Here is a 72,089-nt window from a genome sequence, read left to right on the forward strand (position 1 = left end):
TTTAATGCACATTATTTAATGATTTATAACTTTATAAAACATTAATTTTAAACGAAATACAGTACAATACATTTTTAAACGTTATCCATGCTTATCGTTTAAAACCCCGCGCCCTTTTTTCCCAGCGCCCCTTTTTAACGTACGCGCATCTGATGTGAGTTCAGTTCCAGATACCATATAGTGCACATACTGATATCCCCTGAGGGTTCAAGTACATTTAGTTGCTCCAATTGGACCTGATGTACTAGATATGGCTCACAACAGTGTAGAAACAATAATAGGCATAGTTCACAGTTCATAAGCATGTAAGCTGTATATATATATCTTAGATTGAGTAATAAATATTATACTCATCCAGGCAGGTTGTCACAGCTGTATATTGTATACTGTATACAGTTAATTAACTGTAGCTTCCCTATTCTTCCTTATTTTTAGTCTGGGTTCCATATCTGGATGCCTGCTGTGTTCCGGCCAGTCTATTTCCTAGCCTCTTAAAATTAATGTTGATTTTTCTTTCTTGGTAATTTTGATGAGATTTACAACAAACCATCCTTTATACAGGGGCGTCTCTAGCCATTTTGTCACTCCAGGTGAGAAATCCTGTGCCCCCCAGCCCCATACCCCCCCACTCCTGTGGTTAACCCCACTCCCAAAAATCATAATGCAGCAGCGTTTCAACAGAAAATACACTTATTGCGGCATGGGTTCACCAGAAAATAGTTGTAACGCAGCAGAGCGTTTCACCATAAAATATACTTATTGCGGCATGCACTCACACACAACACACACACACACACACACACTATACACACACACGCACACACACATACACTGCACACAACATACACACTATACACAGTACATACACACACACACACACACACACTACACTATACACACACACACACTATACACACACACACTATACACACACACACACACACACAGATCACACTATACACAGCACACAGTAGACATACACTATACTATTATACTAATCCCGGTTTTCACTACCTTATAGTTTGTCTGAGCCCTTATGCAGAGAAATAATGAGGAGAGAAAAGCTGAAAGAGAGGGATGAAGATGTTTGCCTCACCAGGATAGCACTTTTATTTAGCTTTCCTGTATGACAAGAAGACACAGCCAGCCAGCACTAGGGGAAGAGGGAAACAAAGGTGAATGAAGAAGGCTGGTGCACACCAAGAGTGCTTCAGAGCACTTTTCAAATTTACGGCAATTTGAAAAGCGCTGGGCTAATGTTACCCTATGAGGGTGTTCCCACAGCAGTGTTGTGATCGCAAACATGCTGCAGGTAGCATTTATTGGAGCGATTCTTTCAAAAATCGCTTCACAAAATCGCATTTGCGAATTGCTAGCGATTGCGATTTTGTCGTGCACTAGCCCAGAGATAGGAGGAGTGGAGTGAGACTGAGAATAGCCTGAGATGGAGCAGAGAGCTTATCCGTATTGCAGTCCCACATTACACAGAGGCTAGTTGCTGGTAATAGGACTGCTGTCCCTGCCAGTCTCCCACACAAGTCAGAAAGCAGCCCTCCTGGAGTCTAGGGACTGTCAAAACTTTTCAACCTGTTTAACACATTATCTGCACATGCTGTCATTTTAACAATGGGGAGAGACCAGACAGATTTTTTCCCATGGACCCTTCTCTGCATCATGCTGTGTATATTTACCAGCTTGCCTGCCCTCTAATTGCACTTTTATCAGCTAGCCTAGTGTTTTACAATGCCTTACAACAACAAACCTGAATACAGCAGACACAGGACCAACCCTAAATCACTGAATGAAAGGTGGCCTGGGGGCAGTCAATGCCTGGCTGCTACAGTCTCTACTTCCACGCAGTTACCAGTAGCAGAGAGAGGGACTGAATGAATCTCAGGAGCTGATGCTGTACTCGGATCCCTGACTAGGATGAGTGCCTTCTCTCACTGACTTATTCATTACTGTGGTTCTTTAAATCATTGAGCTGAAGGAAATGAATTAATCAGTCAGTAAATCAGTCATGAGTCAGGCGCCTGCTGCTGCTGTGTAACCTGATCCCTGAGTGAGTTGAGAGGCATTTCTCCTCTCACTACTCAGTTCAGCAGCGCCCTTCCCTCCTCCTGTCGCCCTAGGCAAGAATTTATAGCTGCCTAATGACTCAGACGCCTTTGCCTTTATATATGATTTTGGTGGGAGGACTGTGTGCCTCTCTTGTCCTACACTTTTTCAGTTCCCTACCTGGCTGCCCCCTACCCAACAGGAGAGACCATCTAGTCAATATATAATTTATCTGATGAGCTTTGATATTTATTCTGTTAAAAGCTTAATATATACCTTTAAGAGATTTTTTTTTAAAATGTTACTATTTTGATTTAGTAAGTGATTAAATGTAATCTTTATATGTTGCTGCTGTTGTGGGAGTTGGTTGCTATGCCCCCCCCCCCCAGATTAATGGTGCCCAGTGGCCCCGTAATTGTGGCGACTCCGGTTTGAGGTGCTTGCAACCTTTTGGGGGGGCTGACCCTTGGGGCATGGCCCTGACCTTACATTGGGGTCTCCCATTGATTGGGGTCTATGCCCGTGGGGCCGCGTCCCCTTTTTCATTCCTCCCCCTGCTGGGTTGCCTCCGGGGCTGTCTGGGCATTGGACCTCCGGGGGGGGGGGGGGGTGGCACTCGGGCGGCCGGGGGGGGCCTCAGTGGTCACCTATGCGACACCTGTTTGGCCCAGTATCCTCCTATGTCCATCAGCGTGGGAGCGCTGTGCTTTTTTTGCGCTCCAGGCTGGCTCTGCTGTTCTTCCTGTCTGGCCGCATTACCATCAGCAGCCAGGACGGAGCTCCGGGGCAAGCGTACACGTGGAGGATCAGACATGTTGCACCTTCTTGGTGATGTGGGTGACGTGGTGGGCGGGCTGGGCTGAGGGCGGGACGGGTCTTCCGGCCGCTCGGCGCCATTTCTAGGCCGGCTTCCTCCGCACTAACAGCAAACCACTGAGCTTGCCCTGATGATGCTGGTAGTCTTACCAGTGAAACCGGTTGGCCTTACAGCGCTCATCTTCTGACCAGACACACACGTGGGGGGGTAGCACTTTGGACTGCATATGGACAACTTCAATATACAGCTGTGACAACCTGCCTGGATGAGTATAATATTTATTCCTCAATCTAAGATATGTATATACAGCTTACATGCTTATGAACTGTGAACTATGCCTATTATTGTTTCTACACTGTTGTGAGCCATATCTAGTACATCAGGTCCAATTGGAGCAACTAAATGTACTTGAACCCTCAGGGGATATCAGTATGTGCACTATATGGTATCTGGAACTGAACTCACATCAGATGCATGTTTTATGAATTTATGCACCCACTTTATGTGATGCTTTTTGGCTGAACTATCGCTGTATACCACCCGGAGTTGATGCTGCTTAAGGAATGTTCCTGGCGGACTGTATGCTGAGTTATATCAACTTTGAGTACAACGATATGCTCTTTCTGTGCACCTGTATGTCCTCTTAAAGTGCCCACCACATGATTTGTGTTCTTGAAAGGGTTGGTACTTCTTATCAGCCTACAAATATCCAATAACCAAGTAGAACCCACACAAGGACTAAGTGTTGGCAGACCTGCTTTTTTCTAAATTTGTGGTGTCCAATTAGGGATATACTGTATTTGAGACAGCACCTGCATAAAGATTGTATCCTGGCGGACTCCTCCATTTGTTGGGACCGATACAAAGATTGCATCTTGGTGGACTTTTCCATTTGATCTTGCTTATGATCATTAATACATTGCAATGGACCCTGTATAAGGACCGCACTTTAGTGGATCTGCATGTTGGTTTTAGACACATGGACTCACAATTCAGTGGTCAATACTTTCACAATGGCCATTTGTGTTGAATGCTCTTAGAAAGGGTCTCTAACTGTGAACTGTGTACCATCTAAAAACTGAGGTTATAGATTTTTTGAATAGGGGATCCCCATAAACTTTTTTTGAACTAGTTAGTTCTTATACCATAGAATTGTCCATTGTAGCAATTGGGACCACTAATAGTGGCCGCAATTTCTAAGGCAGCTTCACCCCGATGTGTGTTCTGGTCATTTTAATTAATAATTTTGTATTGTGGTGATTAATAAAAAAAATGTGTAATTTATGATAATAACTTTTCTCCTCCCATTTCTTATGTCATAAAAAATGTATAAAGCGCCAACATATTACGCAGCGCTGAACATTAGTTTAGGTTACAGACAATATTTAGGGGTGACAAACAGCAATATGACAATACAGGAATACAAGAAAGGCCAGATCACACAGCACAGTATGAGTACCAGGTAATGCTTAGTTAGTCACTGGATGGGAGCATGGAGATTAGGGAGGTCTAGCTCACTCAGATCCGTACGATGGGTGTACAGTAATGGCGGTGGATGAACAGGTAGGGGACACAAGGAGGAGAACCCTGCCAAAGGCTTATAATCTAGAACTGATAGTGCAGATAAAATATACCAAGTTAAAGTTCAGTGATTATTATTTTTTTTTTCAATTATAGTTACAAGAAAGCAGTTGTGATAAGTCAGTGAATGACTGTTCTCTTAATAACTTAAGGGACTATCTAAACACAACTCAATCTGCAGAAAGTTTTGCCCATTAATTTACTGTTTTTAAACAATAACACACACTGTACCTGTGTTACTATAATGAGTGTGAGGGTGTTTGAAACTGGTAGCAAATGTATGCAAACTAGTTTCAATACATTACATTATTCCAGTGCTAATACTATCTTCTTATACCAAATGGGACATAAAATAAGTGAAAGCCCACTTTCTTGAACTCATACCGAACATTAATTTGAATTGAGGAGTTAACCAAACTCAAGAGCAATTGTACTTTACCCTAAATCTGAACAGCAGCACTAGCCCCAAATTTAATATATATTTACATATACTAAATGAGTGACACTGTAACATGTTACAACTCATTTCCCTAATAATACTCTTCTGGCCATCACACCAGTCTTAGTGTTCAGCTCTGGTCTCATTAGGATGATGTAACATTTGGGGATGAAGATGCAGCCCAGGAGTCCAGCACTGGAGGCCAAGATGGAGAAGACCTCCACAGCCACCATGTATTTCCCTTTGGTGCTGAGGTAGGCCGGGATGAAGGAGATCCAAACACTGCAGAAGACCAGCATGCTAATCGTGATGTGCTTAGCTTCATTGAAGGCATCTGGAAGGTTCCTGGCTAAAAATGCCACAAAAAAGCTTATCATAGCCAGACATCCCATGTAGCCAATCACAATATAGAAAATAGTGGCAGTACCCTCATTACATTGTAATACAATCTTGCCAACCTGCACCTGGGTGTTATATTCTGGAAATGGTGGAGAGAAGGTCAACCAGAAGACACATATCACCGACTGTCCACAAAAGCACATGATTAGAAAAGGAGCAGATAAATATTTTCCTAATAAGTTGTAGAATCTTCTTTTTGGTTTGATGGTGTTAAAGGCCAAGAGAACAGTGATGGTTTTGGCTAAAATGGAAGCGACAGCCAGTGTAAAAATATTTCCAACTGTAACTTGTCGAAGGAGACAGGAAATCCTGGTAGGACGCCCAATGAACAGCAGAGGACACAGAAAGGAGAAGACCAGGGAGAAGAGGAGGATGAAGCTGAGGTTCTGGTTATTGGCTTTTACTATCGCAGTGTCTTTGTATTTGATGAATATCACCAACACCACAACTGTTGAAAAACAAAAGATAATACAAAACACAAGAAAACACACAACCAGTCCATCTCCAAAAGATAAAAATTCAACCGATCTTGGAATGCAAATGGCTCTCTTTTCATCAGACCAGTGATCATCTGGACATTTCATGCAATTTTCCATATCTGTGGGCAAAAAAATCCATTATCATTCAATACATGCTCTGTTAATTTTGAAAGGACAAAGTCAAATTTTAACCTTTCACAATTTAAAACAAAACTCATTTAAGTCTAAGAGAATAATAGTGCAAAAAATAACAGAGGCGCCAAAGTAGGGTAAAATATATTAAAAACCGTCTAAAAGGAAGGAAATGGGTGAATTCACCACCCTCAAGTACATAAATGACCAATCAGTATAAGCCGTTTGTGGCCAGAAAATTTATTTTACAACAATTCTCCAAATTATAATGCTGCAACGCGTTTCACGGGGCAAGCATCCCGCTTCATCAGGCAATTGTACAAGGAGAACACTAAGAAAAAACACAAACATACAAAAGAACACTAGGAGGTGCTAAGAATAGACCAACAACACAGCCAGTTATTTACAAATGAATCACCTTTTGTGCAACAGTAGGTAGTCAAGTATCCATCATGCATTATTAGATAATTGAAGCAGTTGACAACTCCATTATGTATGATACAATCTGTGAAATAACTCCTTTACATAGATGTGACATGTCAGTATCATTAAAAAAAAACCTTAATACCACTTGAATCCAAACTGGTTCTGTAGCATTACCATATAAAAAAACAACCAGAGGCTCTGCTGGAAATAAATAGTAAATATAGAATAGCATAAGGTAAAATATGCACGGCGGCATACGTGAAACCAAACGGGGACTTACCAGATCTAGGTCTGTCACTCTGCTAGAGCGCCTCTGTAAAGCATATGCTGAGCACAAAGAAAGGGAACGGAAAACCAGACTCCCTCCCGTTCACCCAAGACCGTCCCACAATCCAACACCACCACCACCAACACCTCTCCACTGATGAGTTTAAATATTCTACCCCCACCTTGTAATCCACCTTCCCCCCCCCCCCCCATGCCCCCCCCCCCCTGGTTTTATTCCTCTGACAACACTCCAAGGACACACCCCCAATGTAAAATCAGGACCTACAATAACCACACCAAAGTTCAGTTTTGTGCACTCCGACACTTTGACCAAAGCACTCATGGACAAGGACAAAAAGAAAGCATTACACCATGGTTTGAACCCGATTCACCCCAAAAAAATCTGGGATGACAAAGAAACCTCCTCCTTTAAAAACTAAAGTATCCCCAACCATAGGCCATCAGGGCAATATCTCACAATCTACCCCATCCATCATTAAAATAATCAGCCATTTCAAGCTCAGCGAAAAACCGGTGTGCACATTTCACAATGGGTCCCCTCTGGAGACATTGGCCATAATACACAAACATCCCACTGTGCCTGCTGATGTTTCTGGTGAACCTGCACAAACCATCTCAGAGGAAACTCTGGTCGACGAGAATTCACTTTGCCTCTCACAGATTAGTATTCATGACACACCTATTTCCTCACCCACTCTGCCCCCAACGCCCACATCAAGGGCAGATCTACCCAAGAGTACTGGACTTATCACTAATTTCTTTGGTTTAGGTAACATACAAGCAGAGTCCAATACCCTCACATCCTCTTTTTTAGATCTACCCTCATCGATCACACAGAACACGCTAGTTCTACCTATACCCAGTCCGACGGCCTCGAGAGTTATCCTACAACCCAAACACAAATTGAAACGACTTCTTTCAGAATCCGAAAAAGAGGGAAAAGAAAAAAGAAATTGAATACAGTCCACAACCCAATAACAGACCCAAATACGCAAACCCGTTGTATCTTCAATCTATCAGATTACACATTATCCTCCTCAGAAACACAGTTACTTGAGAAGGGCCTGTCGTTTTGCCCCAAGAGCACCTCCCAACTGTCCAAATTATTTGTCGATTTAAATTCATACATCCGAAAATTAACGCTCAAAAGACATTTTGCTATCAAAAAACACCAGGCTAGCTTGGTAGACCCTACTTATAACCTAATGCTTACTAATAACGACCAACTTCTGATTTGTATAACTAATACTAACGAGGTTTCTACTGAGAAATTCATCACCACTCAATTGAGAGGTAGATCTAGGTTTTATCCTACAGCCTCAAAAGGCAATTTTATTGATACCTTTTATACTTTAGTCCTCAATGATCTTCAAAAACTCAATCTAGATTTACAATCATCCACATCCAATCTGACTAGACATGAACAGAGGGCCTTAATTTACTCAGAAACAACCATAACATTTCTATAAAACCTGCTGATAAGGGGGGAGGGATTGTTATTCTTAATAATATGGATAATATCGCGGAATCTCATAGATTGCTTAACAATCCCCTCCATTATGTAAAATTGGCCACAGGTCCCACGGCTTCATTTAACTCTACCCTCAAATCTTTTATTAACCAAGCTTTTTTCAGTGACATTATAACAAAAAATGAACGGAATTTTATCATTAATCATCACCCCAAATTACCGTTTTTTTTATTACCTACCTAAAATTCATAAAAATCTCAAGAAACCACCAGGCAGACTGATTATTTCCGGTATTGATTCCATAACCAGTAATTTATCCAGATTTGTAGATACACATTTACAACTGTTGGTACGATCCTTACTGTCTTACCTCAAATATTCACAACATCTAATTAATCTGCTGCAAACCATACCTTGGAACAATAAATTTATCTGGCTCACATGTGACGTGTCCCCACTTTACACTAATATTCCACATCATTTTGGCCTTAGAGCTTTAGAATATTACCTAGCTACCAACCCCAATATGCCTACGGCACAACAACAATTTATTAAAGACGGTGCACAATTCATACTACAACACAATGTTTTTTCATTTGGAGACCATTTTTACCATCAAGTGTCAGGGACGGCCATCGGAAGCTCTTTCGCGCCGTCTTACGCTAATCTTGCCATAGGCTACCTAGAGCTATTGAAATTTGATTCACAACATCCATTTGTCAATAACATTATTTTTTATAGGAGATATATTGATGACCTCATATTCATTTGGAAAGGTGAACCTACTGATATTCCGCACTTTTTGGAATTTCTCAATAACAATCCGGCTGGCCTAACTTTTACGGCTCAGCAACATTGTAATTCCATAGAATTTTTAGATCTAGTTCTGTATATTAAAGATGGTATTATTAAGTCCAAAACTTATTTTAAAACAGTAGATTCTAACGATTATATCCATTTTAACAGCTTCCATTACCGTCCTCGGACTACCAATACACCCTACTCATAATATCGTAGAATCTTTCGCAACTGCACTGATCTTCCTGTATTCCACACACAATCCAATACTTTAACAAAAAAATTCACAGAACGTGGTTACCCTAAAAAACTAATTAAGGATGCGAAACATAAGGCCATAACCACCCCGGTTGTCACCATTAAAACTGACCCATGAAAGGCTGCCTTGTTTCCCAGATTCATTACTCAAGGAGGTGGGTTGCAAACACTTGCAACCACCATCAGAGCCTGCAGGACATGTATTGTCCTGCTTGGTATCCCAGGACTGCTGCTGCAAGTGCTTGGAGTCGCTCTCCTATTAGAAGACAAATAATCTTCATAAACTATAAACCCCGAAGGGTAAGAACTACTCTAAATACGCTCCCTAGGAATATCACTGTATACATTCTAAATTTAGGTAAGAGATATGGAATACAGTTTTGGGCACCACACTATAGAAAGGACATTGACCTTCTGGAACGGGTACAAAGACAGGCAACTAAATTCATCAGAGGGATGGAAGATCTCACTTAACAAGAAAGGTTGGACAAACTGGGCTTATTTAGCTTGGACAGGCAACTGAGAGGTGACCTGATTAACATGTATAAGTACATCAGAGGGCAATACAAAAGCTTGGCAGCTGAGCTTTTTGTCCCTAGGGTTGTACAACAGACAAGGGGACATGATTTGCATATGGAGTAAATGGGTTTTTGCCATCTGTTTAGAAAAGGGTCCTTCACAGTGAGAGTGTTTAAAATCTGAAACATCTTACCTCAAGAAGTAGTTATGACATTGGCCTCAATCAGTGGCGGCTCCAGGAAATTTTTTCTAGGGGGTGCTATGCAGGTGCTGGACTAATTTCCGGGGGAGCTGACCACCTGCGGCGCACAAAGGGCGTGGTCATGACCGGATGAGAGCGGGGCTAACTGTAATTTAACGTGAACCCAGGGTGAGAGTGATATGGTGGCTGCCATATTTATTTCCTTTTAAACAATTCTAGTTGCCTGGCAGCCCTGCTGATCTATTTGGCTGTAGTAGTGAAATGAATTACACCAGAAACAAGCATGCAGCTAGTCTTGTCAGTTCTGACAATATTGTCAGAAACCCCTGACCTGCTGCATGCTTGTTCAGGGTCTATGGTTGAAAGAATTAGAGGCAGAGGACCAACACGGCAGCCAGGCAGCTGGTATTACTTAAAAGGAGATAAATATGGCAGCCTCAATATTATTCTCACCTCGGGTTCCCTTTAAAAGTGCAACGCAAAGACAGAGGGCCCAAGTTTTGGTGACCCTTTCCCCAGAAAATTCACATAATTGTGCAGGTTTTCTCAAGAAAATACACGTAATGTGAGCAGATTTGAACAAAAAACATGTTCAATAACCCCAATATGCACAATTGGTAGCAGATATGACCCCAATATGCACAATCGGTAGCAGATATGACCCCAATATGCACAATCGGTAGCAGATATGGCCCCAATATGCACAATCGGTAGCAGATATGGCCCCAATATGCACAATCGGTAGCAGATATGGCCCCAATATGCACAATCGGTAGCAGATATGACCCCAATATGCACAATCGGTAGCAGATATGACCCCAATATGCACAATCGTTAGCAGATATGACCCCAATATGCACAATCGGTAGCAGATATGACCCCAATATGCACAATCCGTAGCAGATATGACCCCAATATGCACAATCTGTAGCAGATATGACCCCAATATGCACAATCCGTAGCAGAAATGACCCCAATATGCACAATCCGTAGCAGAAATGACCCCAATATGCACAATCAGCACCACCTGAAAAAGAAAAGAAAAACCCATTTACTCGCCTACAGCCAGAAGACCTTCTTTCCCGACCTCCTGTCCCGACCTCCTTGTGGCGCGCAGCGCCCGCGATCCTCTTCCTTCCTGACGTCACGAGACTTCCTGCCTGCATGCTGAGAGCAGGGCTACGGGAAAATGGCCGCCCGAAGCCATGCACTGCAGACTTTTTGAGTCTGCAGAACAGGGCTTCGGGCGGCCATCTTACCGTAGCCCTGCCTGCTGCTCCGGGCTGCCGCTGTGTGAACTGACTTGGCATCTTTTAGACGCCTGAAGTCAGTTCACTCCAGGGGGTGCTTTGGGGGTGCTTGGACAATTCTAGGGGGTGCTCGAGCACCTGTCCTCTATTCACGGAGCATTATCAAACGTTTATCAAACACTTTATCAAACGTTTGATAATTTACCTCATGGGTAAAATCTCATTTTTAATTCACTAAGGTGTTATATATTTGTTGAACGTTTTATCGGTAAAACATTCGATAAATATATAAGACCTTAGTGAATTTAAAATGAGATTTTACCCATGAGGTAAATTATCAAACGTTTGATAAAGTGTTTGATAAATGTTTTTATAATGCTCCGTGAATTGAGGCCTAACTCTATATCTGCATTTAAAGAGGGCTTGGACGCTTTCCTTGCACTGAAGGACATTCAGAACTATAATTATTAGGTAATTCCCGAAAGAGTTGACCCAGAGATTTATCTGATTGCCATCTGGAGTCGGGAAGGAATTTTTCCCTTTTAAGGCTAATTGGTCCAGGCCTTGTAAGGTTGTTTGCCTTCCCCTGGATCAGCTGGGATATGTGCAGGTTCAGGATGGTGCTTTTTTATTATTTGTTTATTTTTATTTTTTGTTTTCCTGGTTGGACTTGATGGATTTTTTCAACCAAACTATGCAACTATATATTGACCCATATGCAATTGTTTTCTCCTGAAGTCAATAAAAAATGTCTTAGGAGCAATAGGTCAGAAGCGTAAGAGTCTCCACCAGTGTATTTAGATTAATTTTGACAGTACTTTTTCACTTATTTTTTGGTACTATTTGCTGGAATGTTATTTTGAACAGAAGATGATAAAATGACCTCCTGGGAGAAAACTTAGGAGAAAAAGTGATTTAAACCACGCCCATTGTCTTTGAAGGAGACACATTTTTCTTCACGCTCAAGTTTTCTAAGATTTGACACTATGCTAAGGCTGAAATTAGAGTTAAAATATAAAAAGTCAAACTCCTTATAGCAAAATATGATTTTGCACAATTTAACATGGAGTGAAAAAATATATATGAAGGGTGCCTTGGGCAATGATATTCTCCTGGACTTTGTCTTGTCTGCTCACCTAGAGAAAGCCCCATGAGGGCTAGCTCTACCCTGGCAACACAAAAGACCCTTCTACTTATAACAATTTTTATCCTGAAATGTGGATACTTAAAGGATACCCGAAGTGACAAGTGACCTGATGAGATAGACATGGGTATGTACAGTGCAAAGCACACTAATAACTATGCTGTGTTCCTTTTTTTCTTTCTCTGCCTGAAAGAGTTAAATATCAGGTATGTAAGTGACTGACTCAGTCCTGACTCAGACAGGAAGTGACTTCAGTGTACCCCTCACATGTCTCTTCAGGTATCCTTTAACACAGGGGTCCCCAACCTTTTTGAGCCCGGGGCCCACTATACCGACCAAAATTTTCTCCGGGGCCCCCCGGGTCGGGAGGGGGGGGCTATGAGGGGCGTGGCTAGTGGCGGCGGCAGTTAGCTCAGTATAGCAAGTATAGTTACCACAGAGAGAGAGAGAGAGAGAGAGACAGGAGGAAGAGAGAGAGAGAGAGAGAGAGAGAGAGAGAGAGAGAGAGAGAGAGAGAGAGAGAGAGAGAGAGAGAGACAGGAGGAAGAGAGAGAGAGACAGGAGGAAGAGAGAGAGAGAGAGACAGACAGGAGGAAGAGAGAGAGAGAGAGAGAGAGAGACAGACAGGAGGAAGAGAGAGAGAGAGAGCAGAGAGAGACAGACAGGACGAAGAGAGAGAGAGAGAGAGAGAGAGAGAGAGAGAGAGAGAGAGAGAGAGAGAGAGAGAGAGAGAGAGAGAGAGAGAGAGAGACAGGAAGAAGAGAGGGAGAGATAGAGAGCAGAGAGAGACAGACAGGAAGAAGAGAGAGAGAGAGACAGACAGACAGGAAGAATAGAGAGAGAGAGCAGAGAGAGACAGACAGGAAGAAGAAAGAGAGAGAGAGAGAGAGAGAGAGAGAGAGAGAGAGAGAGAGAGAGAGAGAGAGAGAGAGAGAGGGGAAGAAGAGAGAGAGAGAGAGCAGAGAGAGACAGACAGGAAGAAGAGAGAGAGAGAGCAGAGAGACAGACAGGAAGAAGAGAGAGAGAGCAGAGAGACAGACAGGAAGAAGAGAGAGAGAGAGCAGAGAGACAGACAGGAAGAAGAGAGAGAGAGAGAGCAGAGAGACAGACAGAAAGAAGAGAGAGAGAGAGAGAGAGAGAGAGCAGACAGACAGACAGACAGGAAGAAGAGAGAGAGAGAGCAGAGAGAGACAGACAGGAGGGCGAGAGATAGAGCAGAGAGAGACAGACAGGAGGAGGAGAGAGCAGAGAGAGACAGACAGACAGGAGGAAGAGAGAGAGCAGAGAGAGACAGACAGGAGGAAGAGAGAGAGAGAGACAGACAGGAGGAAGAGAGAGAGAGAGAGAGAGAGCAGAGAGAGACAGACAGGAGGAAGAGAGAGCAGAGAGACAGACAGGAGGAAGAGAGAGAGAGAGCAGAGAGACAGACAGGAGGAAGAGAGAGAGGGAGCAGAGAGACAGACAGGAGGAAGAGAGAGAGAGAGAGAGAGAGCAGAGAGACAGACAGGAGGAAGAGAGAGAGAGAGAGCAGAGAGACAGACAAGAGGAAGAGAGAGAGAGAGAGAGCAGAGAGACAGACCGGAGAAAGAGAGAGAGAGAGAGAGCAGAGAGACAGACAGGAGGAAGAGAGAGAGAGAGAGCAGAGAGACAGACAGACAGGAGGAAGAGAGTGAGAGACACTGGCAGCCGTTAGGGATGTCCAGTGACATACTGCCCGCAGTGGAAGGTGTTGTGGCTCAGAGCTGAGGCCAGCCGTGGTGTACCTGGACTGGTGGCCTGGCCCAGCGGTCGGCGATAAATCAGTGGCATCTGGCTCTCATTGCCTCAGCGGTGGTGGAGGAGTTGTGGCGATGAGGCCTCTCTCTTCCCCGGTGTAATGATCCGGATGGTGGAAAGTGCTGTTGGGCCAGCCTCTGGGTTCCCAGGGTGCAGCAGAGAACTGGCATCGCGGCGGTGCAGAGTTCACGTGCTGAGGAGCCGGAAGAGCAGCATGGGTGAGACCCAGACAGCCTCCGGATCCTCCTCATATAGCGGTGGAGCAGCCAGCACATCCATTCTTTAGCAGCAGCATCTGACAGTTCAGTGGGGCCACTGGGGGGTGACAGCAGCGGCGATCCTGCAAGAATACGATCCTCCCTCCCTAGCAGGAAGACTGTGTGCCCCATGTGCTGCCCTGGTTTCCGCAGGAATTGAAATTACGAGCCGGAATGACGGAGGCGAGGCCAACGGGGGTCTGAGCCAGCTGCAGCCAAACAATGAAGAGGAGGTAGGCGGAGCAGGTACTGCTGGCCTGATATCTAACTCTGGCTGGCCTTTTTGACACCCCCTCCCCGCCTGTCACCCGGAGCGCCACTGAACAGGAGCGGCGGCCGCGGCAGCGGGGGGGGGGAGAGGGAGAAAGGCCAGATCCGCCGCGGCCCCCCAGAAATTTGTCCACGGACCACCAGGGGGCCACGGCCCCCAGGTTGGGGACTTCTGCCGTAAGGTATTCGACAGCATCCTTAAATGGGCAGCCGACCAGGGCCGCACTGTGAACAGGAGGGGTGAGCGCAGGAAAGAGGAGCAGCGGGCACAGTGGCAGAGAAGGGGGGCCGAATCCCCCCTCACCTTGGGCCCCCCCTTCCTCACTCCCCCCTTCAGAATTTAGCATTGTGGCTGGCATCAGGTGGGACCCGTCCGCTGCCACAATGCTGAATTCTGGAAGGGGGAGCGCGGAAGGGGGGCTCCAGGTCAGAGGGGGGGTCGGCCCCCCTTCCCCACTTCTGTGTGTGTGCCCGCTGCTCCTTCTTCCAGACTACCTAAACTGGGGATACCAATAGCCTTGCCTACTTATACTGGGGACACCTATAGACCTAGCTACCTATACTTGGACACCTATAGACCTGGCTACCTAAACTGGGGACACCTATAGACCTGGCTACTTATACTAGGGACACCTATAGACCTGGCTACTTATACTAGGGACACCTATAGACCTGGCTACTTATACTGGGGACACCTATAGACCTGGCTACTTATACTGGGGACACCTATAGACCTGGCTACTTATACTGGAGGCAACTATTTTGGGTAACTGCTGCCAGATTATTTGCATTTTGGGGGAATTGCTGCTGCCAGATTAAGTGTATTTGGGAAAAGCTGCCAGAATGTGTGTATATTGGGGGAACCGCAGCTGCCAGATAGAGATGGTGGCAAACAGCTCACTAGTGGACACCTATGGGCAGCCTGGCCGTGTACTTCTACCGGGTTCTAATTTGTCCCACAGTAGTACGCATGCCCGTGTCTGCACTCGTCCATTAGTATGCATGCCCATGCCCAGCAGTGTGCGTCTTTGATTGCGCACCTGTGGTCAGGCATGCTTCATGACGTTACGCACATGCAAAAAGCGCCCCCGGCCACAGGCGCACAATTAAGGACGCGCATTGCTGGTCCTGGGCATGCGTACTAATGGAGGCGTGTGGACACGGGCATGTGTACTACTGCGGGTCATTGCGACCTAGAAGTAGTACACAGCCAGGCTTCCCATAGCTATTCGTGGCGAACCGCTCACCTGTGAGGTAAGCTGTTTGCCAACATCACTACTGCCAGATTACATGTAAATTGGAGAATCGCTGCCAGATTGTGGATGTTGGGGAACTGCTGATTCCAGATTATGTGTATTTTTGGGAACCACTGCTGCCAGATTATGCATATTTTGGGGAACCACTGCCAGATTATGTGTATGTTGGGGGAACCACTACCATAATATCTGTATTTTGGAGTAATCTCTGCCAGATTATGTTCATTTTTGGCCCCACTCATGACCAGTTGACCACGCCCATTTTTTGGCACACCGCGGTATTTGTCATTAAAAAATATCGTTTGTCAGTACATTTTTATATCTTTGTCGTAAAAAATAATGTGAAAGGTTTGCAACACTGACCTGTGCTCAGCCTAATAATGTTCCCAAGTGTAGTAATGATCAGTTAATACTTATGAGTAGAGTTTATTAAATTAGCTTTAAATTAAATGTGAAAATGAAATTAAGAAGTATGGTCGGCACATATATGTCGCAATTAGCCAGCAGTAAAAGGCTAAAGTTGAGGTAAAAAGGAAATACTTACCTAAGAAAGGGAAAGTCTCTGAATCCTGTAGAGACTTCCAATTGCATCCTCCAGTCCACCATTGCTGTTTGTGGGACACCCAAAGACAAGAAAGACTTGTCATAAAATCTGATTGGGCCGTGCTCCTGAAGAGGAGTGTGGCCATACTGAGTCTGTGTGAACACCTGGCTCCATGCTTCTGCACGGGGTGGTCGTTCTCGCTTGGACGCAGCATGGTTGCTCTCATGCTTGAGGAGGAGCATGGCTTAGATCTCCTGGAGGGCCCCAACGAATGGCAGCAGTGGCGAGGAGGACCCAGGAAGTCTGTATAGGATCCAGAGGCTTCCCTATTCTTTAACACGTAATTCCTTTTTGACTCAAGCTTCAGCTTGGGTTCACTTTAAGTCTCCTTTTTAATTTTGTACTGTCCACAGAATGATAACTTTCCCGACATTCATACAAATGTTCCCCACCTGTCTGGTTGGAGATCTCGCCCTCTGCACAGGGCACACAGTAGTAGCAGCACCTCTGTTGTCCTTCCTGAGGGACCTTCCTGTATCCGGGGAGGCAGCTGGGAGAGCACACTGAAGAGGGGATCTGTGAAGAAATAGATATGCATTATTTAAAACATTTGTAAACTAATGGAGATGACAGGTAATCACTTAGAGCTGCCTGTCTATGTATTTTTATCTATTCCTTGAACTCCGGTCTTTAGAGAAAAAGGCAGAAACAAGGGTGGCTACATCTAGGAAGGCCATAATTTCCATCATATTCATGGGTCGCTAGTGAGGTTCATGAGATGGAAGGTTGATGCCAAGTTCCATAAATTCAGCATCAGCATGATATAGTTTCCTGGCTACGGAAATCCGCTGACACTCAAAATATTGGGATGTCTGAACCACAAAAATTTGCAAACCAAAATCTCACAGCGAGCCATCTTGACTTTAACAGCAGGCCAAACCATCAGGGCATCTCTGCAGCCACAACTTATTTTAAAAGATGCGCAAAGTGTGCCAAAACCTGGACAGTGGCATTTTTGTTCCACAAAAAAAAATACATATTTTACGCAGAGGCATTTTTTCATGAGTAAATCACAAAAAATTCAGATACGGATTCTTCAAACAGAGGTCTTTAGAGTGGCTGCTGTGGTTACTTGCCTAAAAAATGTTATGTGCAGCCACTTTCTGAGATGACTAAAATGTTTGTATTTCTCTTCCTAAACATTTTAAATCACAGTCGTTACGTGAGGCCTGAAAAATTGGGCAATTACCTGCTGAATAAATATTTGAATTTCAGCCTTTGTCTGGGACAGAGGCCATACAAATTAAACAAGTACCAGTTGAATAAATACTGTATATACTCGCATATAAGCCTGATTTTTCAGCACAAAAAATGTGCTGAAAAGTTACCCCCTCGGCCTATATGCGAGTCAATGGAGCAGAACGGATGGAGGAGCAGGTTTGTTTTTGGCAGAGGAGCTTAATGATTGTGCACTAGTGATCCTGCTCTTGCCAGCTGGCTCTCTGCTGAGTCCATGCCCTCCATCCCCTGCAATATGGTGTGCAGAGTGCGCTGTTCAAGACTACCTGTGTCCCCTGGCTTGTGAATTGGAGTGTGCAAGCACAAGGCACATCTGGCTATGGGGAGGGGGGGCTGACTTACACTGGGGGCACATTTGGTTACTGTGGGGAGGGGGGGCTATACTGGGTAGGAGGCTTATATGCGAGTCAATCACTTTTCCTGGTTTCTGAGGGGAAAGTGGGTACCTCAGCTTATACGCGTATCGGCTTATATGCGAGTATATACGGTATGTTAATTTCAGCCTCTGTATAGGACAGACACAATAAAAATTGGAAAAATACATGTGGAAGAAATATTTGAATTTTAGTCTCTGTATGAAACAGAGGCCTGTAGTAAGTGGCATACGCCAGGGTATTATTATTATTATTATTATTTATTGTATTTATAAAGCGCCAACATATTACGCAGCGCTGAACATTAATTTAGGTTACAGACAATATTTAGGGGTGACATACAGCAATATGACAATACAGGAATACAAGAAAACCAGATCACACACCATAGTATGAGTACAAGGTAATGCTTAGTCAGTCACTGGATGGAGCATGGAGATTAGGCAGGTTAGGTTCACTCAGATGCATAGCATGGGTGCACAGTAATGGAGGTGCAAGATCAGGTAGGACACAAAAGGAGGAGGACCCTGCCCAAAGGCTTACAATCTAGAGGGAGAGGTAAGGACACGAATGGTAGGGGACCAGAGTTCAGCTGTAGGTTTAGAGCACTTGTGAGGGGTGGGGTAGGGTAGTAAAAATATATATTTTCTTGGAGTAAAGCTTATCGAAGTAGGACCTAACGACATACTGGGTGGTGGAGGACGGTGCAGGATAGCTGTGCCTGTGGCCAAGGACTTGAGGCCTGGAGTAAGTGGCATGTGATAGGGTAATAATGCTTAAAAATCCAATCAAAGTAGGACTTTTCTTACATGTCCATGTTGTAACTCTGTTTTTTTTCTGGTCACTCTGAAATCATCCATTTTTATAATTCTTATGTAATCTACACTTGTGTGTTAGGTGACTTTGCTTGTCTGCAATGATCACTCCAGCTGCACTGAATGTCCTTTCTGACAGGACAATTGAGGCCAGGCAAGCCAATAGCTCCATGGCAAATTGGGCAAGCTCTGGCCACAAGTCAAGCTAGCACACCCAGAAGTCCAGAGCTTCCTCACTCCTCAGAGTATCCACGTTAACCCAAGGTAGTCGGATTCCTGCCGGTTGAGGCATTCCCTGAGGGTGGATCCAGAAGCACCCTGTTGAGGGTGGCATCGCGCAGGAGAAGGACCACATGTCAGACATGACCAACAGCAGTAATTTGCCCCATTCTTGCAGGCAAGGGAGCGTTCCTGGCACCAGTTTGGCTGGAAATGACTCTTCCTGTGCCACCACCAATCTGAAATGTCGAATATAGCATCTGTCTTAGCTTGGTATGGAAGTGCTGCATTGTGACCACCTTCGTTGATTGTGGTAGAATCTCATGATTCAAGTTTTTAGTCTTTGTTCAGTCAGAGAAATCTGCCAATTTTTCCACTTGATCAAACAATCAGAAAAATGTAACCAACATAACATACACTTCAAACCCTTATAGGGGTTCTGTGGGGGTTTTGAAATCAAAAACTGACACTTACCTGGGGCATTTACTGCCCCCTGCAGCTGTCATGTGCCCGTGCCATCCTCTACGATCCGCCGTTCCCCACCACCATCACCGTTCAATTGTTCATTTAACTAGACGAATACAACTGCGGCTGCGCGCGTCCTAGCTCTCGCTCACTTCTCCGGGAGCTTACTGTGCAGGCACAGTATGATACTGAGCCTATGCAGTAAGCTCCCGGAGACGCCAGCGGGAACTAGGATGCGTGCAGGTGCAGTCGTATTCATCTGGTTAGACAAATAATTGAACGGTGACGGCGGCGGGGAATAGCAGATTGTAGAGGACGTCGCGGGACATGACAGCTGCAGGGGGCTGGTAGAAGCCCCAGGTAAGTGTCAGTTTTTGTTTTCAAAACCCCCCACAGAACTCCGTTATGATCAATTTTTTCAAAAATATCAAACAAATGATCAAATAGAAACTTCAGTTCTACTTTTCTGTTTGATTTTTCCAAAAACAGATTTTTATGGAAAAGATTGCATAATCGTTTATTTTTTTCTCGTTAATTTTTTTTTTTTTTTAATTTCCTCTTTTCTTGATTTTGTTTAAATTAACAGGAAATTAAAACAACTTGATTGTACCATGTATGGACACCTTTAAAGTGACGCTGAAGTCTCTTTTTTACCTTTTTTGTTATAAAGTCCTCTTCATTAGCATTAATTTCCAAGTGGAATCACGGCACCTCCGTGGCAGATGAGTGATTACAGTGTAATAGCCCTGCAAAGTTCCACGACTTTGCAGGTCGCAGATTCTGCTGCCCTGGGGAGGCAGAGCTTTGTGCAGTAGCTCTGCCTCTCCGCAATCAATCTCTGACGATCTACGCCTTCCCCCACCCCTCTCAGTGAAAGAAGAGAGAGGCAGAGACCGGCAGTGATTGACTGCGGAGGAGGCAGAGCTACATCCCAAAGCTCTGCCTCTACCAGGAAGAAAAGCCCTGTGAGCCCTGGAACTTTGTAGGGCTATTTTTCAAAAATAAATCACTTGTTCTGCTGCGGGAATGCGGCGATTCCACTTGGAAATTAATGTTGAAGACGACTTTATAATAAAATAAGGTAAAAAAAGAAAAAAAAAAAAGAGACTTCAGAGTCTTTTTGAGATGTGAGGGCATCAAATTTTACTCAACAAGTTCACAAAAGTATTCCCTGACGCAAATTAGCTATTTTTGAAGCAAAAACCCATACACAAAGTTCCCCTGGTCATCCCTATCTACCAATAACAACAGTGCATTCCATCAACTCTAAACTCTTCTTAAATGAATAACGCACTTAAAAAAATACTGATTTTGTTGTCCTGAAGAAATATGAACCCCGGCTACCTAATTTTTTTAAAGGACTTCCCATCCACTAGCTAGTATACTACATACACTTCCCACCAGCTTTGATATTTCTGCATCCATGTGTGGTAGCTTCACTCACATGACCTTTAGACTGGGCCTGATCTATTTTGTGCCATCTTTCCTGCTCCTGTCTGTACTGTATACCATATACATGGAACACAAGTCTAAGTCTTGTATATCACATCTGGTAGCTCTGTGCCATGTTTCCAGTTCCTGCAAATTGTAGAATTGTGGGCAGAAAAACACAGGGAGATCCGGGAGTCTAATCTGGCGCAATATCGTTAGGTCACCAGGGTAATCATAAGGGTAACAAGAAATATACATATCACAAAGGTAGGTTGCTGTTTGAGGCAACCACTTATTAGCGCCTGTGGGGTATTGCTGTCCCCACTCAGCCTTGGGTCGTCGTGGTCGCTGCTCCAACAAAAAGAATGTCCAGGGATAAACCTTAGACTAATCCTCCCAAGAACTAGACATTTTTTTATAGTAACAATCAACGATTTATACAGGAAAATCATGACTATTAACAAGGTTGCCAAAACTTTCGCATCCCACTGTATATATACACTCATCTAAAAAATTATTAGGAACACTTGTTCAATTTCTCATGAATGCAATTATCTAATCAACCAATTACATGGCAGTTGCTTTAATGCATTTAGGGGTATGGTCCTGGTCAAGAAGACAATCTCCTGAACTCCAAACGGAATGTCAGAATTGGAAAGAAGGGCGATTTCAGCAATTTTGAGCGTGTCATGGTTGTTGGTGCCAGATGGGCCAGTATTTCACAATCTGCTCAGTTACTGGGATTTTCACACACAACCATGTCTAGGGTTTAGAAAGAATGGTGTAAAAAGGGAAAAACATCCAATATGCGGCAGTCCTGTGGGCGAAAATGCCTTGTTGATGCTTGAGGTCAGAGGAGAATGGGCCGACTGCTTCAAGCTGATAGAAGAGCAACGTTGACTGAAATAACCACTCATTACAACCAAGGTATGCAGCAAAGCATTTGTAAAGCCATAACATGCACAACCTTGAGGCGGATGGGCTACAAGAGCTGAAGACCCCACCGGGTACCACTAATCTCCACTACAAATAGGAAAAAGAGGCTACAATTTGCACAAGCTCTCCAAAATTGGACAGCTGAAGACTGGAAAAATGTTGCCTGGTCTGATGAGTCTTAATAGAGTCAGAATTTGGCGTAAACAGGAGAACATGGATCCATCATGCCTTGCTACCACTGTGCAGGCTGGTGGTGGTGGTGTAATGGTGTGGGGGATGTTTTCTTGGGACACTTTAGGCCCCTTAGTGCCAATTGAGCATTGTTTAAATGCCACGGGCTACCTGAGCATTGTTTCTGACCATGTGCATTATTTCATGACCACTATGTACCCATCCTCTGATGGCTACTTCCAGCAGGATAATTGTCACAAAGCTCAAATCATTTCAAATTGGTTTCTTGAACATGATAATGAGTCACAGTACTAAAATGGCCCCCACAGTCACCAGATCTCAACCTAATAGAGCATCTTTGGGATGTGATGGAACGGGAGCTTCATGCCCTGGATGTGCATCCCACAAATCTCCATCAATTGCAAGATGCTGTCCTATCAATATGGGCCAACATTTGTAAATAATGCTTTCAGCACCTTGTTGAATCAATGCCACATTAAATTAAGGCAGTTTTGAAGGCGAAAGGGGATCAAACAGCGTATTAGTATGGTGTTCCTAATAATCCTTTAGGTGAGTGTATCTATAAGGTAATATCTAACAATGTGCATAAATAAAATCGTTCTGAATTTTACTCTGAACTACCAATTGTCTTTGTCTAGAACGAGACAGCCATAAGGTTGGACACCTCTTAGAACACTGTTGGATACTGCATTATATATATATATATATATATATATATATATATATATATATATATATATATATATATATATATATATATATATATATATATATAGTGGCTTGCAAAAGTATTCAGCCCCCTTGAAGTTTTCCACATTTTGTCACATTACTGTCACAAACATGAATCAATTTTATTGGAATTCTGCGTGAAAGACCAATACAAAGTGGTGTACACGTGACAAGTGGAACGAAACTCATACATGATTCCAAACATTTTTTACAAATCAATAACTGCAAAGTGGGATGTGCGTAATTATTCAGCCCCCTGAGTCAATACTTTGTAGAACCACCTTTTGCTGCAATTACATCTGCCAGTCTGTCTCTTCCAGCTTTGCACATCTAGAGACTGAAATCCTTGCCCATTCTTCTTTGCAAAACAGCTCCAGCTTAGTCAGATTAGATGGCCAGCGTTTGTGAACAGCAGTTTTCAGATCTTGCCACAGATTCTCGATTGGATTTAGATCTGGACTTTGACTGGGCCATTCTAACACATGGATCTGTTTTGTTTTAAACCATTCCATTGTTGCCGTGGCTTTATGTTTAGGGTTGTTGTCCTGCTGGAAGGTGAACCTCCGCCCCAGTCTCAAGTCTTTTGCAGACTTCAAAGATTGCCCTGTATTTGGCTCCATCCATCTTCCCATCAACTCTGACCAGCTTCCCTGTCCCTGCTGAAGAGAAGCACCCCAGAGCATGATGCTGCCACCATCATATTTGACAATGGGGATGGTGTGTTCAGAGTGATGTGCAGTGTTAGTTTTCCGACACACATAGCGTTTTGCATTTTGGCCAAAAAGTTCCATTTTGGTCTCATCTGACCAGAGCACCTTCTTCCACATGTTTGCTCTGTCCCCCACATGGCTTGTGGCAAACTGCAAACAGGACTTCTTATGTTTTTCTGTTAACAATGGCTTTCTTCTTGCCACTCTTCCATAAAGGCCAACTTTGTGCAGTGCATGGCTAATAGTTGTCCCTTGGACAGATTCTCCCACCTGAGCTGTATGTCTCTGCAGCTCATCCAGAGTCACCATGGGCCTCTTGACTGCATTTCTGATCAGTGCTCTCCTTGTTTGGCCTGTGAGTTTAGGTGTCTGGCCTTGCCTTGGTAGGTTTACAGTTGTGCCATACTCCTTCCATTTCTGAATGATCGCTTGAACAGTGCTCCATGGGATGTTCAAGGCTTTGGAAATCTTTTAGTAGCCTAAGCCTGCTTTACATTTCTCAATAACTTGATCCCTGACCTGTCTGGTGTGTTCTTTGGACTTCATGGTGTTGTTGCTCCCAATATTCTCTTAGAAAACCTCTGAGGCCCTCACAGAGCAGCTGTATTTGTACTGACATTAGATTACACACAGGTGAACTCTATTTAGTCATTAGCACTCATCAGGCAATGTCTATAGGCAACTGACTGCACTCAGATCAAAGGGGGCCGAATAATTACGCACACCCCACTTTGCCGTTATTTATTTGTAAAAAATGTTTGGAATCATGTATGATTTTCGTTCCACTTCTCATGTGTACACCACTTTGTGTTGGTCTTTCATGTGGAATTTCAATGCAATTGATTTATGTTTGTGACCGTAATATGACAAAATGTGGAAAACTTCAAGGGGGCCGAATACTTTTGCAAGCCACTGTATATACATATATCAGTATATATATATATATATATATATATATATATATATATATATATATATATATATATTTATAGACTCACCTTTCCATGAACGGGCGCCTCCAGACCCTTACAGTACCTAGTTCCTGCAAATGTCCTTCCTACTTCCTGGGCATAGAAGGGAACAGGAAAGGCTATGCAGTGTGCAATGGTCAGACCTTATCACATGTTACAGATAAGTTAGTATAGATTTAGCAGGGAATGGGCAGTAGGGGTGGAGTTGAAAGATGTGGCCTATGGAAATCATTGACATCACAGCATACATCAGGGTCACGTAAAACAGAGGATTGCGAAGGAGCCAAACAGAGGAGGAGGCTAGTGCAGGCTTTAACACTGCACATGGGCCGGGAAGATGCTTATATTCTTAGGAGATACCTACAATAATCGGGAGACACGTCGTTCCTCACGATTATCAGATATAGAGTGATCTATAGGCAGAGACCGTAGAGCTGATGTACAGTGTGCTCAGTCTACAGGCTGCTGTGGAGAAGCATGTATAAACAATAAGAACCCTGAGGGTTCCTATATCTCTCTAGCAAAACAGCAATGCATTATAATAGGATAAAAAACTCAATCACAAAGATGGCTGCTCTTGCTATATGGTTTAGTAATCGATCTGCATTGGTGTAAGTGGATTTTATTTATGGTGTAGTGCAACCAGTTGGCAATGTTTGTAACTATGCAGTTGGTTCACTAAATGCCAGTAAATTCGTTGTAAGCAGACATTTGAAAAATGCACGTTACCACAGCACGATGCGTGCTAATTGCACTAATTGCACAACACGCTTTACTCAAATCACATAACTACTGGCAAATTTACCAGCATTAAAGAGACTCTGAAGCAAGTCTATATTTTCTTTTTTAACATGCAGTCATGTTAAGCAGTATAACCCCTGCTAAACCACCGCCATCCCGTGGCAAAACGAGGGGGTTTATACCCCCCAAATCCCCTCTCCTACATCCGGGGAGTGCTTCCTGATGAGGCAGAGCTTATGGCTGTACCTCTGCCTCTCAGCGTGTCAATCCCCCCTGATCCCCGTCCCTCCCCGCCCCTCTCAATCTGCCTTCACAGAGAGGGGTAGAGGAGAGGCGGAGATCCGCGCGGCGATTGACACGCTGAGAGGCAGAGCTGCAGCTGAAAGCTCTGCCTCCCGGGGGAATCAAAATCCACGACCAAGAAAGTTGTGGATTTTGCAGGGGGGAATTGGGGGGTATAAACCCCTTGTTTTGCCGTGGAATAGCGGCATTTTAGCAGGGGTTATACTGCTTAACATGACTACATGTTAAAAAAGTAAATTTAGACTCGCTTCAGAGTCTCTTGAAGGCCTTTTTCTTTCATGACGGAATTTGTGTGAATTTTCTATTTTTGTGAATTTGTGCTCACCACATATCTAATGCAGGTCAGTGGCATTGCATTGTAGTTTAATTTTTTTTGTTGCGCCTTTTTTTTTTTTTAGAATGGAAAGGTGATTTGTCTAAAATATCATATTTGTAACGCATAGAATTGCATCCTAGTTTGAAATTAATTGGATACAGTGTCATATAAATTAAGGGGAATCTGAAGTTAAAGAGAATCTGTACTCTAATATTCTTACAATAAAAAGCATACCATTCTATTCCTTATGTTCCCCTGTGCCCCTCTGTGCTGTTTCTGCCACTCCCTGCTGCAATCCTGGCTTGTAATTGCCAGTTTTAGGCAGTGTTTACAAACAAAAAACGTGGCTGCTAACCAGGAAGTGATGTTTGTATATATCTCAAGTTAAACTATACGAAAAGTTTTTTATTACATAGAAAATTATCTGCACTCCAGTCTGGGATTCTCACAGTTCTCAGCATGAGACAGGCAGATCCCTTCCATCTTGGAGAGCTCTGTCTGTGTGTAGTAAACAAAGCACACAGAGCCTGCAGGGGGAGTGGAGGGGCGTGCATAACTTCTCCCTATCACAGCAGAGGCAGCCCATTCCTTCCTGGGTTGACAAAGCTTGACAAAGAAAAGAAGATTAGATATATTACAGAGACAGTGCAACTAGCAAAGGCTGCAGTAATGCTGACCACATTAAAACAGGTATAGGAACTTATAGGATAGAAGAAATAAGACTGAGCATTTTGTTACAGAGTCTCTTCAAAATAAACTTATGATATATTGAATTGTATGTGTAGTACAGCTAAGAAATAAAACATTATTAGCACAGATATGAGTCTAATATTGTTTCCAGTACAGGAAAAGTTAAGAAACTTAGTTTGTAAACTGTAGTGTGTTGTAACGATTGGTGTAGCAAAACAGGAGTCTGGTTATTGTGTGATCTGCAGTATCACCAATAAACCAGACACTATACCTGATTATGTGGTGATCTGCAGAATCACCAATAATGCAAGTATAGCTAGCAAGATAAACAATAGTGTATAGTGCTTGTTGCAACAGTAATACTGATCAGTTTGGAAAAACCTCACCAGAGGAGCTGGTGGGTACTATCAGTAATGAACGTCACCAGTGACAAGGGCTCACTGGTGAGTGGAGAGGTCAGACAGATCAGTTTGGCAACAGGCGGGCAAATACAGTACAAAATCGGCAGGCAGAAGGATAGAGATATTCAGGCAGAGTCAGCAACAGAATCAGATGGGCTAAAGTACAGAAACATTAAGCGAAAGCGAAGTCAGAAAAGAGCCAGAGTCATACACAGGTTATCAAGCAATATAATACAATAGTAATAATAAATCCTAGTCTTGTGTGAAATCCCCGGTTTCCTCCCGGATCAAAGCACACCGGAACTATCTAAGGTCTGAGTGCTAACACGAAGCATTCGCAACAGCAGACAGTTTGCAAGTGACTCGAGAAGGCTTAAGAAGCGGAGGAGACCCCTCGGCCACGCCCATACCCATCAGCCAATCGGAAACGCCGAGAGTCTCCTCTGACGTCAGCCAACCGGCAGGTCAGCTGACGCGCCCCCTTCCCGCATAAAGGTCCTGTCTGTGCACGCACCCGCGTGAAAAAGCCACCCTATGAGCCACTGACAATCCCGCCATCGGCGTGCTAGACCAGTGCTGGGCCGAAATTACGCATGAGACCGTAAGTGGTATCGTAATTACACTGTCTACCGTAATTGCTAGGCATGCGTAATTTTACGAACACTTACGCGTAATTTTACGCGTAATTACTAACGTAAAATCTCCCATTTTCTAAGAGTAGCCAATCAGTCAACATCCTAAGCAACCAATAGTATCTTCTCCCGCCCTTCAGTATAAGCGTACGTTTTGACGCATACGAATGATATGTACGCAATAACTGTCACATTGACGGCTATTGCGTACATATCGTCCGCATGCGTCAAAAAATACGCATTAATGGGTATTACGGCACTACGCGTAACATCGTAGTGTAAGCGCCTTCATTACGGTATCCTTACGCGTAATTGCGTAAGTTTACGCGTAATTACAGTGATGTACCGTAGATAATTTCCTACGCCGTAACCGTAATTGCGTAATGCGTAATAGCGTAAAATTACGCGTAATGATCCGTAAGCGTAGATTTTTCCATTACGAGCAGCACTGTGCTAGACGCCGGAGGGACGGGAGAAAGGCCTGACCGAGAAACCGAAGCAGCTGCGGGGGTATCCTGACTGCTTGCAGCTGCATCTCCAGAGAATGTTACATTTGTAGACTGCAAATATCAGAGAATGATGCAATACTATTATTAAAAAAAAATAAAAAGCTACATAACTAAAACTAAAAATATGAGACTTTTTTTCTTTGCTACAGATGTTTTATCAATTATCCGTACCACACGTAGAATTCATTATATCGTAAGGCTTTTTCGGCTTTAGTGTCACTTGAACCTCATTGAAATGCACGGGAAAATCGCATTCTGCAAAATCACATAAAACAAGTAAAGAATAGCAGCCAAAAAAAATCGCAAAACGTAGAATTAGAAATACAAAAACAAAACAAACAAAAAAACACGGCTGAAGTGCTGAATTGCAGACATAAGTGTGAAGCAAGTGTTAAGCCTTGTTCACATTATGGAATGCAAGCGACATACATCCACTTGACATCCGGATTGCCACACGTTGTGGTGCTGATCAGTGAATGGGTCAGCTTTGTGTTCTGAACACTGCCTAAGACTCTACAGGGGCCCCGGGGAGCACAGTTCAGTTGGGAGGTGATTGGGAAGGAGGAAGGTCAGTAGCCGGAGCCAAGGAGGGAAATTTGGCTGCAACAAAGGGCCCCTAGTGCCGCTTTTTGGTCGCAGTGTCTGTTGGGGGGCCCCAGGCTAATTTTGCCCTGGGGCCCAAGTGTTGCTAGAACCGGCCCTGTATGGAGGTTCAAACTTTTTCCGGAAGTTCATGTGCGTGAACCCAAAATGTGATGTTCACGACATCTCTAGTGTTAAGCCTGCCATCCGTTGTGGTGCTGTTCAGTGAATGGGTCAGCTTTGTGCTCTGACCACAAATACGTGCAGCAGTGCGATATCACAAGGCTCTGCTGTGCAGCACACATACGTGAGAACGTCAGGTGGTGCAACCTATGCACTTGTGATGTATTTGCATATCGCACACTATACACATTGCTGAAATGCATATGACAGCACGTATAGTGGGAACGAGGCCTTAGTGAATCTCCTGTATATGTGACACCGTTGGTAAGCCAACGTGCCCTGCAGATCAGTGCGCAGTTACTTTCTTTTTATCAACAAATGTGTAATTTCATTATACACCGCCCAGATTCTTCTCTGCCCTTTATATAATACAACCCCTGGAATCATCACCTGGACAAACCTCGGGTCCCAGTGAACGGCTGTGTTGGTGCGCAAAAACTGGAGACCCTCAGCACCTTCAGCAAAATGTCCAACATGCAGCTTTACCATTGTTTCATTAGGAAATATAATGAAGTTAGATACACTGAAGTGGGCCGGTACTGATCCCTTCTCATCAAAGTGTATGAGGTCTCCACCGGTAGTTTTAAAATTAAGGTTTTTTAAATATGGATGAAGCTGGAGAAAAAAGAGAACGATTTTTCAAGTGATACTGAACAAGAAACTGAAAGATGAATCCATCAACTGGTATAAAGATGCATTTTACCCAGAAGTAATCCATGACTATCTGCACTCCCTCCTCCCCGACGTATCCCCTTCTCTGCCTTCACACCCCTCACATTTAACACCTTCTTTGCCTGTATGCTTCCCCGCACGCTCCCCCTCTCTGTCTGCGCACTCCCTCACATTTACCCCCTTTGCAACCTACACACTCACCTCATATTTATCCCCTTCTCTGTCTGCACACCCAGGGGCAAACCCAGCATTTTCAAGGGGGAAATTCCTAAAAGGTCTCCCTCAGCCATGCACAATACAGTATAATAATATGGTAAGACATCATGGGCTCGATTCATAAAAGGGTGCCAACTCAGTTAGCACACCTAAAAGCTTTTATTGATTGCGCGCAAAGTTTAGCTCTGCCCGTAGCACGTAAAACGTTGCACCGAGTGCGTCCGAAACATTGCACCGGGTGCGCCCGAAACGTTGCACAACGTTTTATGTGCACACGGTGCGATGTTTTAGGCGAACCCGGTGTGATGTTTTCAGCGCACCCAGTTTGACGTTTCGCGCGCTAAGGGCAGCGCTAAATTTTGCAGGTGCTAACTTAGCACGCAAAACTTTGCGCGCCCTAAAGGGCTTTAGACGTGCTAAGGGGCTTTTAGGCGTGCTAACTAATATAGCACCCTTTTGTGAATCAAGCCCCATGTTGGGTACACATAATATATCGCGCTTTTCTCCTGGCGGACTCAAAGCGCCAGAGCTGCAGCCACTAGGACGCGCTCTATAGGCAGTAGCAGTGTTAGGAAGACTTGCACAAGGTCTTCTACTGAATAGGTGCTGGCTTACTGATCAGGCAGAGGTAAATGAAGAGGGAAGGACAGCAGGCACTGCTGCAATTGTTCAATTTATTGCTTCAAGTATCAAAAAAGTGCAAATGGTACAACAATATTGAAAGCTGCAATTGGTGATGCACATACCAAGTGAGAAGAGGCATCGGTGGCGGTGGGTGCAGGGCACAGGATGCCTGAAGGCCGTTTTGCGCTAAACAGCGCTTCTACGGAGGCTAGGTGCTTGAACTTCATTTCCATCCACTGCATGCTCTACATACAGAGTAACATATGCTATGCCACTGTAGTGCCAACCTCCAGCTTCTCTTTTGACTTCCTTACTGAACAGGTAGAACCGAGATTTTGAACCCAGGTCACCTGTGTCACAGGCAGAGCCCTTAACCATTACACTATCCAGCCACTAGCTACACTATTCAGCCACTAATGCAATTTCCTGTCCACTGACAGGATCTGACAATTACTTCCTAAATGTCCGATCTGCTCCCAATTGACAACAGGATCGATCAGGAGCAGTTTGGATACAGATAATAATAAGGACAGCTGACATTGCTAATGAAAGTGAAGCATTCACACAGCAGGGCACAGGGTTTCAGCAAATTTGCACTAGTTGGTAGCTTATAAAACACCCAGTTTTGAATAGCCCTGGTTGTTAGCTTTCCATAATGGTGACATTTGTGGCATTTCCCTGTTATCTAGGCTCTTCTGGGGCTAAGGAAACAAAGTATGGCACTAAAATACTTTGTGGAAAAAAATTGGCCTGTACAAAGCCACGTAGACACTTCATCATTAAAGGCTAGACCGCTCAGCTGGTTAACAGGACCCATGCAGGGCTTCTCCCATGGTTTCTCTGATCCCCCTCTTCTGCTGCTCTCCCAGTCAACAGCACGGAGCTTGGGTCTTGTCAGGACACTGCGCACCACCAGGAACCCTCATAGTCTCATTGCTATGACACCCTCTAGTGACATCTTTCCCAAAGTGTACCACTGCAGGCGTCATAGCAACAAGAACATGAGGGTTCCTACTGGCATGCTGTGTCCCGACAAGACCCGAGCTCCATGCAGCTGACAGTGGAGGGGGTTAAAGGGAACCAGAGAGGAATGTAAGGAGAAAAAAAAGAAAAAGCTTTTATACATGCCTGGGGCTTCTTCCAGCCCCATAAGCCTGGATCGCTCCCACGCCGCCATCCTCCGCTTCCTGTATCGGCGGTACCGGGTCCTGTCACTTCTGGCGGACGCGGCCAATTGTCCGCATCACAGGGGCAGCCTCCATACCCGTACGCATGCGGCTGCGCAGTAGGCAGCCTCATGCGTACGTATATGGAGGGAGCCCCGTGTGATGCGGACAATTGGCCACGTCTGCCGGCCGACTGGCGGCCATGACGGGACTCGGTACTGGCGGATCCAGGCAGCAAAGGACGGCGGCGTGGGAGCGATCCGTGCGTATGGGGCTGGAGGAAGCCCCGGGTATGTATAGAATCTTTTTTACTGGGGCCTCTGGTTCTCTTTAAAGTTACTTTATGTCAGTCCACTGACGACTTTTCATGTTTACCTCCCATGGTTGATGTGAGCTCCTGTGGTTCTGTAGTTGGCCGTGTTCTTTATTAGAAAACAAGTCATGTAGGGCATGGGCGACAGCATAGACTGCAGAGTAGATGCTGAAGGTGTAACCAAAGTTATTCACATCATAGTCAGAAGAGTCCACCTGACTGAGAAGATCCATTACATTGCAGGGTCTATACATCATTGAGATATTTCTAACACAACAATCCAAATATTTATTCCATATTCCGGCCATAAATTGCACATGCTTGTATTTGTGAGGGCCGGCACTGAGCAGGAACTCCCTCAGCCCTGGAATATCTCTTCTGGGGGGAGAAATCACCAGTGATCTGTTAATAATCTTAACGATAGCATGTGAAAAGCGCATGGTTGGCATGATTATGGATTTCCTGATACTGTTATTCTCAGACAGTATACTTTCTAGATAAAAAACATTCTTAGAATTTCCAAGAAATATAAGAACACTGCAGCTGGTTTTAAGCATTATATATAAATTTGTTTCCTTCTCCAATGCATCTCTCTTAATAGTTTCCATGAAAGCCACACAGATGCCACTCTGGATGATCTCCTTGTAGAGCTCCATGCTGGACCTCTCGCTGCTCTCATCATCTCCCTCCAGAATCCCCACCCAGCTCCAGCCAAAATGCTTCAGGAGGAGGACAATGGCTCTATGCTGGGACCTTGCATCAGGGACTGTGCAGTAAATATGAGGGAAGAGATGTTTGTCACTGACTATGGGATCCATCGCTCCATAACTGATCTAGTAGAAAAAAATTGAAGTATGTGGGAGGAGGTATATTTAACTATATCATCAGAAATAAAACATGCAGCGCTGAAGCAGAATTACAATTCTCTCAAGAATTGGGAGTGAAAAAATGGTTATGTTTTTAAGCTTAAAGGGAAACTAAAGTGAGAGGAATGTGGAGACCATCATATTTATTTATTTTTTAAACAATACTAGTTTCCTGGCAGTCCAGCAGATCCTCTGTCTCTAATACCGTTAGCCATAGACCCTAAACAAGCATGTAGCAGATCAAGAAAAAACAACCTTATTAAGCCGCGCTTAGGATAGTTTAACAACAATACAAGCTGTATGGTTTGGTGGGGCGTCGCAGTAAAAACAACCTCCTCTGGTCATAAGTCAATAAATTCCAAAATACTGGCGCTCAATGTCCAATGACTACAACTATCCTGATACTTGGGTCTGCAGATCATATATACACCTTTAAATGGGAAAACATCAGTGACAGAAACATTCAAAGTGCAGGATGTTTATACACTTCTGTTTCACCTATGTGCTCCCAAAACCCTGCACACAAAAGCACACCGGTAGTGACAGCAGTCACTTCCACCAGGGAATAGGGGTCACACAACCCATATAGTTCCCCGCTCACCAGATAGTTTCTTTAAACTTGTATATCTCTCAACGTTGTTGCTTTCAATGATATGCATACACCTGATAAGATACAAGAACTCATCATGTGTAAAACTGTTTTAATAAAAGCTTCTCGCCTAAAAAGTATATGCGTACATTAAATATATCTTGATAAAAAACCCATCACATAGTCACCGTTGCCTCCAGAAAGAGTGCGGTTTCGGCTGCGTGTAACCTGTTTCCTGTTTCCTCTCTCAGCGCGTCTCTCCAGGCTCCACCCTATCGGTTTCGTCATCAACAATGACTCATCAGGGGCTCTGAGGATAGTTGTAGTCATCGGACATTGAGCGCCAGAATTTTGAAATTCATGTAGCAAATCAGGTGCTCTGGGCTTAGATTTAAGATAAAAAAAAATATATTGGAGGTATCTGGGTTGAAAACTATGCTGTCCGAGTTGTGGGGAGGTCCCAACTGTGGCTGCACAACCGCTGCCTGGAACCTCCACCCGATGTTGTATCATGTTACTCTCCTGCTGTTGCTATTGTGTCAAAAATAGCTCTTTTTTTTTAAACGGGGTGTCTGGGTTGAAAACTGTGTTGTCCCAGTTGTATATTGGACATACTGTGTTCCCACCGCCAGGGTCCATGGCCTATTATGCTGCTACACACTACTCCTGCAGTTCACTCCTGCTAGCTGTATTCCCACTGCCAGGGTCCACAGCCTACAGTTTTTGCCACACACTTCTGCTGTTCATGTTATGTCAAAAATAGCTAAAAAAAAACCATGGGGGTCTGGGTTAAAAACTGTCCCAGTTGTGTATTGGATGCAAAGTGGGCTTCACGCCCACTGGCTTAAACCTCCTGGTGTTATTGTTTTGGTTTATTCCTGCTGATTTTTCACTGCCAGGGTCCACGGCCTACTATGTTGCCACATGCTACCACTCCTGCTGCTGTAAAAACTGTAACAATTATTCCTGCTGTGTTCTCACCACTAGATTCCACAGCACAGGAAGAAGAGGAAGAAAAGGAGAAAGAAGAAGACAAAGAAGATGAAAAAGAGAAATAGGAAGAAAGAAGAAGATTTAGAAGAAGAGGAAGCAGAGGAAGAGAAAAAATGAAGTGGTTAAGAAACAAATGAGTTTATGGCAACTTACGTGTCAAATAGAAGAAGATGTAGAAGAAAATAATAGTTCAAAGGTGGAGGATTCCTCCTGCTGCTCTAATAATTTTTGATTATTACTATTTGATGTGGTACCACCGCCAGGTTCCACACACTGACTCTACTCTGTTGTAACCAATTCCTGCAGCTGCAAATGCCAATGTTACTGTGCAGCCACACAAAACAAGAAGAAGGGGTAGGAAAAGCAGGAGGTTAGAGTAGGACTCACCGGATGGAGGACACTTTGGTGCAGTAGGAGAGCTTGAACATTGCAGGACCAAGAGCCTTTTTTTTTTTAACTTTTTTGCGTGTTGCAGCCAATGTTTTCATTTAATTTATATATAGACGTGTGCGTGTGTGTATGTACAGTATTTATATATTTATATATATATATATATATATATATATATATATATATATATATATATATATATATATATATATATATAATCACTCACACATGCACACACACATACATACATAGTATAATATATCACCCAAAAGTAATTATATTGATATATCTATATTTAAGGGGTTAAAAATCTTTCAAAAAGACCCTGTAGTCTTTGAGAAAATTGACTTTAAAGTTACAATAGGAAAAATGTTTTTTAGTTGTAATTTCTTCTCAGTGAGGGTCACATTGTAGTCGGACACAGTCCTGACTCAGACAGGAACTGCCACTTACATACCTGAAGTTTAACTCGTTCAGGCAGAGAAATAAAAAAGGAACACAGCATAGTTATTTGTGTGCTAGGCACTGTATATACACATTTCTATCTCATCATGTCACACATCACCTCGGGTATCCTTTAAGAATGCAACATTACATTTGGCCTCCTTAATAGTTGAGACTGCTCTCTTACTATTCAGCTATCATCATTTTTATCATCACAATACCTGGGAAACCTTTAGGCCGGTTTTGCTTTGTGGTGGGATGTGATGCCGCATTGCACTGTAACACAAAAAACCTAACTTTTGTGACCCAATGGCAAAGTGCGTTGACAGGATCATATGCATTGCATAGTGCCACTCCCGCTCAGTTATGTGCTTCCTGCTGGGTGGGATGTATGTCCCTGGGATTCCCATCGGTCTGCGCATGCTATCCATAATTTCCCCTGTGTCGCATTGCGCTGGATCGCGTAGATAAATTTGCGTCAGTGGAAACTACTCCATCAGTGTGAATTGGTTGCAGTTTCCGCATTGCAACGCGTCTAGTGGAAACAGGCCCTTACACAAAAGTTTTCGTCACTGAGGTCAGCCAAAACTTTTTTCGATTTTATTCGGTTTTTGAATGGTTTTATAGATACACCAGGGCGCCTCTTTCCCCATATAATGCAACACAAGTTTGACATGCAAGTGTAAAAGTGACCTCAGAGAACAGTCTCTGCCTGCACATTTTGAACTCTTCAGATGTGTGATAATTCAGTTATAACAATATTATTACCTGTGGATATCTGTAGATTCCGCTTACTCCAGCTATAGAGAGTGATGGCGAAGACTCCAAGTGTCCAATGAAAGCCACCACTTTGCCCTTCTGGTTACAGTTGTAGTTTGGCACGGCCGCCTCCACCCCGGATAATATACTCAGAGCACTCTGCACAGCATACTGTTCCAGCATGCAGGCGTCATATATCATGTATCCCAGCGTGATGTTAGGCAGGAGGTCAGGTCTTCTGTTTATTTCTTCTACAGCAAACATGAAGGCCAGGAGATGCCGCAGATAATGAAGAGTTGGCCTAAAAGTAATGAAGAAGTCTACATCTCAAATCTCTCCTACTTTTATCACTTGCAAATTACTGTTTATTCACAGCTCCACATTAGACACGGAGGTCTCCATAGTTCTGTGGAGACACTTTTTTCTGGGTGGAAAAGTCTTGATTACTGGAAGTCTAATAAATCAGTTTATCAGTCCACGGATACTAATGTTAAAAATAGCAACAGTCTTCAGTCACTTTCAAAATGGATCCGTGTGCGTTTCGGGGGATCCGTTTTGAAAAACTGAACGCAGGGTTCTGATTTGTTGGGACTTCACGGACCCCGATCAAACCCTGATCAGGGGTAGTGGCAGGCAATGCAAACACGGATCTCCCTCTACACAGAGAATTTGCATACAAAATGGAGGGAGATCCGCACTGCCTACTGCCTGCTCATTCCCCCATAGGTGTCCCCCCAGGTAGCCTGAGGGGGTAGCAGCCAGGACGGGGGCTGCAGCCCAGCGGCGGGGAGGGGGGACACCCCGTCCCAGTTCCCCCTCCAGCTATGTGCCGCAAAAGTGTAGAGAATGAGCAAGCGGGGAAGCATTACCATATACTTCCTCTGCTCTCTGTGACTTCCTGCAATGCCTCCCACTAGAGGGCAGCATTGCAGGAAGTCACGGCGAGAAGAGGAAGTAATGTAGACTTCACCTCTCGCTCGTTCGCTACACTTTTGCGGCACATAGCTGGACGGGGGACCCAGGTGAGGGAGGGGGGCACCCTCTTCCCGCCGCTGTGCAACCGTGCCTAGTGTGGACCCAGCCTTATTTCTATCATAGCCTATCTCTCATCAGCAACTCAAGTTCATCCTTTTTATTTGAAAAGCATCTAGCATTGTAAAATCAAATCGAAAACAATCTTTTTCCTGACCCTCTCATACCTGGGGATCAAGGGCCTAGCACATTACTGGATATACTCATACTTCTTTGTACGCTCTTTCACTGTCTCCTACTCCAATACCCACTCCTCTCCTTGCCTTGCCCTTGGTGTACCACAAGGCTCTGTCCTTGGACCTCTTCTATTCTCCATTTACACTCATAGCCTAGGTCAATTAATAAACGCTTCTAGTTTTAATGACATCACTTCTATGCTAATGACATCAAAATCTGTATTTTAGTGAAGACTTTTTAATCAGTTCAGTACCCATAGGCTTACACCCCCTAGTGACCAGGCTATTTTTTACAATTTAGTGCTCTGCAGCTTTAAAAGCTTGCTGCAGAGCCGTATCACCTAGCCCACCAACAGAGATTTTTGTTGGTGGGCTCTGATCACTGCTGTGATGTTTATTTATTTATTTTTCTATTTGTATTTTTTTAAAATAAATTTAGACATTTTTTAAATTTATTTTCATTACTTCCCTCCCTCCCTGCACCCAATCAGGCCGATCCTCTCTTATAGGCATCAGCCTATGAGAGGGGATCATGATCGGAGCCTCTCTAGGGGTAGATCGCAGTGCTGTACAATGTAAATAGATGGTGGTTTCGCCATCTAACAGTCTGCTAGCAGCAAACGCCGCTGGTAGACTGATGACGGAGCAGAGCTCCATCATTCAAGCGCGGATGTGCATGCATTAGCATGCGCAATCCCCTGTAAAACCCCGCCCCAGGACTTGACGCCTTTCGGAGTTAATCGGTCCTGGGGCTGCCAACTTTCCGACGCCTATCAGATTTAGGAGCTTTGCTAAGATGTAACGAACTGTATCTGTATATCTGTTTACTGAATAAACAACTTGGAACTTGGAAGCCTAAAGAAGTTCTACCTCCTATAATGCTTGCTGTGAGGAGAGTTGAGTCAGCTCACATTCTGTGAGCTGCACCTCTAAGGGGGTGCTGGTGCCGGAGCAAAGGTGATTTCTAACAGCACCAACATATTATACAACACTGGACAATAAATATATACAATGATACAAGGATGACAGACATAACAAGGTTATACAACATAGAACAAAACTATACAAGGCAAATTGTACAAAATACACGATCATGCGATATGTGCTGGTTAGGTAGGCCCAGTAATACAAGTACAGGCTGTCATAGGACAGGAGCACACGATCCTGTAGATTACACTAAGGAATCTAAAGGGGTGGGGTGTAAACACTAGGTAGGACTGTGAAATAAATATTCAGTAGAGAGTTAGTGTGTGGTAGGGGGTGGGTAGGCCATATTAAAGAGGTGGGCTTTGAGGGCTTGCTTGAATGTGTTGAAGAAGGGAGCAAGTTTGATGGGCGGTGGAAGGGCGTTCCAGAGGGTGGGGGCGGCTCTTGAGAAATCCTGCAGGTGGGCATGGGAGTGTGAAACGCGTGGGGTGGTGAGGCGAAGGTTGTTGGAGGATCAGAGGGGGCGACCTGGTGTATACCTGTGAACAAGCTCCGAGATGTAGGTAGGGCAGGTTTTGTGCACAGATATACAGTATAGGCCAGGCATAGAATCTTGAAACTTATCCTGAAACGCATAGGGAGCCAGTGCAGGGATTACAGAAGGGAGATGTGAATGTGGAACAATGCAAAGAATGGATGAGTCTTGCAGTCATGTTCATCACTGATTGAAGGGGGCCAGTGCGTTTCAAGGGGAGGCCAGAAAGGAGGGCGTTACAGTAATTACTTATAAGTGTAAATGCGAAAATGTACGCACAATTTTGTGTAATCGTAATTATCTGATTACGATCATCACTGCATGTCAAGTATAAATTAAATGATACAAAACATTAGTTGTCATGTATTTTCGTTTCAGAAAAAATTTAGTGACTGATTTTCTAAGTCCAATATAACACCTTTCCATCAACAAAATGCTATTTTAGTGTTACTGATTTAGTTGATTGAAAAAAATACAGTTAAAATTTGTTTTATTACTACTAAACCTAACCCTACTCTAACACAAAAGCCTCCCTCTACCTATCCCTAACCCTTAGACATCATCTGGTGATGTCTAAAAGTAAGACCCCCTGAAGGTGCCTAACCCTAAGACCCCCTGGCGGTGCCTAACCCTAAGACCCCCCCCCCCCGGGTGCTGCCTAACCCTAAGACTCCCCCTGTTGGTGCCTAACCCTAAGAGCCCCCGGATGCTGCCTAACCCTAAGACCCCCCTGGTAGTGCCTAACCCTAAGACTCCTCTGGTGGTGCCTAACCCTAAGACCCCCTGGTAGTGCCTAATCTTAAGACCCCCTGGTGGTGACTAACCCTAAGACTCCCCTGGTGGTGCCTAACCCTATGACCCCCTTGGTTGTGCCTAACGCTAAGACCCCCTTGGTGGTGCCTAACCCTAAAACTCCCCTGTCGGTGCCTAACCCTAAGAACCCCCTGGTGGTGCCTAACCCTAAGACCCCCTTGGTGGTTCCTAACCCTAAGAACCCCCCCCCCCCCCCCTGGTAGTGACATGGATCTTCCCCCTTCTCTTGCACACCAGCCTGCATGTCCCCAGTCTTGCTGCTCATAGATCTTCCCCCTTCGTGGCACAGCGTCATTCAAATATGTTCCGTGCCATTAAAAAAATGTTGTCAGCAGAACTGTGATACTTATATGAAGTGGAGATGCACCGTAACCCCCACAGTACACATGATTGCAGGCAGCATTGGTGGCAAGCCCTGTAAATTACTCAGCACTGCTGCATATGCGAACCAGTCCACAGAAACAACATCATCTTGATTTTTTTTAAGTGACCCTACATCCCTTTAATGCTTCAAAATTGTCATACTTACTGGCTACAGAGATACATGGGCCACCCTTGTTCTACACTGGGAAAATAGCAAAGCCGAGCAATCGTAGAGAGCTGTACGATTCCTCCCAGCATGAGGTCTCCGGGCTCCGTCACTTGCTGGACATCATGAATGGTCTCCAGACCACACATAGGAAGGGATGAGCAGGAACTGGCAGTGATGAGGAGGAGCAGTGAATTTTCCCTAATTGGAGACAATATAGATTGGTTAAAAGTAAAATTTCAACTACCAGATTATTATTTTTTTTCTTTTAACAGCAGCAACGAGCACTACAGCTGCTATAGCTACGACACTCCCTGATATGGCAGCTTATCAGCTTGCTGCACCGCTTGCTTCTATAGCTGAGAGACTCCCTGGTATGGCAGAGATGTCGCGAACATCAGATTTTTGGTTCGCGGACATCAAAATTCTGCAAAAGTTCGAGTTTGCGCGGACCGGACTTCAATGGGCAGGTGAATTTTAAAACCTACAGGCACTCTTTCTGCCCACAAAAGTGGTGGAAAAGTTGTTTTTTAAGGGGTCTAACACCTGGACTGTGGCACGCCCGAGAGGGATCCATGGCAAGAGTCCCACCAAATTACGTAGTTCACGCAGAGTCGGGTTTTAATCCCTAAGGGCCCGTTTCCACTAGTGCGACGCGATTTCGCCGGCATTCCGACGCTTGTAAAAACGCATGCGGGTGCGTTTCCGCATGCGTTTTACCCGCGATTTCGCGTGCGATTTCGCATGGCAGGGTGCCATGCGAAATTAACCATGACACTGCCAGGACAAAATAACATTGGGAAGGGTGCGAAATCGCACGCGAAATCGCGGGTAAAAACGCATGTACCAAACGCATGCGTTTTTACTATTAAATACATTAGCGGCGATTCGCACGGATTCCCGACGCAGGCGAAAACTGTGGGTCCCGCCGTGCAGATTTGGCCCGCTGCCAAATCGCTCCCGCACGCCGCACAGGTGGAAACAGCCCCATCCACTAACATTAGCTATGCGAATCCGCATGCAGTGCCCGCATGCGGATTCGCCCTAGTGGAAACGAGCCCTAAAGGGCAAAAATCACAGTAGCTTCCTACATTTGAGGAATAAATGGCTACTGTAAAATGTCCGGAGTGTGTACACGGGGTGTTAGTGTAAGGGTTATGATCAAAACAAGAAAAAAAGAAAAAGTTGTCCTATTCGCACCACACTAGACAAATCAAGTTATATAGAATGTAATCAAACACCTTTATTAAACATCAAAGAATAAAACCATATAAAAACAACAACAGGGATCTGGTGTCCACTGATATAACCATATAATATCAATCAAATTGGGATACAATATTTATAATAAAGGTGGGAAAATCTCTCAATGCCTCTTTAGAAGCGGGCGGCATCCCGCAAGGTGCACTAAGGCCCGGATCTGGGGTGTAGGCTCTCTCTCCTGCCACCTTAATTAGTAAATCCAGCGCCGTCTCATATTATGCACTTTATTTCCTACTTGTGCTTTTTCATTGCCTTTTTTTCTCACCTAGTTGCGATCTTGCTCTACAATATTGCACTGTATGCACTTTATGGTTTTTCATGAAATGCACTTTGATCTTATATCAATTTATTGTAATTTAGATATTTTTGCAACTAGCAATCCTATCATTATCATTTTTGGCTACTGTTTCACAGCAACTATGTTTTTACTATTGAATATTGCATTGTGCGTTTTTTTATATATATAATTTTTTGACACGCTGTGACTACTATTTTATTAAGATTCACATATATTTATATCTTTTGGCATTGAGAGATTTCCCCACCTTTATTATATATAAATCAGTGGACCCCAGATCCCTGTTGTTGTTTTTATATGGTTTCATTATTTGATGTTTAATAAAGGTGTTTGATTACATTCTATATAACTTGATTTGTCTAGTGTGGTGCGAGTAGGACAACTTTTTCTTTTTTTCTTGTTTTGATCATAGTTGCTATATTTTGCCCTCTGCACACCTAGTGATATGGCAAAGAAATGAACAGCGCTACTTAAAAACAGATAAGTGCCTCCCTGCAAGAGAGTGCAAGCCCCACTTGTGGGATAAAATACACACCGAGCATACACATGACCTGTCTACCACTAGAGGATGTTGGTTTCCTGTAACAGCTTGCATACAACTTGTTAAGTACTCGTCCCTCCCACTGCGGAGAAGTCATCCTCATATGGGAGGGGACCTAACACTAACTAAATCCTACCTATGCATACGCATAGCCTGGGCGCGCTACCAAGTAAAATCGAAAATTGCGCAAAAGGTGGATCAGCGCATCACCAGGCTGCTTCCGAATGGCCTACAATTCTGTGCATCCACACAAAGACCTTCAAAGTCTTCCCCAATAATAAGCCATGGTTCAATGGCAAACTGCGCAGGCTTCGATTAATCAAGGAGGAAGCACACAGATCTGGTTCCTCTGAGGGGTTCAGAGCAGCCTGAAACACCCTCAATCGAGAAATAAAGGCAGCGAAACGGGCATACTCGAACAAGCTGAGCCTCAACCTCTGCTCCAACAACCCATGAGAAGTCTGGAAAGGCCTCAAAGCAGCCACCAATTTCAAACCCCCACCCCAGCACGCACCTCCTAGCGTGGAACTCATGGAGGAACTCAACAAGTTCTACTGCTGCTTTGAGGCAGTTCCGGTACCCCCCGGGGCCCAGGCCCTCACACCGCTGGCCTTCCCCAGCCTGCCTGCACCAATGCTGCGCCTATCACGCTCCAGGAGGCGGACGTTCTGAAACAGCTCTGGAAGCTAAACCCCAGAAAGGCCTCAGGCCCGGATGGAGTGTCATCAATATGCCTAAGAACCTGCGCGACCCAACTTGCTCCTGTTCTCACCTCCCTTTTTAACTTATCACTAGCGGAGGGCAGAGTTCCGTCCTGCCTCAAGAGATCGACTATCATTCCAATACCCAAAAAGCCAGGGAAGACTGACCTAAACAACTACAGGTCTGTTGCCCTAACCTCAACCATAATGAAACTCTTGGAAAGGATGGTCCTCATCCACCTGAAGAAGGCTACTGACCCCCTTCTGGACCCCCTCCAATTCGCATACAGGGCTAACAGATCCATCGGGGATGCCATCAACTGTAGCCTGGCGTCTATCATGGAACACCTGGATAAACCAAACACCTACGCCAGGTTGCTCTTCCTCGACTTCAGTTCCGCATTTAATACTATATGCCCGGACATTCTGCACACTAATCTGGCACAACTTGGTCTCAATCCCACTCTTTGTGCATGGATCAGGGACTTCCTTACCAACAGGTCACAACTTGTCAAGCTTGGCACCTGCTCCTCCCAGGAAAGAATAACAAACTCTGGTGCCCCACAAGGGTGCGTTCTGTCCCCTTTCCTGTTTTCCCTATACACGAATGGCTGCTCCTCATCCACCAACTCCGTTAAGGTCATCAAGTTCGCAGATGACACCACCATCCTTGGTCTCATCAGCAGCGACGGTGAACAGGCTTACCACAATGAGATTGAACGCATTTGCAGCTGGTGCTCAGACAACAAACTCGTTCTTAATACAACCAAAACAGTTGAAATGGTCGTGGATTTTAGGAAGCACCCTTTTTCTCCCGCTCCCGTCCTCATAGAAGGCAGTGAGGTCCCGTGAGTGTCAAGTGTATGGTTCTTGGGCACTACTATCACAAAGGAATTGTGGTGGGGGGAGAACACCAGTTTAATCCAAAGGAAGGCTCAGCAGAGACTGTTCTTTCTGAGACAGCTGAGGAAGTTCAGCATGCCACGGGAATTGTTGACCTGTTTTTACACCGCCACTATTGAGTCCATCCTCTGCTCCTCCATTGTCGTCTGATACGGATGAAACTTCAAAGAGTCATCAACACTGCGGAAAGGATCATTGGGTCACCTCTGCCACCCCTGGACCTCCTACACACCAACCGTTTGCGGAGAAGGGCGTATAAGATACTGAATGACCCCTCACTTCCCGGCTGGCGCTACTTCAACCGCCTCCCCTCTGGCAGTCGCCTCAGGACTTGTTTCACCAAAACCACAAGGCACAGGAACTCTTTCTTCCCTCAGACGGTCCTTCTCTTAAACTCACTCTCCCTCCCATATGCGAACCCCTAAGGACATGGTCCAGCCCCTATGCCCCGTTTTAGTGCAAGGTTATCCCCACTATGTTTGTATGTATTGATGCTTGCTTGTACTATCTGTTCTCTACTCTCCTTGTCTCTGCCATGTAACAACAAGCAATTCCGGGTGTGACATGGTCGCACTTGGCGAATAAAGTTTTCTGATTCTGAATTCAAGGTGCTTTTGCAGTTTCTGGGGGGGGGGGCTCAGCGCACCTCTGATTGTAGGCCATTTGGAAGCGGCCTGGTGATGTTCTGATCCACCTTTTGCACACCTAACGATATATTGTTACTGAAATTTAATTGTGGTGCTGGTTCTAATTCTTTCTATCAAAGTGTAAGGGTTATGTCCGCTTCACACTAACAGACCAAACGCCGCATTTTCCGAGATTGAGCACTAACAGGTCTGTAAGGCTATTAGATGTGTGTGGTGCTGCTTGCACACTTAATTTAATGGCAGTGTTGCTAGAAGTTTTTCCAAAACTTTGCGGGCGTAACATTCGCGCGAGTTTCTTCTTCTTATCATGCCTAAACTGAGTTTAGGCATGATAAAGGGCTTTTCACTTTGCACCGCTTTGTGAATCAGGCCCATACAGTCAAAATCACAAACTAAAGAGAGAGATATCCATGGCAAAACAATACAAGCAAGAACCACTTGTTATCCAAAAAATGTCAAAAAGCTTATTAGGGACTTGAACCAAGCAATAAAAACTATAAAAAAAAAAACCGAGCAGCAGTCTGCTGGTCTCAAAAGTAATACAAATAATATAAATATATGCATAAATACACACAATACACTATCATATGTCAAAGTATAGAGCACTGAGTAAAGTAAGTACAATATCCCTTGTGTAGCTCAGTCAGTGCTGTCATGAATAGATGCATGAACCCCCTGCTATAGGTAGGGTGCTAATAAGTAAGGATGATACACAAAGGATAGGTAGCCAAGATGGAGAAATGTAAAGGAAAGGAGAGGTATAAAGTGCAGGAATGTCCCACAGATGAAACGCGTTGTCTCACGCATTATGAAACCACAATTTCTGGCTGCCGCGATCAGCCTGCCAGCCACAATCTGAGCTGGCAGGCTGACTTAAGAAAAAAAAAAAGCAAACATATATGTATTGCGCTGCGATCTAGCACAGTGCTGTACAGAGGATAGCCCTGTCAGTTAACTGTCCCTTCAAATGGCTCACAATCTAATCCCTATCATAGGCTGATGCCTATGTGTGTGTAGTGTATGTATCGCTGTCTAGGGCTAATTTGGGGGGAGGGGGGGAAATAAAAGAAAGTTGCTGTTTTTTTTTTAATTGATCATTTTTTATTAATAAAAAAAAATAAAACAACTAAAGATTGCAGCATCAATCAGAGACCACCAAAAGAAACTTTTAGGGCTCGTTCACACCTAGGGCTTTTAGCGTTTTTTTGTTGTTGTTGTTTTTTTGAGAACTGGGAATAAAAAAAAATGCCCTAAAATCGCTTGTACAATGAATCCTTATGGGATAGTTCATATCAGTGCATTTCGTCTGCCTTCCGCTCATCAAAGCGCTGCATGTACCATTTTTAGGGCGTTTTTGGTACAATGGAAGGTATAGGAAAAATATTCTTTTCCGGGTCAAAGAGTTCACTTCCTGATTTATGTCAGGAAGTGATAAAACAAATCTCTCTGCAAAAGCGTTGTACACAAAATCCTAGTGCACAGTGGAGCGCCGGGAGGCGAAGAAAAAAGTGCACAAAAAATAAAAAATCACTGGCATTTGCAATTTTGATTTTATATGTGAACAAAGCTTTAGTGGTAAGAAAAGGAGATACAATTCAGCTGGGTGCTAAGTTGTATGACCGAGCCATTAAATCAGTTGTATAACCGAACCATTAAAGCTGTGAAGTGCTCGACTGTAAAAAATGGCCTGGTCACTAGGGGAGGATAAACCTCCAGGGCTCAAGTGGTTAAGAACAATGAATAACTTTGCAAACAGTGTCTGTGTCTTTTTTCCCCATGTTTACACCTTTTTGGGAACGCGGAAGTGGTACTACAGTACCCTCATAACCATTTAATCAATGGTGGCCAAAATCTGGAGATTCCCATGATATCAAAGGGGTATTTTACCGTAAGTCACCCTATGGGCCGACCATCTGCAATGCACCCTAGTCCAAAGTCATGGACAAAGGGCTTATATTCAGTTTTCGTGTCCAGAAGTAGTTGGAGGTAGCTACCACCTTGCATGTAGCAGTAGGTCCCCAAAAGGTTGACTTATGACGGGGACCTTATATTGGGATCACTAAAACTGGTACACTGTAGTGAGGAGGACTATAGACAGACTATTCAAAGGGGATCAGTGTAATACGACATTGGAATAAGAAATGCTGTATTAAAATTAGGTGGGTGTATATAAGGATGCTACATTGTGGAGGATTATATCAGAGGACATTATTACACAGAGGGCCGTATTAACTAAGGTTGCCATGTGCAAGCAGTGCACGAGAATGTAACCATTACTTACATCAGTTATGTAGAGCACTTTGCACAGTTAGCACAGCCCAAGTCACCTAGGGTAATGCATGTCATGCTCGTTACCTAGGTAAGCTCGGTTTATGCCTAAATGCAACGGGTCACAAAAAATAAGTCAACAGATCCTATCCTGTTATTAAAGGATACCCGAGGTAACATGTAACATTGGTATGTACAGTGCCTAGCACACAAATAACTATGCTGTATTCCTTTTTCCTTTCTCTTCCAGAAAGAGTTAAATATCAGGTATGTAAGTGGCTGACTCAGTCCTGACTCAGACAGGAAGTGACTACAGTGTGATCCTCACTGATAATAAATTCCAACTATAAAACACTTTCCTAGCAGAAAATGGCTTCTGAGGGCAGGAAAGAGATAAAAATTGTCAATAGTTCATAGATTTTAGCTCTGGCATACTGCAATGACGGTGTCATTGAGCAGAGACAATGAAACAGTAAAAGCTTAAAAACTAGATTTAAACATAAAATAAAACTGTGGAATTTCTTAAAAAGTCATTTTTAGGAGAGGGAAGATAGATACAATTGTTTATTTCAATAGTTTATTTTCACCTCGGTTGTCCTTTAATAGGATCTGTTCACACTGTCCATACAGCATGGATCAATTCAATCTAGTAATTGGACCGCAAATTTCGGCAAAACAGATGCATCACCCATAGAAAGCATGTGGTGGAAATGCATCTGCCCTGGCTAAAACCAGACCCGAAAAACAATCAAACTGGATGGTAGAATTGGTGTGTGCTACTTGTTCACGGCAGTTTTACTACTTTCAGTGACTACGGACCAGTGTCCTAAAGCAGCATTTGGCCAGAAACCCACTGGGAGCGATTTTCTGAGCGATTTAAAAAACTCTTGCTAATGTAATGCTATGGGTGTGACCCCACTTGAGCGATTTGATTTTATAAAAATCCCCCCTAGCATTGCATTAGCAAGAGATTTTTAAAATCACTATCGATTAGAAATCACTCCTAGTGGGTTGCTGGCCTTATAATGGGGAGAGCAATAATGGGGGACAATAATGGATGTTTTATGGTCGGAAACTCCAAGCATGAACTATGCCACAGCCAGTGTGCAGAGGGGTGCCACATATACCGTATTTTTTGCACCATAAAAACTTTTTATCCACCAAAAAGTGTGTGTGTGTGGGGGGGGGGGGGGGAATGCAAATGCGTCTTATGGTGCGAACATAGCTAGACTGTGCCCCCCTCCTTATGAGGCTTCTGCTTTGTACCTGGACTCTCCCCTTTCTTTCTCCGTGCAGATTTGTGCAGGAAGAGTCTGCCTTTATGACCTCCTCATGCAAGGACCCTGAAGACACAGAGAATTACGGTATGCTAATGAACACAGGAAAGCCACTGTGAGTTACAGGGCCACGTGTGTTCTTGCAGAGAGAAGCTTCCTTCTCAGATCTGCACAGAGGAAGGAAGGGGGGAGCCTTTGTGAGGACTATGGGTAACAGCACTGCGGACCATGGGAAACGACCCTCTAACCAGCCATGAGTGTTCTTGCCGAGAGACGTTTCCTGCTCAAATCTGCACGGAGGGAAGAAGGGGAGAGCTGCCATGAGGATGGTGGGTTAGAGCGCCGCAGTCTGTGGAAAACAGCCCTCTATCCAGGCACATTTGTTATTGCAGGCAACAGCTGATTCCACGTGCAGTGCTCCCTGCCAGCCAAAGTCCACCAGCACCTCAGGCTCTGCACATACAATACAGAGCTCCCACCTCTGTGCAGCTGATACCATAGTCTGCTCAGGACATTAGCTCCACTCTCAGCAGCCTGATAACGTGCTGATTTGGCTCTCCCCACATCCCACCTACAGTGTCCACTCTCTGGCAGATTGACACAATGTGGTAGCAGCTTAACAGCTCTTACAAGTATGGCTGTCTCTACAGCCTAGGGGCACTTTTCCTGCATTTCACGTAATGCCAAATTATAAGTGCTGTTAGGGGTATAAGCTCCACAAGATGCCCCTGCACCATGGATACACCAGGTTTACTGTATTTGTATTCTCTGTTTTTGTCCTCTAAACCTAAACACGTCTTATGGTGTAAAGAATATGGGTAAATCACCGCATATCTGAAGATACCATATTTTTCAGAACATAAGACGCTCCGGCACATAAGACCCACCTAGTTTTATAAGGCAAAAATCAGAGGAAAAAACTAAACTAAACCTAGGTGCGTCTTTGGTGCAGGGGCATCTTATGGACCTTTCCCCTCTAAACTGTCTTTATCTAAGTTACACTGCCCATCTACACTAACCCCTGCTACACTACACTTCACTTACCCCTCATGCCCCCACCAAGTACACTACACTTCACTAACTAACCCTTGCTGTCACCACCAACTAATGCCTGCAGACAATCCAATCTACACTACACTTGACTGACAAATTGTCCCCCTGCTGCATCTCCCCTGATCCTGCCACCGCACTCCTCTCCTACTCCATATCGTGGTAATCTGAGGGCGCCCCGTCATCGACGATCAAGCTCTTCTGGATCCCAGCCGCTGGCTCCTCTTTGCTGCAGTCTCCATAGGCAGACTGCAGCCTTGCGGTGTACACGCATTGCCACCGCCATTCTCCATAGTTACAGCATCCTCTTCCTGGTTACAGTGCCCCCTACTGTGTGACCTGTGGCGTACACGTGGCAGAGTCACGCATGACATCAGGAGCACGTGCGCCACACAGTAAGAGGCACTGTAACCAGGAAGAGGACGCTATAAACCAGGGAGGGTGGCGGCAGCAATGCATGTACACCGCAAGGCTGCAGTCTGCATATGGAGCATGCAGTGATGAGGAACTGGTGACTGGGACACAGAGGAGCTTAATCCTGGATGATGGGCACCGCCGGATTACCATGAGATGGAGATGAGCGTGGCTGAAAGGATCCGGTAAGTATATTCTGGGGGACAAAATACCGTACCTTTGGAATATAAGACCCCAGTTTTGGGGAAGAAAAAGTGCGTCTTATATTTCTAAAAATACGGTAAGTCAGCACAACGCACACTGGCAAGGTTTATCGGAAAAAAAACATAATATTTTGTCAGATAATGTTGATGTGAAATGAGCGGAGATGTGACAGAAGTGACAAGTCTGCAGCTGTGAGCAGCCCCCTCCCTTCTCCTCACACAGATCCTGAGGAATAATAATTATTCTTACATGTTCAGTGGAGTGTCCGGGGAATTCTGACACTGGAAGGCGGCTGGTAGAATCTCTGCACTTTATAAGGATAAATCTTGTGTACGGGGAACGGAGGGGCGACAGGGGAATATCCGGAGAAGAGAAGAAACCGACAGATTAAGATACAGAAAATACAGAATTTTAAAATATTAAACACTTCTCACCATTTCTACAAGTGAAATAAATATTGCAGGCTTTTCTGGTTGGGGTAATGAAAGAAAAAGAATAATAAGCACAAATGTGAATATTTTTCAAGTCCATCAAGTCAACCCACAAACATGGCCAGTGACTTTTATATTTTGGTCCACAGGGAGGTAAAAGAATCGGTCTTGGGTTCCTTACAGGTTTTCTATCTCACTGAGGACGATTCACTTCCTGATACCACATGGTGGTTCCAATTAATCGCCTGGATACAAAACGTTATGAGCATAAATGTGTAGGTTTATTAATAAATTCTACCAAAAAAATGAGTTCAGAGCACAAAAAAATGTAAACATCAATAAATAAAAAAAATGATAATAATTAATAATTTTCATTAAGTCACTTAATAATTATTAACCACTTGAGGACCGTGGGCTTTACCCCCCTTAAAGGGAACCTAAACTGAGAAGGATATGGATTTTTCCTTTTAAAATAATACCAGTTGCCTGAATCGCCTGCTGATCCTGTGTCTCTAATACTTTTAGCCACAGCCCCTGAACAAGCATGCAGATCAGGTGCTCTGACTGAAGTCAGACTGGATTAGCTGCATGCTTGTTTCAGGGTGTGATTCAGCCACTATTGCAGTCACAAAGCTCAGCTGGACTGCCAGGCAACTGGTATTGTTTAACAGGAAACATCCATATCACTCAGTTAAGGTTCCCTTTAAGGACCAGGCACTTTTTTTCCATTCAGACCACTGCAGCTTTCACGGTTTATTGCTCGCTCATACAACCTACCACCTAAATGAATTTTGGCTTCTTTTCTTGTCACTAATAAAGCTTTCTTTTGGTGCTATTTGATTGCTGCTGCGATTTTTACTTTTTATTATACTCATCAAAAAAGACATGAATTTTGGCAAAAAAATGATTTTTTTAACTTTCTGTGCTGACATTTTTCAAATAAAGTAAAATTTCTGTATACATGCAGCGCGAAAAATGTGGACAAACATGTTTTTGATTAAAAAAAAAACATTCAGTGTATATTTATTGGTTTGGGTAAAAGTTATAGCGTTTACAAACTATGGTGCAAAAAGTGAATTTTCCCATTTTCAAGCATCTCTGACTTTTCTGACCCCCTGTCATGTTTCATGAGGGGCTAGAATTCCAGGATAGTATAAATACCCCCCAAATGACCCCATTTTGGAAAGAAGACATCCCAAAGTATTCACTGAGAGGCATAGTGAGTTCATAGAAGATATTATTTTTTGTCACAAGTAAGCGGAAAATGACACTTTGTGACAAAAAAAAAAAAGTTTCCATTTCTTCTAACTTGCGACAAAAAAAAATGAAATCTGCCACGGACTCACCATGCCCCTCTCTGAATACCTTGAAGTGTCTACTTTCCAAAATGGGGTCATTTGTGGGGTGTGTTTACTGTCTTCGCATTTTGGAGGGTGCTAATTTGTAAGCACCCCTGTAAAGCCTAAAGGTGCTCATTGGACTTTGGGCCCCTTAGCGCAGTTAGGCTGCAAAAAAGTGCCACACATGTGGTATTGCCGTACTCAGTAGAAGTAGTATAATGTGTTTTGGGGTGTATTTTTACACATACCGATGCTGGGTGGGAGAAATATCTCTGTAAATGACAATTTAAAAAAATTTTTTATACACAATTGTCCATTTACAGAGGTCTTTCTCCCACTCAGCATGGGTATGTGTAAAAATACACCCCAAAACACATTATACTACTTCTCCTGAGTACGGCGATACCACATGTGTGGCACTTTTTTGCACCCTAACTGCGCTAAGGGGCCCAAAGTCCAACGAGTACCTTTAGCATTTCACAGGTCATTTTGAGAAATTTCGTTTCAAGACTACTCCTCACAGTTTAGGGCCCCTAAAATGCCAGGACAGTATAGGAACCCCACAAATGACCCCATTTTAGAAAGAAGACACCCCAAGGTATTCTGTTAGTAGTACGGTGAGTTCATAGAAGATTTTATTTTTTGTCACAAGTTAGCGGAAAATGACACTTTGTGAAAAAAAACAATAAAAATCAATTTCCGCTAACTTGTGACAAAAAATAAAATCTTCTATGAACTCACCGTACTACTAACAGAATACATTGGGGTGTCTTCTTTCTAAAATGGGGTCATTTGTGGGGTTCCTATACTGTCCTGGCATTTTATGGGCCCTAAACCGTGAGGAGTAGTCTTGAAACAAAATTTCTCAAAATGACCTGTGAAATCCTAAAGGTACTCATTGGACTTTGGGCCCCTTAGCGCAGTTAGGGTGAAAAAAAGTGCCACACATGTGGTATCGCCGTACTCGGGAGAAGTAGTGCAATGTGTTTTGGGGTGTATTTTTACACATACCCATGCTGGGTGGGAGAAATAACTCTGTAAATGGACAATTGTGTGTAAAAAAATTGATTGACATTTACAGAGGTATTTCTCCCACCCAGCATGGGTATGTGTAAAAATACACCCCAAAACACATTATACTACTTCTCCCGAGTACGGCGATACCACATGGGTGGCACTTTTTTGCACCCTAACTGCACTAAGGGGCCCAAAGTCCAATGAGTACCTTTAGGATTTCACAGGTCATTTTTGTTTCAAGACTACTCCTCACGGTTTAGGGCCCCTAAAATGCCAGGGCAGTATAGGAACCCCACTAATTACCCCATTTTAGAAAGAAGACACCCCAAGGTATTTCGTTAGGAGTATGGTGAGTTCATAGAAGTTTTAATTTTTTTGTCACAAGTTAGTGGAAATTGATTTTAATTGTTTTTTTTTTTCACAAAGTGTCATTTTCCGCTAACTTGTGACAAAAAATAAAATCTTCTATGAACTCACCATACTCCTAACGGTATACCTTTGGGTCTCTTCTTTCTAGAATGGGGTCATTTGTGGGGTTCCTATACTGCCCTGGCATTTTAGGGACCCTAAACCGTGAGGAGTAGTCTTGAAACGAAATTTCTCAAAATGACCTGTGAAATCCTAAAGGTACTCATTGGACTTTGGGCCCCTTAGCGCAGTTAGGCTGCAAAAAAGTGCCACACATGTGGTATTGCGTACTCAGTAGAAGTAGTATAATGTGTTTTGGGGTGTATTTTTACACATACCCATGCTGGGTGGGAGAAATATCTCTGTAAATGACAATTGTTTGATTTTTTTTACACACAATTGTCCATTTACAGAGAGATTTCTCCCACCCAGCATGGGTATGTGTAAAAATACACCCCAAAACACATTATACTACTTCTCCTGAGTACGGCGGTACCACATGTGTGACACTTTTTTTGCAGCCTAGGTGCGCTAAGGCAGTGTTTCTCAACATTTTATTGGTATGTACCCCTTTTAAAACCCTGTACTCACCAAGTACCCCCTGGCATAGTAAACATTATCTCAAGTACCCCTTGACAAATATATTTTTAATCATAGTAAATAATAATTGGTTCTAAACCATTTCCAAGCATTTATTATTGCTTTTAATTAGCTAAAATATTAATTGGTGTTGTTTATATAGGATTTATCATAAACTAAAACTCTAAATTTGTTATACTTGGTTAATTATATCAAGCCCGAGTACCCCCTGGAACCTTCAGAAGTACCCCCTGGGGTACGCGTACCACACGTTGAGAACCTATGCGCTAAGGGACCCAACGTCCTATTCACAGGTCATTTTGAGGCATTTGTTTTCTAGACTACTCCTCACGGTTTAGGGCCCCTAAAATGCCAGGGCAGTATAGGAACCCCACAGTGTCCCCATTTTAGAAAGAAGACACCCCAAGGTATTCCATTAGATGTATGGCGAGTTCATAGAAGATTTTATTTTTTGTCACGAGTTAGTGAAAAATGACACTTTGTGAAAAAAAAAACAATAAAAATCAATTTCCGCTAACTTTTGACAAAAGATAAAATCTTCTATGAGCTTGTCACACACCTAACAAAATACCTTGGGGTGTCTTTTTTCTAAAATGGGGTCACTTGTGGGGTTCCTATACCGCCCTGGCATTTTACGGGCCCAAAACCGTGAGTAGTCTGAAAACCAAATGTCTCAAAATGACTGTTCAGGGGTATAAGCATCTGCAAATTTTGATGACAGGTGGTCTATGAGGGGGCGAATTTTGTGGAACCGGTCATAAGCAGGGTGGCCTTTTAGATGACAGGTTGTATTGGGCCTGATCTGATGGATAGGAGTGCTAGGGGGGTGACAGGAGGTGATTGATGGGTGTCTCAGAGGGTGGTTAGAGGGGAAAATAGATGCAATCAATGCACTGGGGAGGTGATTGGAAGGGGGTCTGAGGGGGATCTGAGGGTTTGGCCGAGTGATCAGGAGCCCACACGGGGCAAATTAGGGCCTGATCTGATGGGTAGGTGTGCTAGGGGGTGACAGGAGGTGATTGATGGGTGTCTCAAGGTGTGATTAGAGGGGGGAATAGATGCAAGCAATGCACTGGTGAGGTGATCAGGGCTGGGGTCTGAGGGCGTTCTGAGGGTGTGGGCGGGTGATTGAGTGCCCTAGGGGCAGATAGGGGTCTAATCTGATAGGTAGCAGTGACAGGGGGTGATTGATGGGTAATTAGTGGGTGTTTAGGGTAGAGAACAGATGTAAACACTGCACTTGGGAGGTGATCTGACGTCGGATCTGCGGGCGATCTATTGGTGTGGGTGGGTGATCAGATTGCCCGCAAGGGGCAGGTTAGGGGCTGATTGATGGGTGGCAGTGACAGGGGGTGATTGATGGGTGGCAGTGACAGGGGGTGATTGATGGGTGATTGACAGGTGATTGACAGGTGATCAGTGGGTTATTACAGGGAAGAACAGATGTAAATATTGCACTGGCGAATTGATAAGGGGGGGTCTGAGGGCAATCTGAGTGTGTAGGGGGGTGATTGGGTGCCCGCAAGGGGCAGATTAGGGTCTGATCTGATTGGGTAACAGTGACAGGTGGTGATAGGGGGTGATTGATGGGTGATTGATGGGTAATTAGTGGGTGTTTAGGGTAGAGAACAGATGTAAACACTGCACTTGGGAGGTGATCTGACGTTGGATCTGCGGGCGATCTATTGGTGTGGGTGGGTGATCAGATTGCCCGCAAGGGGCAGGTTAGGGGCTGATTGATGGGTGGCAGTGACAGGGGGTGATTGATGGGTGATTGATGGGTGATTGACAGGTGATTGAGAGGTGATTGACAGGTGATCAGGGGGATAGATGCATACAGTAAACAGGGGGGGGGGGTCGGGGGGGGGGGGGGGTCTGGGGGGGGGGGTCTGGGGAGAATCTGAGGGGTGGGGGTGAGCAGGAGGGGGCAGGGGGGGGATAAAAAAATAGCGTTGACAGATAGTGACAGGGAGTGATTGATGGGTGATTAGGGGGGTGATTGGGTGCAAACAGGGGTCTGGGGGTGGGCAGGGGGGGGTCTGAGGGGTGCTGTGGGCGATCAGGGGGCAGGGGGGGGGGAAATCAGTGTGCTTGGGTGCGACATAGGGTGGCTGCAGCCTGCCCTGGTGGTCCCTCGGACATTGGGACCACCAGGGCAGGAGGCAGCCTGTATAATACACTTTGTAAACATTACAAAGTGTATTATACACTTTGTATGCGGTGATCCGGGTGCTAGTAACCCGCCGGCGCTTCCGAACGGCCGGCGGGTTACAGCGCGAGGTGGGCGGAGCCAGTCCCCGGTGGCCGATCGCGTCACGAATGACGCGATCGCGCCGCCCATGCCCGTAAAAGGACCGCCGCCATTTGTCAATACGGCGGTCCTTGCGGGGTCCACTTCCCGGCCGCCAATTGTCTATACGTCGGGAAGTGGTTAACAGTTCAGGTTGTTTAGAACATTTCATCTGTAATATTATCAAATAGTCCTGCATTTAACTCTATATTTTTTGAGTTGACTATAGCTAAGTCATCTTGCATCTTTACGTCTAGTGTGTACGACAGTCTTTGCATAACATGGCATTTTTTTTATTTTATTTTATTTATTTATTTTTTATTTTCGAACTCAGCTCTGTATCTATGCTACCAGACTCAGCAAATAGGCTTCATCGTAAACCTCTTTATGTCTGGTAAATCAGTTTGCATCATAGTTCGACATTCTTTATATACTTTCTTTTATTTTATCTAAATATAGTAAATGCGTATTAAAGTTACAAAAATATATACAAACCAAAACACGAATATTCTTATTCAACCCAACCCATTTGTACAAACCGACACATAATCTCCCCCCCCCCCCCCCCCCCCCCCATACATCCTACTACGCATGCAAACCCATATGTACCTTCCTATACCCATAAATACAAACTCATATACCCACATTCAAACATATTAATCAAATCCTCCCCCCCTAACACTCAAACTTCACATCATTCACCATACTCCTCGTCAGCCAGTATTGCTTATATTCTGTATGGGTATTAATCCTAACAAGAACCCAGTCTGCGCGATCCGGCCCCAGCGTAACCCGGCCTCCCCCCTATTAATGACCCGGCCAGGTCCGACATGCCCAACCAGGACCCGATCCCGCCCGCCCCACCACCGAAAACCATGGTGAGGGGAGCCGAACCGAGACCCGACCGGACACGGCGGACACGGCCGGACCGAAAAGCAAAACCGCGACCGAAACGTACAAAAATAACGCACCTCGAAGACGGGGCCCAAACACCAGGCTCCGTCATACTGATCATAACCCAAATGTATCTCCATACTGCCCACCATGAAATCCACCACCCTTTCAGTATTTATTATATCTAACAATCTACCCCAACCACTATTTCCATCCACCCCTTTTTAAGTTTCCCCAACCAGTTCTTATCAGGGATTTCCAGATTGTGTATTTCTCCGTCTACAGCGGACGCCTCCTCCCAAAAATCAAACATACCCGCCAACCACTCCGATATTTTAATGGGGTCTCTACTTTTCCATTTCTTAGCTATGATGTTACCGGCCACTAATGAACCAATTTCTCTCAGTTCTTTTACTAGCATATTGCTTTCAGAGTCAACAATGCCAAAAATTGCCTCCATTTGATTAATCTGGATACATTTTCCCAAATGTCTACCCCAAAAGGCCTCTAGTTCTCCCCATAGTCTTCTTACCACCGGGCAGCTCCACCACATATGTATCTCATCAGCCCCCCCCCCTGGTCACACCGCCAACATTGATTCTTTTGGTTCCCTGAAAACCTCACCATCTTGGCTGGTGCAAAATACCATCTGGCCACGGTTTTGTATTGGGTCCATTGCAGTTTTCTCAAAGGATATTTCCAGATTATATGGGTCACCTGATTCCATCTATGCTCCTCTAAAAGGACTTTCAGGTCTTCCTCCCATCTTTCTCGCCACTTGGGAATTCTACCACAGGTGTTATCCTGCATATATTTATAGCATTTAGATAGAAGCTTTTTTGGTTTCTCATTCATGGCGATCCATCGTTCAATTATATTTAACTGCTTACTAATACCCCTTTTTTTTTCTAACTTTTTTATAAAATTGCTTATTTGCTTATTTGCAATTTAGCCCAAGGTGTTATCTCCTCGTTGGTACCAAATACCCCCATTATTTTTAAATCCTTGTTGCCTTGGATATCTAAAAGTCTAATATCCGGGTTTACATTATTGATTCTAAACCAGTCCTTATCTAATGCAGGCGGGAAATCCTTATTTTGTCTAAGTGTGACTAATTGGGAAACTCCAAAGTCAAGAGTCCATGTTTTTAACATTTCATATAATGTTCTAAGAGCAGCAGAATCTGGAGAAGCCTTAGCAGAGAGGATGGAAGAAGGATTAGAAACTAAGATGATGCAACTGATGGAGGTTTTTGCCAAGAACTTGCAACAGACAGTGGTTATTACTGTACAAGAAAGTATTAAAGAGGCGGTTGCCCTCGAAATTAAGCCAATTCGGGAAGAAATTCAAAATCTAACAAAGGAAATTCAGAGAATGGATAATAAAATGGATACAGCCAATGCTAAAATATTAAATCAAGAGATTGCACTGGAGAAATATAGAAAGCACGCCCAGGAAATTAACCGTAAGGTAGATGACCTAGAGAATCGCAGCAGACGCAGCAGTATTAAAATAAGAGGTATTCCGGCCCAGATAAAATCTGAAGATCTTCAGTTAATAATTACAGAAATGTTTAAGCAAGTACTAGGAGAGGATGCCCCACAAGAAATAATAATTGATAGAGTGCATCGAGTAGGCAAGGTAAAAGGGGATGTGCGTGCCAGAAGCAGGGACGTACTATGCAAATTGCACCTATTTACACTAAAAGAAAAAATCTTGAAAAAAAGCGAGAATCATGAGCTCAATAAAATACCAAGAGAATGATATCGAACTATTTCAGGACCTCTCAATGAGGACAATCGACAGAAGACGTCTCCTGAAACCAGTCCGGGAAGAAATTCAGAGGAAAGGAGGGACATATAGATGGGGTTTCCCACTCAGCTTAATTGCTACAGTTAATAATAAATCCAAAATATTGAGGGATGGGGAACCTCTGTCCCCCTTTCTGGAAGATCTGGGGTTATCCCATATACAGATTGCTGGTTGGGAGGAATCACTAGGCTAAAATTTAGACGGTTACCACAGGATGTGGGGGAGGGGGTTTCCGAGATTCTGGCTCTTCATTGGTAATCCCAAGTGAATTACCAAGAGGAGTATCTGGAAATAAGGGCCAACCAAAAAAATAAAAATAAAAAAAAAATGTGTGAGTTGGGCCTTCCAGATATGGATATACGACGGATGTATGTGGAATGAATGTGTTGTGTTTAAATGAAGGATGTCAGCCGATGATTATTGCGCCACAGGTGGAAGTTATTATGTCCATAGGCGGGGCTACCCAACCGTGGCCACAACTAATTTGAAAGAATTTTGTATTAATAAAATGAATAAAATTAAATTTGAATCTATTAATGTGAAAGGGGCTAATTCAGGGTGCAAAAGAGGAAGAATTATTGAAGAATTGGTTCGTAAAAAGGTAGACATAGGGTTTATCCAAGAAACTCACTTTAAAACTAATAAACTGCCCAAATTTTTTGATAAAAGATATAAAAAATGGGTTATCAATTCGAATAATCAGAAAAAGGCTAGGGGGGTGGCAATTATCTTTAGTTCCAAATTGGCTGTTACTATTAATGAGGTGATTAAAGATGAAGAAGCAAGAGAATTAATAGTGGTAGGATGTATCAATGGTATAGAATTTACTTTGGCTAATGTATATGCACCGAATGTGAATCAAGTGGATTTTATAATACATTTTCTGGAGAAGGTGAAGAAGGTGGCAACAGGAACAATAGTTATTGGAGGAGACTTTAATGTAGCTATTGATCCAAGCTATGATACATCAAGGGGAGGGAGCTGTATATCGGACAAAGATTTGGAGAGGTTGACAGATAGAATTAGAATATTAGAATTGGTAGATATATGGAGACTGCGGAATATACGGGTGAGAGATTATACATTTGTTTCTAATAGGCATGGGACCGCCTCCAGGATCGATTTCTTTTTAATACCCCAGAAGGACATTGGGAGAGTGGGGGAGACTGAAATTGGCCTTATAACATATTCCGATCATGCTCCAGTCTGGCTGACTATGGAAGTAGGTCAAGAGCCCGCCACTGATAGAATATGGAGATTGGACTCGGCATTACTGGAGAATGAGGAGGTTAAAAATAAATTGTCGGCAGGTATAAAGGAGTTTCTGGCATATAATCTTTCACCAGAAATCTCTCCAATTACTCTATGGGACACCCTTAAATGTGCCATAAGAGGTACGTTGATTGCAATTAAGAGTACTAAGATCAAAGAAAAAAAACTTAAAACAGATAGTCTGATCTCACAACTGGAAGATGCAAATAAAATATTGAAGGTCTCTCCTTCGACTGAAAATATAATAAAGGTTAACAATATTAAAATAAAGCTTAATCAAGTTTTAGATAAAAGATGTGAACAAGAATACAAAAAAAAAAAAAGCTTATATTTAAAAAAAATATTAATAGATCAAGTAAGGACATGGCAGAATATCTAAAGAAGGGGAATAAGAAAAATTTCATTGAAAAGATTCGGGATGACAGTGGGAACCTCTATACTAAAAGTGAGGAGATCGGTGCAATCTTCACCGATTATTACGAAAAATTATATAATCTAGAAAAGGACTCGACTGTAGAGCCGAATACTTTTCTCGAAAAGGTGGGATTACCAGTAATGAATGAGGATATGCGGTCGATGCTGGGGGCACCCATTACTGAATCAGAATTCAAAGAAACAGTTTTAAATTTAAAAAAAGGGAAGAGTCCAGGTCCAGATGGGTATACAGCTGAATTCTACCAAACGGTCTGGGAAGATCTGGCCCCTATATTCTGCAGTCTAGTAAATTTTGAAGACTCCGAAGTCACCTTCTCCAGAGAATCAAATAAGGCTCTGATAACATTGATACCAAAAGAGGGGAAATCTACTGACAAATGCAGCCAATATAGACCAATCTCCCTAATCAACGTAGACGTTAAAATATATTCCAAAATTTTGGCAATAAGATTGGAAAATATTGTGGAACAGTTATTGGGTAAACAACAAATCGGTTTTAGAAAAAAAAGACTAATACAAGAAAATGTCTATGCGGCAGTTGGTTTTATGCACGAGTGTAAAAAGGGGAAAAAAGAGGGTATTTTGGTAACAGTGGATGCAGAGAAAGCCTTTGACCGAATATCAAGAGATTTTCTATTTAGTACTTTAGGAAAATTTGGGATAGAAAATTCCTTTATTTCCAGAATTAGAAAACTTTATCGAAATCAATACTCGTGCATAAGGCTGAATGGCCGGATGACAAAAGAATTCAAATTAAATAATGGAGTGAGACAGGGTTGCCCGCTCTCCCCTCTCCTTTTTAATCTCGGTCTGGAACCGGTGATTAATCTGATTCAAAAAGAGAAGCTTATAAAAGGTATACCTATGAAAGGCTATGAGCTTAAACTTCTCGCTTATGCAGATGATCTGCTGCTGACTTTGCTAAATCCCTCAGTGTCCCTTCATAGGGCTTTGGAAATACTTGATGAATTTAGTAAGTTTTCTAATTTTAGAATCAATAGGGGGATAACAATGATTCTGAATATCGGCTGTTCCGAAACAACAAAAGCTATATTACAGAAGGCTGATCATCTGGCTTGGTGTAAAAGATCAATTAAATATCTGGGAATTGAGCTGTGCAGTGATTATAGGGATTTATACAACGTTAATTTTCCCAAGCTAATCACGGACTGTAAAGCGATATTGAGATCGGCAGATCGCCCGTGTTTTGGAGCATTAGCCAGGGTAGACATTATTAAGATGCTGGTTCTGCCCAAGATACTTTATGTTCTTCAGTGTTTGCCAATTGCCCTTCCGAAAAGATGGTTTCAAGAATGGAGAAGTATTTTTCAAAATTTTATATGGGCAAATAAAAAACATAGGATAGCTTATGATTATTTGACGAGAGGGAAAAAGCGAGGGGGATTGGGGGCCCCAGATGTATTGGGCTATTATAAATGTATCCATGTTACAAGAATAGTACAATGGTGCTGCCCAACTGCCCGTGAAAGAATCTGGATAAAGGTAGATCAGGAAGATCTAAATTTAGAGATGGTAAATACATGGATCCCAGATAATATAAGAGCATTATTGGATAAAACATCTCACCCTATTATTAAACCAACTCTTAGAGCATAACATGGCATTTGAAGACGTTTCACTCTCTTAGTTTCTTCAGTACTTCTCTTGTACATATACTGTTTAGCTATTTAATTGATATTTGAGCTGTTCTTGCTCTTTAAGTCATGTAGTGGGTGTTCCTCTAGTTATGGTGTATCCTCCTTTTCCACCATCACGCAATGCTAGAACCAGTCATAGGGCAATTTTATTTGTCCCAGGATACTTTCTTGAAACTTGAAAAGGATGAGTAGCACGGTGGCGTAGTGGTTAGCTCTCTCGCCTTGCAGCGCTGGGTCCCTGGTTCGAATCCCAGCTAGGGCACTATCTGCAAAGAGTTTGTATGTTCTCTCCGTGGCTGCGTGGGTTTCCTCCGGGCACTCCGGTTTCCTCCCACATTCCAAAAACATATGGATAAGTTAATTGGCTCCCGCTAAAATTGGCCCTAGACTACAATGTATATACTACATTATATATACATATGGCAATGGTAGGGATTAGATTGTGAGCTCCTTTCAGGGACAGTTAGTGACAAGATATATAAATACACTGTACAGCGCTGTGTAATATGTCGGCGCTATATAAATACTAAATAATAATAATAATAATGAGTAACAACGGTTATCTTCAAGTTGTATTTTCAAACAGATCTTTGTATTGTTCTCCTTATCAGTTGGGTGTCAGAATTGATAGGGTTACCTCTGCAGTGGGGAGCGGTGCGGCCGCCACTCCCGTGTCTGATGTCACCGCGGATCTCGCCGCATCATCTCGGGCATCCCCCTTCCGATAGAGCAGGTCTCTCCAGGGTGCATGAAAGCAGAGCAGCGCACGCGCGCACCAGGAGACAGGACTTTTATGCATTGAGGAGGCGGGTCAGCTGACCTACCGGTCAGCTGACAGCATTGGATTGGTTCTCATCACCGATTGGTTGGAATCCACGGGGCGGAACTTTCTGAATGTCATTTTGTATTTAAGGTCTGAGCCATCAGTGGCTCGTTGTCTGCTGTTGATGAAACGTTGCAGTGAAAGCTCTCAGTCCTTAGTCAGATCCTTGTGTGCTTTGATCCGGCAGGACCCCGGGGATTTCACACTTAGACTAGGGAAATATATTACATTGTATTTACGTGTATGACTCTCTGCCTGAACCTTTGATTACCCTTCTGCCTCTCGATTCTGTACCTTGCCAATCTGATCTGGCGCCGACCTCGGCCCGACCTCCACTCTGATCTAGTCTCCTGATTCTGTACCTTTGCACATCTGATTGTTGCCGACCTCAGCTTGTATTTTGTCCATGTATTTGTCTGACGTTACTGTACCGCTACCTGACCGACTAGTTACCGACATTGCCTGTACGACCACTCTTTCCAGTGATAGTCCCTACAGCCAAGGGCTATCACGTAGGAGTACTCCTATTATTTACTGTGCACAGTAAAACACGTGTGATCACACTCTGAATAAAATACTGACTATTGTTCTGATATAGCTACTCTGTTCAGATTTACGATCTGCTAGTGCCCCTACACTAGCAGATCGTTACATTGGGTTGCAATTTACCACAGAGCTATGTGCACAGAGCTATGTGCAGATTTACGATAGTCCCTTGCTGAACATATCTTTTCATCATTTAGGATATTTTCATCTCCCTTGGAATGCAAACAAATATTAGACTGTCCTTTTATTCTGGAGTATTGGATCTTCTCTTTTAATTGTCCATGTATTGCATATTTGAACGTTTCTGAAGAATATTTTCCTTAACTTCATGTGAACAGCACAGTGGCGTAGAGGTTAGTGCTCTCGCCTTGCAGCGCTGGGTCTGAAAGGAGTTTGTATGTGCTCTCGGTGTCTGTGTGGGTTTCCTCCGGACACTCTGGTTTCCAACTCTAATAGTACTGGAATGGCTAGGTTGGGCATCCACTTCAAGGATAAAGGCTGTATGAGCAAATCCAGCAGTCACTCTTGTTCAGGTGCTGGGCATACTGATGATGCATCAAGTTCAATTTATTTTGAAGTCTTCCTTGTAAGTTGTAAAGTTCAGCTTTTGTAGTCATTAAATGTATCAGGTACAGCAAACCCCATTGTATGTGTATTTTTGCAGATAATTGGTATTGTTCTCGGCACCTATGAGAAAGAATAAAAAGGAAGAGGAGAGAAGGGGAAAACACAAAAAAGTAATATGCAACATTCTAGTGAATTTTCAGCATAAAAAAACTAACTCACTACTACCTTCCCACTTGTGGTTCAAAAAGAAAAATATATTGTGATGCTATATGGTGCTGGGTGCATTCTTACTAGTTTGCTCTAGTGTTCAAAGTTATAACAGCAGGTTCCTTCTCTTCTTGCTTATGCATTTTCTTAAAGGGATACTGTAGGGGGTCGGGGGAAAATGAGTTGAAGTTACCCGGGGCATCTAATGGTCCCCCGCAGACATCCTGTGCCCGCACAGCCACTCACCGATGCTCCGGCCCCGCCTCCAGTTCACTTCTGGAATTTCTGACTTTAAAGTCAGAAAACCACTGCGTCTGCATTGCCGTGTCCTCGCTCCCGCTGATGTCATCAGGAGTGTATTGCACAAGTCCAGTATGTTCTTTGGTCTGCGCAGTACGCTCCTGGTGCCATCAGTGGGAGCGAGGACACGGAACTGGAGGCGGGGCCGGAGCATCGGTGAGTGGCTGCACGGGCACAGGAAGTCTGCGGGGGACCATTAGAAGCCCCAGGTAACTTCAACTCATTTTCCCCCGACCCCCTACAGTATCCCTTTAAGTTCATCTTAGTTTGTCTTTTAAAAATCAAAGTAGTATTATCCATTTTCTGTAAATGTTGAGATATGTCTTCTCTTTAAAAAGTGTTCATTTTCTTCTTCTGAAATAAAAAACTTTTACGTTTAAGCTGTGCATAAAAATCCATTGATAGCATATCATACGGGTCTTCATTGGTGGCTTCATGTGTGTCATGGCTTTTTCCTAGCTTGACATTAGTAAGTAAGTCCTTGTCCATTTACAAAGACATTTTCTCTTGTTATCTGTTCATCACTTTAGTAAACTGTTGTCCTCAGTGTTACACTTCTTGAATAGCGTATCATCTTGAAACTGTTCTTCTTGAACTTCGTCAGTCGCTTGCCCAAGGCATGGATTTCTCTTCCAGTCTCTTGGTGTACATAACTTCTTTTCTCATTCATGTATTTAAAAGTCTTCATCAATCCAGGCTTCATTCTTCACATTAGGCCTTTAAAGAGTAACTGTCAGGCTGCAGAAGCTAATTTAAACCTCTATTCTCCTGTGTTAAACAGTTTAGAAGGAAGCTCAAAAGCCATTAGTGAAGATAAAAATCTCAGTTACCTTTGATGTGTGCTTATCAGCAAGTCTGTTATAGACCCATAAAGACGCAAGCCGCATACTAAACTGCAAAGCATTCTGGGGCCCTCCCCTCGGCTGCTAATGAGACATTACAGAAGCTTGTAATCAGTCCAGCGTGTAGCACTGATAAATCTCGGGGCAGAGTACTCTGCAGGAGTCAGCTATTGTTCCTAGCCACATGGCTCATTAATATTCACTGCACACTGTGTTGTTCAAGTAGGAGCTTATCTGTGATCAGGAAGCAGGCAGGACATGACCACACATTTGACAGAAAAACATGGAGCCTGCCATGAGCTGTCAGGAGCATCTATCTCTGCATATACTATATACAAATTCTGTGAAATCCAAACGTGGACAGTGAAATGCATATGTAATGTAAGTACAGCCAATCTTTAGCTACTGATATATGTGTTTATTTTCTCTGAGACCTTATACCTAACAGCTCCTCTTTAATCATCTTGTACAGGATCTTCTAAAAAAATTAGCATATTGTGATAAAGTTCATTATTTTCTGTAATGTACTAATAAACATTAGACTTTCATATATTTTAGATTCATTACACACAACTGAAGTAGTTCAAGCCTTTTTATTGTTTTAATATTGATGATTTTGGCATACAGCTCATGGAAACCCAAATTTCCTATCTCAAAAAATTAGCATATTTCATCCGACCAATAAAAGAAAAGTGTTTTTAAAACAAAAGAAGTCAACCTTCAAATAATTATGTTCAGTTATGCACTCAATACTTGGTCGGGAATCCTTTTGCAGAAATGAATGCTTCAATGCGGCATGGCATGGAGGCAATCAGCCTGTGGCACTGCTCAGGTGTTATGGAGCCCCAGGATGCTTCGATAGCAGCCTTAAGCTCATCCAGAGTGTTGGGTCTTGCGTCTCTCAACTTTCTCTTCACAATATCCCACAGATTCTCTATGGGGTTCAGGTCAGGAGAGTTGACAGGCCAATTGAGCACAGTAATACCATGGTCAGTAAACCATTTACCAGTGGTTTTAGCACTGTGAGCAGGTGCCAGGTCGTGCTGAAAAATGAAATCTTCATGTCCATAAAGCTTTTCAGCAGATGGAAGCATGAACCCACTTTTGAACCAGAAACAGCGGCAGAAGCGCCTGACCTGGGCTACAGAGAAGCAGCACTGGACTGTTGCTCAGTGATCCAAAGTACTTTTTTTTGGATGAAAGCAACTTTTACATGTCATTCAAAAATCAATTTGCCAGAGTATGGAGGAAGACTGGGGAGAGGGAAATGCCAAAATGCATGAAGTCCAGTGTCAAGTACCCACAGTCAGTGATGGTCTGGGGTGCCATGTCAGCTGCTGGTGTTGGTCCACTGTGTTTTATCAAGGGCAGGGTCAATGCAGCTAGCTGTCAGGAGATTTTGGAGCACTTCATGCTTCCATCTGCTGAAAAGCTTTATGGAGATGAAGATTTCATTTTTCAGCACGACCTGGCACCTGCTCACAGCACCAAAACCACTGGTAAATGGTTTACTGACCATGGTATTACTGTGCTCAATTGGCCTGCCAACTTTCCTGACCTGAACCCCATAGAGAATCTGTGGGATATTGTGAAGAGAAAGTTGAGAGATGCAAGACCCAACACTCTGGATGAGCTTAAAGAGACACTGAAGCGAGACTAAATCTCGCTTCAGGTCTTATATATAGCAGGGGCACGTGTGCCCCTGCTAAAACGCCGCTATCCCGCGGCTTAACGGGGGTCCCTTCACCCCCAACCCACCCCCCGCAAACCTGGGTCGGAAAAAGGTCGCTGGAGCTGATCTTCCTGGAGGCAGGGCTAACGGCTGCAGCCCTGCCTCCAGTCGCGTCTATCAGACGCGCATCGCCGCCTCTCCCCCGCCCCTCTCAGTGAAGGAAGACTGAGAGGGGCGGGGGAGGGGCGGGGGAGAGGCGGAGGTACGCGTCTGACAGACGCGCATGGGGCAGGGCTGCGGCGGTTAGCCCTGCCCCAACCAGGAAGCGCTCCCCCGCTGCTCGGAGGGGGTTTGGGGGGACAGGGACCCCCGTTAAGCCGCGCTATAGCGGCGTTTTAGCAGGGGCACGCATGCCCCTGCTAGCTATGAGGTCTGAAGCGAGATCTATTCTCGCTTCAGACTCTCTTTAAGGCCGCTATCGACGCATCCTGGGCCTCCATAACACCTGAGCAGTGCCACAGGCTGATTGCCTCCATGCCATGCTGCATTGAAGCAGTCATTTCTGCAAAAGGATTCCCGACCAAGTATTGAGTGCATAACTGAACATAATTATTTGAAGGTTGACTTCTTTTGTTTTAAAAACACTTTTCTTTTATTGGTCGGATGAAATATGCTAATTTTTTGAGATAGGAAATTTGGGTTTCCATGAGCTGTATGCCAAAATCATCAATATTAAAACAATAAAAAGGCTTGAACTACTTCAGTTGTGTGTAATGAATCTAAAATATATGAAAGTCTAATGTTTATCAGTACATTACAGAAAATAATGAACTTTATCACAATATGCTAATTTTTTGAGAAGATCCTGTACATGTAATGTAGTTTAGCGCAGTCTTCTGTAGTACCAGCTTGATTGCTGTATGTCCTTATTGTGAACAGTTATCTCCTTGTTTCTCCTGTAGTATGGCTTTCTTCCTGTAACTTCTCATAAGTCTTTATTGCATCTGCTTCTGTATTTGTAGCATGGCAGTATATTGCTGCATAGGTAGAAAAATCTATATCTTCCACATCTTCATTTACGGAATCAAAAATAGAATATCAATGTATATTCATCAGTCTTTTTCAAAAACTTCACATTGGCTTGCTTCTTCTAAAACCGGGTGATCTTGACATCTTAGTCTTGATCTTGAAATCTTGATATGATGTAACAGTCTCTATTGTACTTTCAAATATCTATCAAAACCTTCTTTCAATCATCTTCTGGTATTTTCTATGTCAAAAATCTTTTCTCTTCTAGTTCATCAGATTTATCTGTAAAAACTGAATATCTCCATCTTCATGTTCTAATGCTCTCTCTTCACCCACCTGATAATCTCATTTATCTTTTAACCACCCTGGCGTTACAGTAAAATCGCCAGGGTGGCGTGCAAACAGTTTTAAAAAAAAAAAATGTTCCTGGTTCATTGTAGCTAAATTTCAGTTAGCTACATGATTCACCACTAGAGGGCGCATCTGCACATCGAGTTCGATCGCCACCGGCTTTTACAGCAAGCAGAAAATCCCGTTGTAAATGGGATTTTCTGCTTGGCTTCCCTCGTCGCCATGGTGACGAACGGGATGACGTCATCGACGTCATGGAGTCGGGGGGCGGGGGGTGTCCGATCCGGCCCCATAGCACAGCCTGGCACTAGAGATGTAGCGAACTGTTCCAGGCGAACTTTGGGGGTTCGCGTTCACCTGCACCAGGCGAACTTTTGCGGAAGTTTGATTCGCCCCATAATGCTCTATTGAGCAAAATTTGACCCTCTACATCACATTCAGCAGTCACATTATTGCCAAACACACTGCTCTCACTGCTGGAGGCCTGCTCCCCTCCCTCCGCCAAGCAAGGTCCTTATGCCATTTCACTCACTTGTCTGCCTACACTAATTAGTTAAGGGACAGCTGCTACTTCCACCACCTCCCTTCTACCCTTCTATGCTTCTACCTATTCCCTCCTCCCTCCTACCGGAGGGAGGAGGGTCTCATCTGCCAGGGAATTATACTATTTCAAAAACTAGTTTATATACCATAGCTGGGAATCGAACCCAGGTCTCACTGTGTGGTGGGCAAGCACCCTAACCGCTGTACCACAACAGTACTAACTGAAGCTGGCCTAGCATTTACTATTTATGCTCAATGCAATAGAAACATTAGGTTGCTTAAAGGGAACCTTAACTGAGAGTGATATGGATGTTTCCTGTAAACAATACCAGTTGCCTGGCAGTCCAGCTGATCTCTGTGACTGCAATAGTGGCTGAATCACACCCTGAAACAAGCATGCAGCTAATCCAGTCTGACTTCAGTCAGAGCACCTGATCGGCATGCTTGTTCAGGGGCTGTGGCTAAACGTATTAGAGACACAGGATCAGCAGGCGATTCAGGCAACTGGTATTATTTTAAAAGGAAAAATCCATATCCTTCTCCGTTTAGGTTCCCTTTAAGGATTTGTAGCATAAAAGCCAACTCACATTGGCTGGGAATCGAATCCAGGTCTCACTGTGTGGTGGGCAAGCACCCTAACCGCTGTACCACAACAGTACTAACTGAAGCTGGCCTAGCATTTACTAGTTATGCTCAATGCAATAGAAACATTAGGTTGCTTAAAGGGAACCTTAACTGAGAGTGATATGGATGTTTCCTGTAAACAATACCAGTTGCCTGGCAGTCCAGCTGATCTCTGTGACTGCAATAGTGGCTGAATCACACCCTGAAACAAGCATGCAGCTAATCCAGTCTGACTTCAGTCAGAGCACCTGATCTGCATGCTTGTTCAGGGGCTGTGGCTAAACGTATTAGAGACACAGGATCAGCAGGCGATTCAGGCAACTGGTATTATTTCAAAAGGAAAAATCCATATCCTTCTCCGTTTAGGTTCCCTTTAAGGATTTGTAGCATAAAAGCCAACTCACATTGGCTGGGATTTGAACCCGGGTCTCACTGTGTGGTGGGCAAGCACCCTAACCACTGTACCACAACAGTACTATCTGAAGTTGGCCTAGCATTTACCATTTATGCTCAATACAAGAGAAAAAGTAGACAGTAAGCCAGCACCTATTCAGTAGGAGACCTTAGGCAAGTCTTCCTAACACTGCTACTGCCTCTAGAGCATGCCCTAGTGGCTGCAGCTCTTGTGCTTTGAGTCCGCCAGGAGAAAAGCGTGATATAAATGTTATTTGTCTTGTCTACTTTTTCTCTTGTATTGAGCATAAATGGTAAATGCTAGGCCAGCTTCAGCTTCTGGTTGCTCTTGATTTCTCTTTGTTCTTCCAAGCACTTCTCACCACAATACATACAAACATTTTCTTTCTTTCTCCTCAATTTCTCTGAAGGAGAGAGTTTGGAAGGACCCAACTGCATGGGCTCTTCAGCCGAGACCGTAGAGGTATTGTTATATTTAACTGAAATGGGATAACTCTTCCCCGTCTATGGTATCTAATCCGTCTATCTGCCCATATGGCCAAGGAAATGGCGTCCTCCAAGGTCTTAGGTTCAGGGTGACTAAGAAGTACATTGTTAACAGCATCTGACAATCCCAACAAAAACTGATCTAACAGTGCTGCCTCACCCCATTTTACTGACACCGACTATTTCCTAAACTTTGCAGAATATTCCTCAGCAGTATTACGACCCTGACAGAGATCCCTGAGTTTATGGACAGCTGTAGCGGAAATGTCAGGATCCGCATAAATTCTGTTGGTGCATTCACCTGTACGTTACCTCATCACGTGTCAGCGTGATATTATCAACAGTGCTGCTCGAATACCACTTTTCACTATCTGGATCTAATTCAGATCCGGATACCCCTCTATCCGATCCGGGTAGGATATCAGAGTTTAAAATTTTCCAATCCGGATCCGAAATGGATATCCAACCTCAGTATCCAGCCGGATTCAGTTATCCGGATAGAACACCGGAAGTGACCTGAAAATGGCAAAAAAAAACGTTCGGAGGTCTCTCTCTCTCTTTCTAGGCCTGGATGCCTTTGAAAGGAATTTTTGCCATTGAAGGTGATTTTGGCTTTTGCTCAGATATCTGAACTATCTGCCCAGATTTCGGATTTCAGATGGGAAATTCAAGTTTGCTCGGATAGTCAATTCGGATTTTAAAAAATATCTGTATTGCTATTCAAAGTTCAGGTAGTGGAAAAAGTTCGGATTATCTGGGTAGTTCGGATATCCGGAATCTGGATGAGCACCACTGATTATCAAGGCCCAATAAAAAATTATGGAGGAATTGCGAGACCAGATTTTGACACTCGCAGGTGCAGTCAATCACCTCATTGAGCAAGTGGCCACTCAGCAAACACAGTTAACCCAGCTGTCCAACGAACTCGCTCAGATGAACATACCTGCTAATGTCAATCAGCATGCTCCTCCACCGACTCATATTCCAGCATTCATTGAGCCTAAAATGCCATTACCTGAAAAATTTTCAGGTTCCGATCTGACGTCAGTAATTTCCACAATCGCATGTCATATTTTGAGGTTAGGTCCAGGTCCTCTGGAACAGAGTCCCAGAAAATTTCTTTGATTAAGACCTTACTGCAGGGTGACTCTCAAACTTGGGCCTATGGGTTAAGTCCGGATCATGTAGCTCTCACTTCTGTAGAAAGTTTTTTTGATGCTATGGCAACCATATACGCTGATCCAGATATTTCAGCAACTGCTGCTCATAAGTTATGAGATTTGCGCCAGGGAAGGTGTTAAAAGTGTGATTTGTTGTTTAAAAACAAAGTCTTTTGGAGACCAGAATAAATCATTTAACAAGATGTGGTTGTTTAATTAAGCATTATTGATTTCCATAAATATTCAAAATTTCAACAAGGTACAATTCTTAATTACATCAAAAATAGTTGCAAAATATAAAAACAAATTGATTGCTGAGTAATCTGTATGTATATTAATAAAAGGCCTATTGTTCTGGCTTGTATGTTTGCATGTGTGTGGATGTGAAAAGCTGAAGGAAGAATGAATGTCTGACTGCAGCCTCTTTCCCGCCTAAGTTCTTACATATGAAATGGGAGGGTCCCATAATGCATTACGATCCTATCTCTGAATGGTCTAATCAAATAATGCTATAGTCTCTTTTCGCTGACTACCAAACCTAGCTGCTTCAGTTAACTTCATTATCCCAGAGAGAGCACATGGTGTATTCTGGGTAAAGCCAGTATTCTAACAACCTCATTGTGCTGCTATGGCTTAAGGAATTTCTTCCCTGCCCCCAATGATGGGAACCACATGTTCTGATTACCTTATGGGGGAAGGCTGGCATATACATTCCAAACGAGGGGGTAGTTCACAGACATCATGAACAAAATCTTATGTTATAATTCCCACTAAGCCTTGTTACCCTATCCTAGAAAATGGAAGATTTCTTTTCAATCAGGCTTATCAATACCACATATATAATTGATCCATAGCTTTGATATCTCAATCACGTCACATCCAATATAGACAATTCT

At 43.7% G+C, this 72,089-nt stretch overlaps 1 protein-coding gene across 1 annotated transcript; it reads right to left on the reverse strand.

The window, feature by feature from the left end:
• Positions 1-4,978: 4,978 nt before the first annotated feature.
• On the reverse strand, positions 4,979-32,671 carry LOC137504561 (vomeronasal type-2 receptor 26-like). Its single transcript, XM_068233143.1, has 4 exons — positions 31,916-32,671; positions 29,253-29,477; positions 16,817-16,940; positions 4,979-5,892 (listed from the first exon to the last, which is right to left on the reverse strand). Exons 1-4 carry the CDS (start codon positions 32,669-32,671, stop codon positions 4,979-4,981), a joined length of 2,019 nt encoding a protein of 672 aa, XP_068089244.1.
• Positions 32,672-72,089: the final 39,418 nt, after the last annotated feature.

The sequence above is a fragment of the Hyperolius riggenbachi genome, chromosome 4 (genome assembly GCF_040937935.1).
Source record: "Hyperolius riggenbachi isolate aHypRig1 chromosome 4, aHypRig1.pri, whole genome shotgun sequence".
Lineage (NCBI taxonomy): Eukaryota > Metazoa > Chordata > Amphibia > Anura > Hyperoliidae > Hyperolius > Hyperolius riggenbachi.

What these genes read in the sequence shown, in the direction of transcription:
- LOC137504561 (XM_068233143.1), bottom strand. Translation starts at nt 32,671, where the DNA reads ATGGATCCCATAGTCAGTGACAAACATCTCTTCCCTCATATTTACTGC. An exon ending in GGGACCCGAGGTTTGTCCAG is followed by an intron (nt 16,941 to 29,252) that starts GTGATGATTCCA and finishes ATTTCTTCACAG; the next exon opens with ATCCCCTCTTCAGTGTGCTC. An exon ending in CGAGATCTCCAACCAGACAG is followed by an intron (nt 5,893 to 16,816) that starts GTGGGGAACATT and finishes TTTTGCCCACAG; the next exon opens with ATATGGAAAATTGCATGAAA.